General features: G+C 34.4%; 5 protein-coding genes across 21 annotated transcripts; 2 read left to right on the top strand and 3 right to left on the bottom strand.

Moving 5' to 3' along the window:
- The first annotated feature begins 10593 nt into the window (after nt 1–10593).
- On the top strand, nt 10594–15143 carry LOC112280257 (uncharacterized). Of its 7 annotated transcripts, none has more exons than XM_090249069.1 (6): nt 10594–10901; nt 11112–12423; nt 12555–12840; nt 13425–13943; nt 14253–14369; nt 14701–15143. In XM_090249069.1, the coding sequence occupies exons 2-3, from the start codon at nt 11113–11115 to the stop codon at nt 12792–12794; spliced, it is 1551 nt and encodes a 516-aa protein (XP_090105195.1). In that variant the 5' UTR covers nt 10594–10901; nt 11112; the 3' UTR covers nt 12795–12840; nt 13425–13943; nt 14253–14369; nt 14701–15143. The 7 variants fall into 7 exon arrangements, with proteins under 7 accessions (XP_090105195.1, XP_090105190.1, XP_090105191.1 ...); XM_090249066.1 differs by having other exon boundaries at nt 10750–10901; nt 11096–12423; nt 13382–13943; XM_090249068.1 differs by having other exon boundaries at nt 10755–10901; nt 11096–12423.
- Nucleotides 15144–16702: 1559 nt separating this feature from the next.
- On the top strand, nt 16703–21166 carry LOC112280256 (pyruvate kinase isozyme A, chloroplastic). The gene is made up of 7 exons (XM_024515555.3): nt 16703–17861; nt 18397–18484; nt 18674–18867; nt 19107–19228; nt 19573–19816; nt 19926–20160; nt 20384–21166. Exons 1-7 carry the CDS (start codon nt 17208–17210, stop codon nt 20698–20700), a joined length of 1854 nt encoding a protein of 617 aa, XP_024371323.1. The 5' UTR covers nt 16703–17207; the 3' UTR covers nt 20701–21166.
- On the bottom strand, nt 19381–29481 carry LOC112280254 (putative LRR receptor-like serine/threonine-protein kinase At5g48740). Of its 7 annotated transcripts, XM_024515549.3 has the most exons (16): nt 28451–29479; nt 27611–28337; nt 26481–27012; nt 25763–26220; nt 25444–25579; nt 25219–25293; nt 24708–24779; nt 24358–24423; nt 24067–24135; nt 23648–23892; nt 23315–23535; nt 23015–23141; nt 22800–22868; nt 22398–22575; nt 22078–22210; nt 19381–21834 (listed from the first exon to the last, which is right to left on the bottom strand). In XM_024515549.3, exons 2-16 carry the CDS (start codon nt 27705–27707, stop codon nt 21499–21501), a joined length of 2814 nt encoding a protein of 937 aa, XP_024371317.1. In that variant the 5' UTR covers nt 27708–28337; nt 28451–29479; the 3' UTR covers nt 19381–21498. The 7 variants fall into 7 exon arrangements, 6 of the variants coding, with proteins under 6 accessions (XP_024371317.1, XP_024371316.1, XP_073388919.1 ...); XM_024515548.3 differs by having other exon boundaries at nt 27611–29480; XM_073532818.2 differs by having other exon boundaries at nt 25444–25513; nt 27611–29480.
- Nucleotides 29482–30693: 1212 nt separating this feature from the next.
- On the bottom strand, nt 30694–32821 carry LOC112279962 (ubiquitin-activating enzyme E1 1). 5 transcript variants are annotated; one of them, XM_090249070.1, is made up of 4 exons: nt 32581–32821; nt 31954–32125; nt 31559–31722; nt 30837–31256 (listed from the first exon to the last, which is right to left on the bottom strand). In XM_090249070.1, the coding sequence occupies exons 3-4, from the start codon at nt 31674–31676 to the stop codon at nt 30961–30963; spliced, it is 414 nt and encodes a 137-aa protein (XP_090105196.1). In that variant the 5' UTR covers nt 31677–31722; nt 31954–32125; nt 32581–32821; the 3' UTR covers nt 30837–30960. The 5 variants fall into 5 exon arrangements, with proteins under 5 accessions (XP_024370558.1, XP_024370557.1, XP_090105196.1 ...); XM_073532817.2 differs by having other exon boundaries at nt 31559–31703; XM_024514790.3 differs by lacking the exons at nt 31954–32125; nt 32581–32821 and adding an exon at nt 30694–30830 and having other exon boundaries at nt 31133–31256; nt 31559–31947.
- A 142-nt stretch (nt 32822–32963) lies between these two features.
- LOC112279961 (2-hydroxyacyl-CoA lyase) lies at nt 32964–35352 on the bottom strand. The gene is made up of 2 exons (XM_024514786.3): nt 33836–35352; nt 32964–33575 (listed from the first exon to the last, which is right to left on the bottom strand). Exons 1-2 carry the CDS (start codon nt 35255–35257, stop codon nt 33261–33263), a joined length of 1737 nt encoding a protein of 578 aa, XP_024370554.1. The 5' UTR covers nt 35258–35352; the 3' UTR covers nt 32964–33260.
- Between the last annotated feature and the right edge of the window lie 35786 nt (nt 35353–71138).

Raw genomic sequence — 71138 nt, 5'->3', positions numbered from 1 at the left:
TTTGAAGACTTGAAGTTATCATTTATTTCTACACTAATCTTATATTGTGTCAATATTTTTAAGGCATTTTTTATGAAAACATGTGCATCAAACTTTGCTATGAGTGTAGTTTGGTCATAAATGGGAGGAGATAACAAACATCAACTAGTAGCTTTCTATTTTAGAAAATTTTAGCAATCGAGATTAACTATAAGATCATCAATAAAGAGCTTCTTGCAATTGTAGACTCATTTTAAAAATAACATCATTATCTAGAAAGTGCTTCTAATCTATTTATTGTATATATGAATCATAAGAACTTCAAGTATTTCATGTTGATACATATCATAAATCATTATTAAGATTTTTTGAATATGTTTTTATTAAGATTTGATTCCAAAATCATTTATTGAACCAAAAAACAACAAAATTTGTTAGATGTCCTTTCTAGACATTCTTATCTTATACCAAAAAAAGAGATGAAAATTTTGATCAATTTTTTTTTTTGAAGCCAGAGCATTTTTATCTTTGAACAATGAAATCAATATTAACTATTGATGCAATCTTTTACAAGCAAGTTCAATGAAGTATGTCCTCTCATCTTCTTGTTTATAATATTAAGAATAATTCTTCCAAGGCTTATCATTTTTCTAAGTTCAAATTTTAAAATAACATACTCTATTTCAAGAGACAATTATATATTCCAAAAGGTGAAGCATGATTATATTTTTTATAAGTTTATTTTGACTTTTCAATAGTTGAACATTTTGGGTACAATAAAATTTTAGAACTAATATCTTAAGATTTTTGGTGGCCTCAAATATGAAAGGTAGTTAAAGACTTTTCATAATCATGTGATATTTATTCAAGATAAAAAAAACTCTTTGTCATCAATCTTATGGACTTCTTCAGCCATTATCTATTTCATAACAACTATGGTCTTTTATTTCTATGGACTTTATCACAAATCTTTCAGTATCAAGTTTTGTTGATTCTATATTCATTATAGTAGATTAATTCACCAAAATGGCACATTTTTTATCATATACAAAATCTATTACGTATGAAGAAACAAATAAGCTTTTTCTTAATAACATTTATTACTATCATAGATTGTAAAAGAATATTATATCGGATAAGAGGACATAATTTGTATTAAGATTTTAGAGAATTTTTTTAAAGATTTTAAAGGTAGATACAAAACTATCTTTGATATTCTATCCTCAAATTAATGGACAAAAAAAGCAAGTAAATCAAGTTCCAAAGCAACATTTGAGGTGTACCATCAACTATCAATAAGATGATTAGACAATTTTTTTGCCATTAGCAGAGTTTACTTATAATAACATGATACATTCTTCTACTTTATATATATATATATATATATATATATATGTATATATATATATATATATATATATATATATACCAATTATAATTATCATCCATGATTTGATATTTTTGACTTTTCAAAAGTTGATATTCATGCAATAGAAGATTTGACAAATCATTTATTAGAACTATATGCAATAATGAAGGCACAACTTAAAGAAGCTCAAGAACAATAAAAGATCAATGTAGATGCTTATTATAAGAAAAAATTTCAATTCTATGTTGGCGACAAGGTATGATTATTTTATCATGGTATTAAGACTATTTGCCCTCATAATAAGTTAGATTACTATAGACTTGAACCATTTTTTATATGTGAATAGATTAATCCACTTATTTATTGATTGCACCTATCAAAGTCTATGAAGATCCATCATGTATTCCATATGCCTCTTTGAGAGTCGTACAAGACAATAAATATATCAAGAAGACAAAAAATGCCTTCTCCTCCTATAAAAATGGATAAAAATAAAAAATATGAAGTTAAAGAAGTCTTAGACTTTAGGCAACGTGGAAATAAATTAAAATATCTTGTTTATTAGTACAGATATAATATTAGTGAATGCGTATGGAAGCAATCTAAGAATCTTATAAATGTAGCAAAGAAGGTTGATGATTTTCATTGACAACATTTATCCAAATTAAGATAAAAGATAACAAATCTTTGTTATAAAAGAAACATGGTTCAAAAAAGATTGTATTTAATATTCTATCTTTGTTTGTAATTTTTATGTATGTGTGGTACTAAAGAGATGGAGAATCAATAGCTAGTAGATTCAACTTAGGAGTCATTATTTAGTAACTTATTAGATGAAATATTACAATTATCACAGCCTTTAAGATGACTTAATCAAAATGAAGACTTTCAAAAATGACATGTTCTTTCTTGAATAAATGGCAAAATACAATGCATTTGATATCACAACATTAGAGGAGATTTCCAATGTTTGATGATTTTATTGGAGGCATGAACGACTTGAGATGGTGTTATAAATATTTTGTTTGAAGGAAGTTACAATGGCCTCAACAATGATCAAATAATAAGGTGGTCGTTCTACCCTAGAATGGAACATTTTTGGTGGTTTAGAAGACCTATCTAGTACATTCAAAATTAATAAAGATATCAAGGATAAGAACTTGATAAAGAAAAATAAACAAATGAGACTTCTCTCAAAGAAAGATAAAAAAATAGAAATAACTCAATATGCATATTAAGAAAGAAACTGGAATGGCTATTGCCAAAAGTCAAGAAAACCAAAGACCCTTGAAACTAGACTAGAAGCAAGAAACGAGTTGATAAGAGTGAAGAGAGCTTCATTCTTGTCTCTATATATACTATCTTACTAGGAGCTACGTGGCGACGTTCTATAAGATCTCTAATATGTGTTGACTTTGTAGGACACATGCCTTGGCTTACAAGGCAAGTTTTTCTACGTATGGGCCACATAGTTAGCTTAGTCTTCAAGCTAACAATATGTGTGGCACAAATTTGTTGACCACGTTTCTAATCCCAAAAAGTCAGTTAAAGACACCTTTAAAATCAAAACAGCATTTATAAAGCTTCTAAGAAGCTTCTATATCAAATACTATAGAATTAACTTACTTTTACTTACTTTTACTTACTTCTACCTATTTATACATGTAATTACTGATTTACATGCGTGTGTCCATGATATTACCCCCCCTTCTAAGGACGAGTTCCACAAAGAGCGGTAATCATATGTTGAGAAAATCTATGGTACGATGAATTATATTCAAAACATACTCTGATCTTTGTTCTCTTCGAAGATAATTGATAGTGCCTTTCAACTATCAATAGTGTCCGATACTAGGGCGGGAAGACCACTTAGTTATTTAATCATTATTGAGGCCTTCATAACTTCCTTCAAATAAAACATTTGGAACACCATCAGGAGTTGTTCCTACCTCTAATAAAATCACCAAACATCGAAAGTTCCTTCCAAGGTCATGATACCAAACGTATTATATCTTGCCATCTATTCGAGGGAGAACATGTCCTTCTTGAAGATCTTCATCTCGATTGCGTCGTCTTGAAGGTTGTGACAATTATAATGTCTTGTCTAACAGGTTAGCAAATGAAGGCTCTTGAGTCGAATCCGTTGGTTGTTGGTTCTCCATCCCCTGAGCGTCACAACTACAAAGAAGCTATAAACAAGGATTGAAAGTAGAATGTTATCTTGCCTAGAGCTTATTTCTTTTATAAAGAAGGTTTTCATCTTGATTTTAATGGATGTCGTCGATGAAAAGCCTCCACCGCCTTTGCTGCATTCCTAAGATTCTTTACTGGCTCTCATAAGCATTCATTAATATCATATCCGCGCAAATGGACAAGATATTCTAATTTATTTCAGCGTCACTTTGAATCTAAAACTTCTTCCACTTCAAACTCTTGATTATTGTCCACTTCTATTGGAAGAAGTGGAGCTTATCTTGTTCTTGGTATGTTCACTATCTTGTATGGTTCAAGAAGAGACACATGAAATATTAGATGGATTTTCATTGACTCCGGTAGGTGTAAATGATATACAACTGGATTGATTTGTATAAAAATAGAAAATGGTCCAAGCCTTCGATAGTCCAACTCATTACAAGGACGAATGGTCTTGATATTGTGATGAAGTAACCATACCTTGTCACCCATGTGGAATGGTGGTTATTCCTTTCGATAGACATCCGCATTGACCTTTTGTTGTTCTTGAGCTTCTTTTAATTATGCCTTCATCGTTGCATGTAGCTCTGACAAATGAATTGCCAAATCTTTCGCCGTAGAATTATCAACTTTTGAAAAATCAATAGTATCAAGTTGTGGATGATAACCATAATTGACAAAGAAAGGTGTTTGTTTTGTAGAAGAATGTACCGTGTTATTATAAGCAAACTATGCCAATGGCAAAAGAGTTGTCCAATCATCTTGTCGGTAGTTGATGGTACATCTTAAATACTGCTCCAAAACTTGATTAACACACTCCGTTTGTCCATCAATTTGACGATGGAATGCTGAAGATAGTTTTATATCCACTTTTAGAATCTTGAAAAGAGTCCGCCAAAATCTTGATACAAACTAAGTTCTCCTATCTAATATATTATCCTTGGATAATCCATGATAGCGATAGATATTGTCAAGAAAGAGCTTGGCTCTTTCTTCACCTGTGATGGATTTTGTACATGGTACAAAATATGCCATCTTGGTAAAACGATCTACTATCACGAATATAGAGTTATAAGAATCTGAGATTGGAAGATCCGTAATGAAATCCATAGAAACAGAAGACCATGGTTGTTTTGGAATAGGTAATGGCTGAAGAAGTCCGTAAGGTCGATGATGAGGAGTTTTTGATCTTGAGCAAACATCACAAGATTATACAAAATTTTTTACTGCTTTCCACATTTGTGGCCACCAAAAGTCCTTGGATATTAGTTTCAAAGTTTTATTATATCCAAAATGTCCTTCTGTTGGAAAGTCATGATGAGCTTGAAGAACACGTAATTGAGCTTTATCTTCTGGAATATATAGGCATCCCTCGAAATATAATAGATTGTTCTTGAATTCAAACTTGGAAGTATCATGAGATTTTGAAGGATTTTTCTTAATATCAAGAATAAGAGAATCAGAAGACATACTTGACTGAACTTGCTTAATGAAAGTTGAATCAATAGTTAGTGTTGATTTCATTGCTCAAAAATGAAGATGCTCTAGCTTCAAGAAAATTATCCGTTGTTCATCAAAAGCAACATCTCTTTCCTTTGATGCAAGGTAAGATCATCTAGAGAGTACATCTGACAAACCTTGTTGTTTTTTTGGTCGATAAGTAATCTTGAATTCGAATCTTCAAAAAAATATACTCTAATGGACTTCGCGATGATTCAAAACACGTGTTGACATAAAATACTCAAGATTCTTGTGATCCATATACACTGTGACTGGGTTAGAAGCACCTTCTAGATAATGGTGCCATTGTTGAAACAAATCCACGATTGCAAGAAGTTCTTTGTTGGAGATCTTATAATTGATCTCAGCTGCTGAAAATTTTATGGAATGAAAAGCTATTGGATGAAGTTTATCATCTGTTTCTATTTGTGACAATACGGCACCCTAAGTAAAGTCTGATGCGTCTGTTTTAATAAAAAATAGTTTAGAAAAATCAACACGATACAAGATTGGTGCAGAGATAAAGGTTGTCTTCAAAGCTTCAAATGCTACTTCTGCTTCTTGATTCTATTGAAGTTTGTCTTTATAAGTCAAATGTGTAAGTAGAGCTGCAACTTGAGAGAAGTCTTTGATGAAGATCTGATAGTAGTTGGCAAATCTCAAAAAGCATTGGACATCTCTTACCGTTTTTGGAATCTTCCAATCCATAATACTTTGAATTTTCTTAGGATCCATCATAAGTCCATCATTTGAAATGATGTATCTTAAAAAGTCGACTTGAGTAGTGTGAAATACACACTTTTCTATCTTAGCATAGAGTCTCCCATCTCTTAGTTTTTGTAACACACGATGAATATTAAGTGTATGTTTTTTTGAGTTCTTAGAATAGATTAAGATGTCGTCTAGATAACAGACAACAAAATCATCTAAAAACTCCCAAAAGACATCATTCATTAGATGTTGAAATAATACTGGTGCATTTGTAAGTCCAAAAGGCATGACGTTGTATTCAAAATATCCATACCTTGTTTGAAACACAATCTTCCATTCATCTCCTTCTTTGATGCGTAGTAGATTGTATGCTCCTCGTAGATCTATTTTTACATAGATCTTAGCTTCATTGAGCTGATCAAGGAGTCTAGATATCAAAGGTAGTAGGTACCTGTTCTTGATGGTGATTTTGTTGAGTCCTCAATAATCGACACACATCCGCAATGATCCATCTTTTTTCTTCAAAAATAAAATTGGAGCTCCTATTCGAGATTTGGAATGATGCATGAAGTTCTTGGCTAGATTCTCTTCAATATACTCTTTGACTTCAGCCAACTCCTTTTGAGATAAATTATAGATTGGTCCAAATGGCGGTGGTGCTCCTTCTTGAAGATCAATTGAGCAGTCATAGGAACGATGTTCCAGAAGAGTATCCACATTTTTCTTTTCAAATACATCTTGAAAATCTTGATATTGGCTTTGCATGCGACTTGAAGTCTTTCCACTAGTAGAAACAGGTGTGGCATAAATGACACAAGGTGATCCTTCTTTTGCAGCATGCAAGAAAGCTCTTGTACTTACAAATATAGGTTTAATTGTACTAGACTTATGACTTTCTATTTGATAACTATGTTTTTAGTTATACTTTCAGAAAAGTCAAGTCTATGAGAAGTCCAATCTATTTTAGGGTTGTATTTTTTTAGCCATGATAAACCTAAAATAACTAAATTAGAGAGATATTTAATGATATTAAATATTATAAAGCTACTATGACCACTAGTTGCTACTTCTATAGGAAGGGTTTCATGAATAACATCTCTTGAAGACAATGGACAACCATCTATGACTTCTACATGAACGGGTTTAGTTTTCTTCACTAAAAGTATGCTATGTCTTTTTGCAAATTCTTCATTTAAGAAATATGCTGAGGCTCCTGAATCTAACAAGGTAAAGGCTTTGTAATGTTTAGGTCCTATAATAACATTTATCATAAAACATGGAGAGGATTCTAAAGAGAGAATAGGATCTTTACTAGGTATTGTACAAGGTTCCAACTGTACGATCCATATTGTAGCTAGACAAATTCGTTTTTCAACATGTTATCTTCTTTGATCGCCGTACTGCTCATTTTATGGTTGCGTCACTTCTTTAGGTAATGTTGAGCAGTGTGCTTAGGTTCTCCATAATATAAGGACAATCCTTCTTGATGACGTTGAGTATTTTCTGCTCAGTAAGAAGTTTCAAACGTACTGCATTGATTTGCATATCTTCTACTTCCGAATGTATGTGTTGAAGAGATGTTGGTATTGCCATTGAATTATAGTAATGTTGAGGTCCATTTGTATGGTTCTCTGATCGGAATTCAAAAAGACAATTGTCGCACTTCATAGCAAAGTCAATTACTTGACTCAATATTTGAAGATCAGGTAAGTTGAACATTAATTTTTTTACCTCATATTAAAATCCGTAAAGAAATTGGCTAATAAGTGCAGCATCATGCCACTTGATATCAGTTGCAAGTTGTGAAAATTGTGAAGCATACATTATTACCAATCGATTACCTTGTTGTAAAATATGGATCTTGTTGGTTGCAACACGAATTGCATCATGTTCTCCATACATGGATTAAAACTCCGCCAAAAAAGCCTTAAGATTATCTAATATTGGATCTTGTTGTTCAAGAAAAGATGAAAACCATGATAATGCTGAATCTAAAAGAAGCGTATTAATGAATCTAACTTGTGATCCCGGAGTTGGATAACTTTGGAGTTGAAGTTCAATCACAAGTTGTATTTGATTGATAAATCTTCTAAACTTTCATTTGGTACCATCAAACTTCTCGGGTAGGACAATTCTAGGTTCTCTAATACTGGAAGGGCATTCCACCATAGGAAAAGGGACATGATTTGGTGTAGGTGTTGAAGCAGCTCCAATCATTTCTATATCTTCACTTCTTGCCAATCTTGTTGCTTTTTGTGGTGGTAAATTGAGTTGATGCATTGCAAGCATTAATTTCCTCAATTGCTCTTATATTTGTGTCATTGCACTCTTTATTTCAGCTAGTTCTGCCATGATAATAATTAGAAAAAAAAAAGATACCTAATATCACTCAAGACAAATAGAAGAGAGGATTTGAAAACAAAGAAAATACTAAGAACAATATCAGTTTAGAAGAGGATAATCCGTAACTTCTAATACGCTTATGTCTTATCAAGAAAAAGGGATAATTCACTCTTAATCAAGATTAGATAAAGCTCTGATATTATAAGTGTACTCTTGTCAATTTGTTAAGGACAAGAACTTGATAAAGACAAATAAACAAGTGAGACTTCTCTCAAAGAAAGATGACAAAATAGAAATAACTCAATATGTATATTAAGAAAGAAACTGGAATGGCTATTGCCAAAAGACAAGAAAACCAAAGACCCTTGAAACTAGACTAGAAGCAAGAAAGGAATTGACAAGAGTGAAGATGGCTTCACTCTTGTCTCTATATATACTATCTTATTAGGAGCTACGTGGCGACGTTCTATAAGACCTCTAATATGTGTTGACTTTATAGGACACATGCCTTGACTTATAAGACAAGTTTTTCTATGTGTGGGCCAAATAGTTAGCTTAGACTTCAAGCTAACAACATGTGTGGCACATAGCCAATTTGTTGACCACGTTTCTAATCCCAAAAAGTCAATTAAAGACATCTTTAAAGTCAAAGCAATATTTATAAAGCTTCTAAAAAGCTTCTATACTAAATACTATAGAATTAACTTACTTTTACCTACTTTTACTTACTTCTACCTATTTATACATATAATTACTAGCTTATATGCATATGTCCGTGACAAAAGATCAAAGTATGTAGCAAATATAATTTATTGCATCTTTGACTTTTTCAATATGTGATCACCACTCTTTATGGAACTCATCTTTAGAAGGAAGGAGGAAGGAAGGAAGATAATATTATAAACATATATATTTATTTTAACAATTATTCAAATATTATAAATATGTAAAAGTATATTAATTTGATAATATCTTATAAGAAAGTTTTTTAGAAGCTATATAGACAAGGTTTTATCTTTATATATATCTATTGGTGATTGATAGATTAAAAATTTGGCTAACAAGTTAGCCACGTGTCACATGTATTAATAGCTTGTGGTATAAGCTAACAATGTGGCGCATATATAAGAAACTTGCCTTATAAGTTAAAATGCATATCTTGCAAATTAGACACGTGTTATAGGTCATATAGAATGTTGCCATATAGCTTCTAGTCAAATAGTATATATAGAGACAAGAATAAAGCCTTCTTGACTTTTATAAATGTCTTCTAGTCTTTAGTTTTTTTACAAGACTTTTTAGTCTTCTTCTCTTTGGCAATAGCCATTTCAATTTCAATACTATATTAATTTTGAATAAATATCTATTCTTTTTGAATTATACAAGAGTATATTAAAATTTTGGTTTTTTGAGATTCATGTCCTTGATATCTATATAAAAATAAAGAAAATAATGGAATCTATAAAAATTGGTGTGCCTTTGTTAAATTTTTGATACCTTATCATATTCAAGAGTACATTTGTTATTATCAAGAATGCAAGGATATTCTTCATCTTTCAATATACTCAAGGAATATATATGATATTTTTCCTTGAAATTTTTAAATAAAAAAGTGTTGTTTAGATAATTCTAAAAATAAAAAATAAAGAATAGAAAGTAAAAATATTTTTTGGTACAATAAATATTATAGTTGTGCATAGATTCTTTAATCATAATTAAAATGAAGATACAATAAATATATTTAGTAACAAAGTAAAAAAATGTAAAAAATTCCAATTGATATCAATTCATTTACATATAATAATAAAAATGAATATTTATGTATTTTATTGTAATGTGAAAGAAAAAGAAGAAAAAGAAATCAAACTAGATGTAAAATCAATAATACAAATGATACATAGATTATAAATTAACAAAGATTAGAACAATGGAAAAAGTATATATATATATTTTTAAAAAGCTCCAAATTTTTTAAACTCAATGTAAAATAATAATAAAAATTAACTTGATATAATATAAAATGAAGTGACATAACAATTTTTTCTTTTTCAAAGAAAAAGAAAAAGAAAGCAAAGTAAATGAAAAGAAAAATAAAGGAAAACTAATTTTGCCAACTGAGACGGTCACATGGAATCACTCAAAGTTCCCACAATTCAATTCCCATTATAAGATCGAATAATTCTACTTTTCTAATAATGATACGCACTTGTTTTTGCAAAAGCCTCACTTACACTAAATCTCGACCCTCACTAGTCTCGACCCTCACTAGGTGTGTCCCAGAGCAGCGACCACTGTTGCCAACGAGGCACCTCTTTTCGTCGGAAGCGGAGGAAGGATCCCATTGGAGGAAGCCAGTCGTGAGGGTTGAGAGGGGTGCGACCAATAGGGAAATGCCAGCGTGGAGGCCAGCGTGGAGGGAGGCCCGTGGTGCGGAGCTGGGCGTGCGTGGAGAGGGAGAAGACGACGGTGGTGGTGTCGCGCGGAGTTGTGCAGGGCTTGCATCGTGCGGCATCCTTTGCGGAGTCATGGCAACCCCAGCGATGACGTGGTGTCACGAACTGAATCAGAAAAGTGATGTGAAAGAGTTGGTTGTGGAGCCACGATTAGCCTTTTCCCCAATTTGTTCCCCGCCCGATCACGAAATTGCAAGGCCCCAATTCGCGCTTCGACTCAGTGGCTCCTCTTCGTGCAAGTGTTCCCATCGCGGACTTGAATGCCTCCCTCAAAACCTGCCCCTCATAGCGCCGCGGAGCCCAGCATCATCCGAGTCGCACAGTCAATGATCATCGTGTTTGGAAGTGTTTAGGTTACCAAGTTTCTCAGACTGGTTCCGAATAATTTGCGTCTTCGTTAGGACATGATGCGATGTTGTGTACTGTGATGGGAGATCGGTGTATTGCTCGTGAGTTTTTGTAATTAATCGTGCGAATTTGTCGATTTGTGAGTAGTGGACGGTGTGGCTGAGTTTTGGATTTGGCGAGTGTTCTAATATTTGTTTAGTTTGAGATCATGTCAGCATGTCGTGGGACTGGATGATCGATGACTTTGACTGCACGATGGTAGCGCACTGCGTGAAACCAAGGGGCTCGCAAGGTCTGCCGTGCGGGGCGAAGATTGGATCGAAGGAGAGGCAGATTTTGCCCTGCGCGACGAAGATAGGGTCGAGATCGTCTGGGGTTCGGCTTGGCAGGCGACCTAGGTTGCGGAAGAGTGGCCAGCCGGAAATGGACAATGGGTTTGGGGAGAGGAAACTTGTGTATATGGATGGGATTAATTGGCTGGGCTCGTTTTGGAACACTCGTGAGATTATGACGAATCCGTGGAGAGCGCTGCGGAATTCGGACAAGAAGGTTAGGCAGTTTGTACATGCAGCTCGTTTATCCAATTTTGAGATCGTACTCGTGGCGGATGCCGACACGAAGACGGAGCAGGCACTTGGGAAGTGGCACAAGCGTCGCCAGGAGGAGATTTTCAAGGAGAGGAAGAAAGTGTGTTTGGGGGTGGACATCTTCCTCGTGGAATCATTCCAGAAGCACGGCATTCGTGTGGTGAGGCCCCTGGGTGCGGATGCAGACGACGTTCTGGCAGCTCTGGCCATTGCAACTTCCGGAATAGTGCTGAGTAGGGATCGGGATTTCTTCCGGTACGATAGACCGATTTGTGTATGCAATGGTTTCTCTGTGCGTGACGGTAAGCTGTTCTTGGAGCCCACGACGACAATTGACACATCTGCCAAACCTAGGTCTGTTACAAGAAGAGTGCAGCTGGAACTTGCACATGCTGTCCTCAGCTATGAGCAGAATTGGTCACTTGGAGTGATCACCAAGTACCGTCCCTCTCTGATGAATGGCATGACACGTCGTGGTACAAGCAGCTCCTCTGATAAGACTATGGGGAACCTGCACGTCCTCGCGCGGCCATTGCGTGCTGCCGTGTATGCTATACTAGGCGAGGAGTGGGCGGTGGAGGAGGTACCAGAGTGGTGCAAAGAGAACAAGAAAGTTGTGTGGACAGAAACAACAGTTGCTGCGGATCCTGCCCTAGTTCCAGTGCTCAATAAGCCGCAAGCCGTGGTCGCGTGGTTAGTAGAGCGTGACACATTGCTGGAGACGTTAGAGCCCTGGCGAGCAGCGGAACGAAAATTCAACATCTGCGCTCTGGCTGCAGAGATGATCGTGGTCTCGTCCCAGGGCGCATGGACCATGCGGAAGTGCATGGAATTATTTCACAGACAGGTTAACACGATACCGCCCCGCAGGCATCATAATTTTGAGCGTTTTCGTGCACCGTCTTCAAGAGCCCTAATCAGGCCAGGAGTTGGCGCCCAGGTAATCCCATCATCCTCTTTTCTCAGCGTAGGCTGTGCGCACGTAAGATATAATTGTTTGCCTTCGATCAATCCCATGAATTTTTGTTTCTGGTCCACTTGCACAATCTCACTTAGGATTGTTGATGGCAGGTATTTGGAAATCGTGCTCGCGATCAAGATTTCGGCAAGCAAGTGGCCGATGTAAAAAGATTGGTGCAGCGTTTGAACGCACCCTCACAGCCGCAGCTACAGAAGTCAGAAGCGATAGTTCCTTCAGCCCAATGGCTTCCCTTAAACACTTCATGTCGTGGTTGCAAGCATCAGATATTGCCCTATCAACCCCATACATCGATCATGCGGCGTGGATTCATAATCCCATTACGAATTTAGAATGCAAGCAACCGGTGGATTGTATATCAGGAACTGACCACATTATGTGAGTACTTCTTCATTGCTCAATTCTTTGAATTCTCCTACCTCAGGGATTGGCCAAAGTGATCGCTGTTTAGTCGGTGCAGTATTTGATTGTAAACTTGCGAAAGCCGACGACCTGATTATAACCTGCACCGCAAATATCTGAAAGTTGCTGTAGATGCATTTGCTTGAACGTAGTCTTCGTCCTCATTTTGTATGATTTGAAGTATTAAGAATGCGAGAGCTTTACATCCCTTACTGCTGGGATTGATGATCTGCAATGCCAGAGACGATGCCTTTCTTGTGAACGTTCCAGTAGCCTTGCTTTTGCTCCTAGAGCCTAAACATCATGCTTTACTTTCTCTAACAAAGGCCTCTATTCTCCGGAACTGTAGGTTATTGTTTCATTGCATGTGGTACTACTTATATTCTGAGTCTCAAAGAAAGAGCGATATATCGAAGCCTTAAAAGGAATCGCAGGAAATCAATGTCCAAGTCTGTAAGTAGGAACTTGAGCTACTCGTCTAATCAAAGGTCGCTGGGATCGGACTCATTTGTTGCAGACCTTGTGCCTGGAACTTATCTACCTCGGATTCTGCCTTGCAGTTCGGGATTGATATGGTTTTTGAGTTGCCCTTTGGCCGCTGTCGCGGTGGGTATCATGAAACGTTCATTCCAGCGCCGGTGGGATCGGCCGGAGGCACTCCTCTTCCCGCAGCGGTGGAAAATTGCTGAGCGCAATGGGAGTTCAATAAATTGGATCATAACTGTGGACAGTTTTTTGTTTTGTTGTGAATTGGAAGTTACTCTCGAAGTAAAAGGGTTCCTTCTTTGACAAGTTCGAGGCTGCTCCAGTGACGTTTTCCATCTGTTGTTGGATTTCTGCTAAACATGGGTGCAAGCAGTAAGAGCAATTCTGGATTTGACATGTAGCTCGAATTTGGCGCTCGCCTCCACCCCAGCGCATCAAAGCGCGTAGCTGGCGTCCCAGCTTTTGAGCAGTGCATCTGTCAACTATGGGCTAGTCTACCTTAAAAACCTCTATGACGTCTTTTTCGCCAGCGACAACCTTCAGTGGTCTGAGGGTTGGGTGGTCTATGGAACGTCTTGGTTCTGTCGGATAAGGTGAGATTTTTGAGTATCAATTGGTTTTGAGTATCAATTGTATGCGGAAATCTGTCGATTGTATGCTCGTTAATTTTATGGCTCGTGTATGCGTCTCTGACGTCTATTTGAATTTTGTCTACTCTTTTAGATTAATTGCTCTTTGTTTAGAGTTCTTGGTACTGATTGGCTTATATTTGAAAGCGCGTGTCTTTTGCGTTTGTAGTGTTTTGGCGAAAATTGGCTTCAGTAGTGTAACCATACCCGTACACTAAATTTACTTTAACGGCTTACCAAAGATTTAATTTTTAGACCCGTGTGATTTTGCAGAACATGGGTGCTGTGAGTTTTATTTTTCTATCGCACTTTGGGAACGGTGGATCTGCTGGGGGAGCGTTAGCATCTAAGATTGGTGTTTGTGCCAAAATTCCTCGAACAATTACTGGGGTATGTTGCTCATTGTCTAAACTCATTTCATAATTGTTTTGTGGGAAGTTCATTTTTGGCAGTATCTGTTGAGATTCTTACGATGACAGTGTTGAGATCTTACGATGACAGTGTTGAGATCTTACGATGACAGTGTTGTCCTTACAGTCATATGCATAGAGCAATTTGTGGGCTTTAAGGGTTATTGTAATTGATAGTATATCAGCTTTAACGTAGATGTCACTCGTATTTTGAATTGGTTTCTGCAATGGCCGCTGCTGAACTCTTGTTAATCTCATGTAACATCTATGGCTAGTGTTAAACTGCGTATTGCATTGTTGTGTTTTAACAGGATAAAGTGAAATTGAAATCATAGCTGGATTAGCAAGTGTCGGTTTCTTACCGCATCTTGTTAGGCATGCATGTCCAAGAAAGTCAAATCTACCATGCATGGAATAAGAAGGATTTGTTGAAGGTCATTGGACAAAGAGCTAAAACTGTTAAAGAAATGTAAAACATTGGGTTAAGTGGACACAACGAGTGCGCTCTCAACTGTAAGCGCATGGAAGAGGGAGGTACCTGGGGGAAGTTTTAAGTTGGAATATGTCTATAACAATGAGTTGGAATAAGTTTTATAACAATTGTATTAAATCTTGAAAAGACTATATTATAAGGCTGGGAGTTAAATGAGTATCATATTGGCATTGTTAGAGGTGCCAATTACCAATTCAAGTTAATGTATTTTGTCAACTGACTTGTTTATTAAAAAATAAATGTATCTTGGTTTCAAGACAATTGTTAGAATAGATCCAATTGGTTTATTGTTGTTACATTTTAAACCTTAGAGTACATTTATACCAAATTGGTAACTAAAATTTAAAACTTTATTTACAATTAATGCAAAAATGTAACATCAATAAGTTTAGATTTAACACAATCATAAGATTTCAAGGTGATTTTCCACGTTTCTTGGTCAAAAACTATTTTTTTGAAAACTGATTTACAAAATTGATAGTGAACAAAAAAAAAGTTCCAAGATAAGATATACAAATGTTTATCCTTTCTGATACAAAACATAAACATTTTTACTAACCTACATTATTATTTTTCTTACTTGTAAAAGATTCGAATAATGATCCTTGCTTGATTATGGTGTAATAGTGCAATGCAAGACAAGAATGATTTTTTCAAGTAGCAATATTCATCGTGGGATATACTACTTGCATGTCAAAACTCTACTTTGTGGTGTATTTTAATTGTGTTTTTACCTCCATGGATGTTCCAATAAGAAGTTGATGTTTTCAACCATGTTTGTGTTGTACCCTTTGCATAACCTAGAAAGAGAATATTAAATAACACAAGCTTCAAGTCTTCATAAATGCAAACCATCTTTACTTACAGATTTGCATAAAGAAGCTCAACTTCTCTGTAACATTTTTCAACTGCCTCACAATCTTTTGGGCTCAGTAAATTCCTGTGTAATTTGGAGCAGAATGAATTAAGAATTTAAGTTAGAAATTTTAATAATAATTATAATACTTAAATATTTCAAAACATACAAAATCACTTTTGAGTGAGACAATAATAAACCTTCTAAGGATAAAAAAAATTTGCAATTACATTGTAGTTTCATAAAGAAGTTTAACACTTCAACATATCACTAACCTTAATTCCACAAAATTCATTCAATTTAGCACATCAACCAATCACAAAATGTGTTCTTTGGAAGTGTCCTAATTCCAAATACTACATCAACCCATACACAAAGAAAAATAATATCAGTAAGGAACATAGTTGACCATTATGTTTTTGGCCCATTGCAAACCACAACCTTCACAATCTACACACGCACCTTACATCCTACACCTACAATGGTAAAAAAATCATACCCACAAACCTCAACAGTCCCCATCACCATGAGAAACATTTCTATGCGAAAAACAATCTCAAACCCCAACCCAAACAATAAGACAGAAACTAGAGACTAAACATTATTGACCAACTCAGGTTTGGCACCTTCAAATCCACATAAAACTTAACACAAACATTAACAAACCAAATGTCACACTCGGGAAGACATCATACAAAGAAGACAAGGTGATGGAGAAGGCGGTGGCCAAATGAATCAAACCCCTTCACCTTTTTAAGAGATATTTTTCTTTCCCCCTTTGAATGTATGTGTGCCTGTGTGTGTGTGTGTGAGTGTTTTTCTTTTCCTTCTTCTTTCTTTCTTTCTTCTCGCCCAAAAGAAGCAAAGTAAAAAAGTTGCTCCGCCTCGGATGGGGCTCCCGCGGCGAGAGTTTGTGTAAAAGACGGGGTGGCTGGGATGGCTGCCTCGGTTGTTCCGCCTCCAGGGCCGTGGGAAGGCTACTTCAAAGGTGACGATGCCACCCCACTCCACCCAACTCAACTCAGTGACTCCACCAACGCACTCGCCGTCTTCAACACCCTCTTTTCGTTAATCCCCCACCAGCCAGATTGGTGCGCGCTGCTCTCGCAGCTCACAACAATAACAGTCCGGGAGGCATGCAGCTCTGATACCCAGGACAACGGTAGTGCGTGAGAGCGAGCGAGAGAGAGAGTGAGACACGAAGGGGTAGTGAGACCTGAGAGGGAATGTGACTTGAACTCTTGGATACGTTCCTCATTTTTTCGTCTCTATTCCGTTGCCAAATTATCCACAGGTGCGAAGATAGTTGATTTCGCCACTGGGCACCTGTGCTCTTTACAGAATTTCTTTCTTTCGGAGGTGGGTTGTGCCTTATTGGGTTGTGCTCTGTTGGGTTTGTGTGGGTGAGTGGCGGCTGGGGAGTGGGAGGAGAAGAGAGCAGGTGGGGGAGGGTTGAGCTTGTTGCTTTCATGGTTCAGGGATCGATGATGCACATGCAGTCGCTGTGCTCGTCCTCTGTTCCGTTATGCGTTTATGGGGACCTTGCGGGGGTGTCCTCTGCTGGCGGTGGTAGGATCTCCTCTGCTTCTTTGCGCTCTGCGCTGTGTGTGTCGTCGCCGTTGGTGGGGGTGAACAAGTATGGGAAACGGATGGGGATGAGGCCGCAGGTTCAAGTGCCCCAGAGAAAATCTGGTTTGGTGTATGCGAAAGCCGAGGCAGTGTTGGGTTTGGAGGAGAACAAGGACGGAGCGGTTTCGGTGAATGGGGCGTCCCCAGCGAATCCAGGCGTTGAGGGGGCACAGAGCCAGTCCATGGAGATCGATTTGGTGACGGAGGCTGAATTGAAGGAGAATGGGTTCCGCAGCACAAGGAGGACGAAGCTGATATGCACTATCGGTCCTGCCACATGCGCACCGGAGCAGCTTGAGGCGCTGGCAATAGGGGGTATGAACGTGGCCCGTCTCAATATGTGCCACGGCACGAGGGAATGGCACACGGAAGTGATTTGCAATGTGCGCAGGTTGAATTCCGAGAAGGGCTATTCCGTGGCTATCATGATGGATACCGAGGGTAGCGAAATCCACATGGGGGATTTCAATGGCGCTCCGTCTGTTAAAGCCGAGGTTAGCTCTGCTACACGTCTTCATTTACCAGGATTCAACTGCATGAGTTCAATGGTAACGGAGTTTTTCGCGTAGAAGGCTCTTGCTTTCTAAAAGTAACTTGTGCTTTAACTATGAAGATCGCTATATGCGTTTAATTTGGGTTTCATCCTCTCTTTCCATCTCCACCTAACACGGAAATTGCGTATTTTGTTTCTCGTCACGATTGCTCTGTGTTTCATATTCTGTGCAATGGATCTGACTAATTCGCCCAGTTGATTTAACAAGCTAACTTCAAAGAAAATAGCACTTCAGCAACGTTGGTCGTGGATCGGATCGTTGTAGTACGCTCATCTAAAATTCTGTCCGCTTCTCTTCACAACCTGCAGGAATGCAAATCCTTGAGGGGGATGGATGCATGGGTTTCAAACGGTTTCATCTGGTTGAAGATTTGAACTGAGAGGTTCAACAGTTGCGGTGCATTAGCAGACATCCGGTATCAGATCGATTCTGGATTGCTGATAAATGTTCACTTTTCTGTGTACCTGTTGACCAGGATGGCGAGGAATGGATTTTCACGGTCCGCAAGTTCGGTACTCTGCCGGAGTTCACCACAATTGTAAACTACGACGGTTTTGCTGAAGGTACTCTGCCATTGCGCATAATTTACACCACTCACCGCGATCCTTCCCCTCACAAACCAGTATAATCTAAAGAGAGTAAAATTTAAATCAGTACGAGTGGCAATTGGGAGGAACATGGACTATGAAAATTGGCAGAAACATCTGTTATTCTTGGCCCGTCGCTGTTCACCGAAAACGGTTTTTTGGCAGATGTGAAGGTTGGAGATGAATTGGTGGTGGACGGAGGCATGGTTCGATTTGAAGTGATTGAGAAAGTTGGCCCTGATGTGAAGTGCAAGTGCACTGATCCTGGTCTCCTGCTTCCTCGTGCGAATTTGACCTTCTGGAGGGAAGGTCGGCTGGTCCGAGAGCGAAATGCGATGCTTCCCACCATCTCATCCAAGGTGAGCTAAATGGACGAACCATTCTACTCAACAATGCTGACCTTCTCGTGTAGTGTCACCAATCTCATACTTCTGACGACTCTCAAATGTCCTTTGAGCAAGGACTAAAAATCACTTGTATTACAATGCGCGTGGATATATATATATATATATATATATATATTTTGGAAGTTTGGTGTAAAGTTTTGGTGGATTATATGCTCTAGCCACCGCTCAATACTCTTGTTGCTCTTGTGCAGGATTGGATTGATATTGACTTTGGAATTGCAGAAGGGGTGGATTTCATTGCCATTTCCTTCGTGAAGACATCTGAGGTTATCAAGCATCTGAAAAGCTACATTCAAGCAAGATCACCGAACGGGTATGAGCGACTCGCTGTGCTTTCTTTGCAGCCAACTTTGTTTGGTATAGTTTCAGCTCATTGGTCTCGCCTCTTGTCTTCACGAATCGAGACTGTTACAGTAATTTATCACATCAGGATGTTTACAACTCCATCTTTGGGTTTCTCACTATTCCAGTGCAATGACGCTTCAATTTGATTATATGTATGTTCAGCCACCCATTCTGTTTCGATTAGCGTTGCTCTCATCTTTTGAGTACGAAATTGGACGTGATGAACTGAATTTCTTTGTTTGAAGTAGCCAGTGTGTTCCTCACTACTACGTTAGCATGCTGACCGATTTCTGTTGACGAACCCTGGAATAGGTCTATTGGAGTATTTGCTAAAATTGAGAGTAGTGATTCTTTGAAGAACCTAGAAGACATCATTCGTGTTTCAGACGGAGCTATGGTAGCCCGGGGCGATTTGGGCGCTCAAATTCCACTGGAGCAAGTGCCATCTGTACAGCAGGCGGTCGTTAACCTATGCCGGGAGCTCAACAAGCCAGTCATTGTAGCGTCACAACTTTTAGAGTCCATGATTGAATTCCCCACGCCTACCCGGGCAGAGGTTAGGGCACCATACATTTTCCTCTTCTGTCCAGTTTTCTACTAAGTAGACCGTGTGAGCTATGCTGCGGCTTTAGTCTTACCAGAGATCTTTTGGAATTGGTGACCAGGTGGCAGATGTATCAGAAGCTGTGAGACAACGAGCAGACGCTTTGATGCTCTCAGGAGAGTCCGCCATGGGCCTGTTTCCAGAGAAGGCTCTGAGCGTCCTTCGTACTGTTAGCCTCCGAATGGAGTCCTGGTGCCGTGAAAATAAGCAACATGCATCTGATCGTCTTCCAGAACTCTCTCCTGCGCTCGATGACCGAATCTCAGAGAACATTTGCAACTCTGCCTCTCAGATGGGTATGCAATCCCACGGATTTGTGTTTGAAGATAACCGTGACTTTATGAATCTACTAGAGGATGCATTTGTGAGCTGAAGGGTTTCTCGTTTTCGATTTCATGTACTGAGGCTTTCGTAAGAATGCTGGATGTATGGCGCTCAAGGGAAACATTCTGCACATCCGTGGCTAACCGATGACTCTGTTTTTTTTCTTTTTCTTGTACGTATATTTTTCAAATGCAGCTAACAGATTGGGAGTGGACGCCATTTTCGTATACACCCGGCGCGGCTACATGGCGTCTTTGCTGTCAAGGTGCAGGCCCGACTGCCCGATCTTTGCCTTCACGGATACCAAGATGGTCCGACAACGACTTAACCTCCAGTGGGGGCTGATTCCCTTCCGGCTGGACTTCTCCGGAGACATGGAGAGCAACCTTCGCAGGACGTTTGCGCTGCTCAAAGCGCGTGGGATGATGAAGAAGGGCGACTTAGTAGTGGCAGTATCAGACATCTCCGAGGCCGACATGTTGCAATCCATCCAAGTTCGGAGGATTCCTTGATAGGGTTTCTCTCCTTCTTTCCAAGAAAGATTCAGTTCTTCTAACTTTTGAATATGGAAGGGCCGGGTTAAAGAGGTCACTTGCAGAGGCCCGCTTGGGTTATGTGGCTAGTTGTGGAGTGAACTTCTCGGTCAAAGACTACTAGGGTGAATATGGAAGTTGCCTATGGAAGAGTTATCTGAAGGCTTGTACGAGAGCTTACTGGAGATTATAGTTGGAATTGATTTTTGCAGCAGCACCAGCAGCACCTGCAGCAGGCACGTGAGCAGGCTCTTGGCTGGTTGCCGCAAGTGCGTCATGCCACCTTCGTGGTACAACACCAAGCATTGATTGTCGCAAGATGAGCTCCTGCTTCTAGCTGTTACACAGATCTGAAGTCATAAGACATGTCACGATTGTAATACACGATATTGGCCAGCTTGTGTTCAATCGAAACACTTCTGCTGGCAGTTATTAGACATGTAAATTGCGTTTGAGCTTTGTGATGTTTTTCGCATTCTAACCTTTACTCGGGACAAGAGTGATAACATACACTGATCGCCCTTCAGATGAATCCTCCATCTGCGCACTTCGCCTCCTATATTGTTGTGACAGGAATGATTTATGCCTAGATATGGATCATGGCATTGGGTTTGGCTGACTTCTGTCCTACTGACGAACACATTGCTGTATCTAGGATCCATCGCGTTGGAGATAGATCATCACCAAATATCGAGAGTTAAGATATGTACCGTACTGTTTAATATGTTGGTACTGTTTCTAAAACGCATCCCAAGTATGTCCTTCTGCAGCCAACCTTCATCTGATTTGAGATATGTTCTTAGAACGCGTGGGGTATAATTCTGCGGAATGATAGGTTTTATGTTTAGTTGTGGTTCCCGAGGTAGATTGTAGCGATTGATGAGAAGAAGAATCTTTGTTGCCGGTCGGCAGCAAAAGTTCAATATCTGCGGCCCGTCTTAGCTCCCTTACCACCTGCGTCATTGACGGCCTGTTTGCCCCCTCTTTCTCAGTGCATTGGAGAGCTACGTTAGCCACAATAGCCAGACTCTGCAGAACGAACTGGTTTCTTAACGCTTTGTCGACCACTGAGGTGTCTCCTTTCGGAATATCATCTTGTAGAGCTGGTCGAACCTGCAGTATCAGTGATTCCTAAGCATTATTTCCTGGTTTATGTACCTGATTGTTTTAAGAGATTCTCTAACACATATATTTAGAGAACGGGATTTGCTGTAAAGTTGTTTAAGTAGCGGTGGGTTATATCTCGTAGGGTACCTAAATCTGGCCACTCGACCCAAAAAGACGGACCAATTGTGAAGACCGACCTCAGTCGTCCTGGTTACAGTAAAGAGGTAGGTTATTTGGGGGAGTGGGTACCCATGCGACAAGATTGTACTCTTCAGGAGTGCTATCGCTGGAAAGAGGTTCTCTTCCACACAAGATCTCCATGAGAACAACCCCAAAACTGAATACATCGCTCCTATCAGTCAGCTGAGACGTGTTGAAGTACCTGAAATCACAATTCAATTCCATCCACAATCAAACGATTTCTACATAAATAGTTCATACTATCTTCGAGAGTTAAGGAAGGTTTTCAATATCTATTTGAATCCAATCTTTTTTCAGCTGTGGGGAAAGATTTGACGCTTTCTGCTACACATTTTGTTAAAAACCAGAAGATGAAGTAGGAATATTACTCAGGATCAAGGTACCCTGCCGTGCCTCCAACAAGGGACTTTTCGTTATGGCTAGCTGGCTTCGAGAGACAAAAATCAGCGACCTTGGAAAAATAATTGGGTCCTAGCAAGATGTTGGAGCTCTTTACGTTTCTGTGGATAATATTAAATTCACAACCACGGTGCAGATGCTCAAGTCCTGCGTATTAAAAAAATATTGATTAAGATTGAGTCGTGCTTGGCAGGATGCCACACTATCAGAACTTGTAAGCATGTTTCAGCTGGTCTAATTACTGGAGTACAGAAGTGCTGGAAAATAGTCTGCAGAAGAGCCTAATTCTTTACTTTTTCGCAGACTACATTTTAAAAATAAGAATGTTAAACAAAATGCACAAAATCTTATTTTACAAAGACAGATTTTACCAACGGCTGCCCCAATAACTGAAGTTAGTCTTTGTTCCCAGCTCATCGGTTGTATCTTTGAAAGAGGACCTGTGCTTACACCACGAAAGACAGATCACTTCAATCAATTTGCGCCTTCATCGTCTAAGAAGTATCCTTGTATTCCCACTACTGTGATTAATACTGGAGGTCTTCACAATATTTGTACTTGAATGCCAAAAACCAGGACCTCTCACCGTATAAATGATCTTTGAGCGAACCCCCAGACATGAACTCGAAGACCAGCAGTTGCTTTTTGCACTCTAGACAAAATCCTATCAGCAGCACCAGATTCTGGTGGCGCACTTTCGACAGCAATGAAACCTGAATTCGAAAGACCATCAACTCTTAGTTTCTGAGACGAAAATAGAAAACTGAGGGTTTAACAAGGACAGAAAAGATGAAAAGCAACTATATTTTTATTAGGGAACAGATATCGTGAAGTCATACCATCAATAATCAACCCATCTACCTAGTAGCTTTGGGGCCTCTTGTACCTCATTCAAAAAAGAATCAGCATCGAGTTGTAAACCGTCTGCCCGCATTTTGATGGCGACATCCGTCCCATCTTGTAACCTACCTCGGAAAACCAGACCTAGATTACCTTCACCTAAGATTTGTTTAAATCGATTGGTCGCATTTTCAAGTTCTAGAAAGGAAAATCTCTTAGCGTTCTTTCCGAGTGTCAGCTCTTTTTCCAGAATATTAACCGTCCCCGCTGCAGATATGTGGTGCATCTGTTAGTAAACTGCAGGCGAGTTTAATGCCAATTGGACTTAGCAGCACGAGTAAAATTACTTTTAAGGGGAATCGTGAATAGTGAGCATCACCTTCTTGAAACGCGTTTATTAATTCGCGTTTTAGTTTGTAGCGACGACAACCTGTGAACCCGGCAGCTGCAATTGCTAGCACGGCAGCACTGATTCCCATTACAACTCCTGTAATCACCGACTTCGAGTAGTGTTTGGAGCTTCTTATGGCATTTCTTTCAACAGATTGAGGTACTGTGGAACTCGCCAATGATGGAACACAGGGGTCTGTACTGCCGTATTGAATGCAAGGATTTCCTGACGTGCTGCATCAATTCCATGAAAATAATTAATTCAACTGAATCGGCATGTTTTGTTTGTTTCCAAGTTTCTGGTGTGGCGAATAAACCAGAACAGCCCATTGGTGTGGCGATTGTCGTGGCCATGAGCAGAAAAAGTTCAAAAAAAAAGTAATTTTTGGGTAGTCAGAGGACAATTACATAACCACCAAGCCGGGCTGGGTCAATCTTCCTGGTAAGGGCCCAGAGAATTGATTGTTGGCAATGTTCCTGGAAGAGAAGAAGAATACCAGATCAAAGGTGAGGCAGGACATAGACCCCAGGAAACATAGAAGTGAAATGCAACATGTCACCGTTCCAAGTTTAGATTGAGCTCTCGTTTCTGATTATAATATGGTAAACAAGGAACATGTTCTAGAGAGAGAGGGATACCTACATGTTTTGAAAAGAGCACAGCTTGGACAAAATCGAAAATGACATCGAAGTGCTTACAGATAATGGAGATTCAAGGTTGCAAATACATCCAGGGTTCCTGAAAGTTGATTATCGCTCAGGTCTCTGCAATTTGAGTATAGATCATTCCATCAAGATCACCTTGACAGAGTATGCATTTGTGTCTGAATCCGGAAGGTGAATATCGACATATGACGGAAGTCAGCTTTCGAGGACAAATGATAATTATCACTAGTTTGTACTGTGTCAACTCAGAACACTGGGAAATCGAATACTCGATTTACCTGCAATTAATGCAGGGGTTTGCTACGAAAGATTTGAAGGAAGCAACTGAAATAATTTTTCGCAAGAGAGACATGGGCCACTGAAAAATATTAAGTTCCACTTACAGATCTCTCAGGCTTTGAAAACGTTTTGTGAGATTTTGGACATGTCCCACTAGATTGTTGCCGCTTGCATTTCTGCGAAGCCATTGAATAATCAGACTCAAAATTGAAAGAAAAGTTCCAGTGTTCTTGATTTCATAGAGGATGACCTTGTACAAAACATCCTGTCCTGCTCTTTAAGCGTCAAGTGCACATCACAGTAGTTTGCAGCACTCTCAATTTGTACGTGAACCTGAGTAAAAGCAGAAACAATGCTTGCAGAATGTCTGCCTAAAGATGTGGTAAAATATTATCTGATGGATAAAAGCCTTCAAGACGATTTGGATTAGCAGGTGAATTAAAGCTAATTTGGATTCTACTTTTTTCTTGATGATTCATGTAGGCTGTAGGTCTACGTAGAACCGCACTGATTGACAACGTACAATAAAAGGATATTTATACAACATGCATGATATGATTTGTAGCAGCGTGCAACGTATTCTCCGTAAAGAAGTCGGTTAAGGTAGTTTCTTACAAAGATTCAAGACTAGTGAAATCTTGAAATAGGCCTGCAACGTCACCTGATAGTTGCGAGTTGGAAAGATCCCTGCTAATGATCACAAAATTTCTTGTCACAATGATCACATGTAGAGCTGAACTTATGTCCAAATTCATGACTGCTCTCCCACAAAAATCCCAACCCTCCTATCCATATGATACGTGGAACTTATTTTCAAATTGAATTGAGTAGGACACTTACAGAGAGGTAACCACGCCTACCGTATTGCAAATGACTCCTCTCCATGGAACTGGAAAGCATGGATCACTACCTAGTGCCCAATCCAGCAGTACATTCTGAATATTGAAGTTCAGCTCAATTAAATTCAGCGCTCTGGCTACAAACCACAAAATTGCACTAAAATAAGGCTTTTCTTGATTGTTTTACACGGAACACAAGACAATCTTCTAACATCTTTACAGTCCTGCATTGTTTTTTACTCGATATCCTCAAACGAGGATCCAACTTAATGCCTTCAGTAGAATGCTAATTCACATAATCATGGTGTGAGAAGCCTTACCGTCTCGCTGATTAGAAACATGCATCAACTGTATGATTTCGTAAACTTCGAGACCATTGATCTGAGGAGCCCCTATAACTGGGAGAAGCGAGATGTTCCACCATGAGCTTGCGGCCTGAGTCGCTGTGAACTCAGCACCAGAGAGAGGAGGCCATCCGACCACTGTTGTTAAAACTGCCCCATTTACAGTCATGATGAATGTCGGACCAGTTGTATTGTAGAGTTCTCCAAAATATGCGTTCATTAGGTACTTCCCATTCGGTTTGGACAAAGGAAGGGAATATGATAGTGTCTGATTGTGATAATTAAAGCGATTAGATTGCAGCACAATCAAGGGACAATCATCAGTCACTGCTGATGTTTTCAATTTGCGTGATATTGAATGAGTACTCGTGGTGCTTCCGTCAAGGTAGTAATGATCAGGATCCCATATTCTGTCGTATCTGTCGTCTGGATACCTGCATTTCCACATGGAAAGATTAAGCTAAGCTTTGAACAGACCCTAACACTACACGTGGCATATCCTGCCTGCTAACTCTAGAATGAGAATATCAGAAATTTCTTTAGGAAACTTTTCGTAATCTAGTTTGGATTCAAGTGACCTGTAGATTCAAAACGTTATTCCTGTCTAATTGTCTTTATTCACACATGAAGCAGATTTCCCAAAAATAAAGAAGCACCTTTTTATTTCACACATGCCCAATTTCGTTGTACTCACCTCGTAATTTTCATAGCTTCTGACCCACAGTCTATTCGGTAGACTTTCTTTAGGGCTACTCCTAGGGAGGAGCTTGCACGATTATACGATCTTGGTGGAAGTGGACGCAACTCGAGCAGAGAAATTACTGGAATTCCATCCATTGCAATAAGGCAAAATGCCTGCTCCTGGTCGGCATTCAGAATTATCTCCTCAACCCAAGGATCTTGCACGTTTAAGTTGATCGTGCTGTACATTGTCGCTCCGATTGAAACTCCAAATACTGGGGGTTTATTGAGAGAATCGTAATTTCCATAAGCGAAAGTCGCTCGCACAAGACTTAGGCTAGGTGGAACAAGATTGCTAAAGCAGCTCCTTCCTGAAGGGCTGCTCGCATCGGGAGGAAATGCCCGCAGCGTAAGGAGCGATGCTTGATTCGGTAAGCTGAAAGCTTTGCTGATTGGTGGAGCATAAGCAGCATCACTAGTCCAGGAGATGCCGTCACTTTGAGAGAAATAATCTGAAGAAGCTCCGCACATAAAACTTACAAACCCTGCAGAATCAGAGAAAATGTATCCAGTATTAGTAGGTATATGTCTTGGATAATATCAAAATTGCAATCTATCAACAGTGCAAACTATGGGGTTGATTTTAAGGAAATGTTTTGCGTTGTCTATGTAGAAACCCAAGACCAAGTGCACTCTCGATAGCGTTAGTAGGAGAAGCGCAAATGATCATTCTTACTGTTTCATAGCAGTAATTGATTTCAGGTTAGAAAACCAGTTAGTCCTATAACATGTACTAGACTCCTTACTCCAGAACAAAAAACTTGTAAGTTTTCTTCGTTTCTACGCAGAGCACATACACTTGGTGACACTCATAATTTATGTCGCTAACGGTCTTAGACACTCTATCTGTGGTTCTCTCACCACACAAGATACATAGTTGATGGTTGGATTACACTGCAGTGACTTATCCAATTATTAGTCATGAAACGTGAGTTTGTGAGGATTTCATGATCACAGAGAATACTATTGCACTTTTTGGTGTCTTTACCTGATAAGCAACATCTAACGGTTCTAAAACTTAATTACAAGAATGTACAGCAAGATTTCGACACACTTCAAGGTAGAGATATATAGAGCTATTACCTGTCTCTGCGTTTACTGCGACGGAGTTGTCCATAATTCCAAACAGCACAAGCAATTGCAGCAATACTAGCATCTGCATCGCCTTGGCAAATTTCATTCTCCTCCTAAGCCAGTTGCACTCTCTTCTTGGACTTTCGAGCCATGTAGTCTCTCATTATCCTCATGGTATAAACACATCAATATCATATGAGCAGGAGTAGGTTTGGGTCACAAAAATAAGTATGTCCTGCCTAACTTCAATGAATGCTTTGCTAACAATAACCAGCATCTACAAATTGATTTCGATACCAAGATGGGGGAGAAAAGAGTTATTGGGATTCAGAACCGAAACTTGGAAAATCATGATAGGTTCTCTACAGAAACTTATCAGAACCTCACCCCCGAAAAGGGACAGTCGGGAGCTAAAAATGGTCAGGACCCTCACTAGCTCGGAGTTCTCTCGAATTCACTAAATTTAGATCCTGCGGGGCAATCTTAAGATTCTTAGAACTAAATGAGAGAAGGACTTCATATCAAGACCAAAATCTCACCCGAAGACTAGATCACGGAACAAGATGCCGAACAAAGATTATTGAAGAGCGACAATAGCTACGCTTCGATGTTGATATTACTCAGGTCTTCACAAAATCAGCTAACCGGTGGTATAACTCACAAATGTTCATTCAAAAAATAGTTCCATCCAGATCATTCGAACATTACTCCAACATTTCACCTCGGACCTCAAAATCTGCGCACGCGAACAGGAAGAAATCACAGTACGGGCGACTTCACCAAAACACTAAGTAATCGAAAAGAGACCTTTTAAGTGCAATGAAAGGGCTATAGAAGACAACGCTCAACCTCGTAGTCACAGTGTCTGCTCGAGAACAACAGCATTTCACATACTACTGCAAGTTGTATGTGAATTGAATAAGTAGCAGTTCCAAGGACAATTTAACGAAATCGAGTTGCGACAATTTAACGAAATCTTGAAAAAAGAACTGCAGAGAACGCCGCCGAAATCCCATGAAAATGAGAAGTATTAATCCTGCACGAGCAACAAATATCTCCGATCAACAATACAGAAAGGAAAGCCACGCCGATCGGAATCGCGGGCTTCGGGAAATGGCGGGGGTGGCAACTGTGTCATGAAGCTCCCCATTCAAATCGGTGACAATCACCATCAGGTTCATTCGTCGTCTCGAGCTGGATGATGGATGAACTTCGGATGAATGAACCCAATGGTGGAATTTTTTTAATTGTGAAAAGTGTTATGAGTAAGTATCTAAAAAAATTAGATAGTTTTTTTATTTTTTATGAGAGTGCACATTGAATATACGGAGTAAAAAGCATCAAACAAGGCAGGTAAAGAGAAAAGAAAAGAAAAGGTTAATGAGGAAAGTGAAGAGTTCTAATGTGTAAGGACTAGACAAGATTTCATTAATACATAGATACATGTTTAAACAATATGATGTATTAATATCAAGATGTTTCTTTTGTGCCCTTAATCTGATAGTTTAGATTTATTTACGTCCAATAGACCCTCAGTTTACTAGCTGTCATCACAATCTAATGAGTTTTGGGTTTTGGAGTAAAAAGACAAAATGGTGTAATGCTGACTTTCTAGTAAGGCAATTTACAATGAACTCAAATTTTTGACACATGAATCTGATCGGTGCTTAAAATACACATCTCTTAAATTATTCGTTTTGCTATATGATTTGGTTACAGAGTTGAGTTTCCAACAATGATGTCAGAAACAAGAAAAATACCCACATGAACAGCCACAAATGATTCCTAGAAACTCTTTTTAACATTCACAACAAAGTATTTTATAGTTTTGTTGTCCTCTTAACACATGGAGTTTTAGTTCAATGACAAACAAGGGCTGCTGCGTGCTGTACACTGGAGTTGCTTAGAAATCTGAGCATTTGAATACATTCAACACAACAATAATGTTCCACAATATGAAGTTGCACATTCCTGTTGATACATTCAACACAATAATGTGCAACTTCCTGTTTCAGAAAGAGCAGTCTTAAGATTACAATTACAAACTGAGGAAAAAGAGACTTCAAAAAATTGCTACAGTAGTGCATCGCTTGATTCTGATGCCATAAAGTAGAGTTCATGGCTTACCACTTCAAACCCACATCTTTACCAAGGTACAGAAACATCTACATCTTGTTGAATAGCCAACCGTATTTGTCATACGATTCTGATTCCATGAAAGTTGTTCAAACAGCAAAATTACAAAAATCCTAGGAACGGATTCTGTGTTGGATTGCTTATATATATATATATATATATATATATATACATATATATATGTATGTGATACAAACTAACAACGCACCAGCTCTGAAGATTGAATGTACACTCTATCTTTTTTGTTCCTCAAAGAGGTGCACGATTCTTTACGAAGACGGAAAAGGTTCAAAGACCTAGGTCTGCCTTGCTACCGTACTTTAGCGACAACATCAGGAAGCTCCACATCCTCCTTGTTTGCATTTATGCATGAAATGGAAAAGCAAATTTTTGTTTCCTCTGGAGAAAGTGTCACTTCGCCAAAGGTTATAACAAGATCTAATAAAGTCAGCGCCATTCTGTCTTTAATCTTTGAAGCGTGTAAAAAATCAGCATGTAAGAAACTCTTCTCAAATGAAAGCATGGTAATCTGCAAGAAAATTACCATGACAATTATGATGCAAGTCATGGCATGTTATTCTGATCATTATTTCTTAAGAGGTTCATTACCGAGAGTCCGTGTTGGCACAGAAAACCTTCGCAGTACAACTCTCACGGTCACAAATCTGTGGTTGAACAAGCTGACCTTGTCCTAGCAACTAACATGCAGACATGTTGTATAGAAAATGCATGTAATTACGGTTTTTCCCATGAAAAACAACAAACACTGCCTTAATGGAGAGTTTATCAGGTGACGCTTGTATTTGGTCAGTCTGAAGATGCTACACACTATTTTTTTGATCAATTCATCAGAGAGAACAACCTGCAATCAGTCTTAGAGCACAATTTGCAAACCATAAAGTGGTAGACTATTACCGTGGGCTCGAAAACACTTTGATAGGTCGTGCAAACGTAAATAAAGGGACGGCCAAGTTGAAGTAACCATGTTTATGTAAAAGGTTTGCTCTGAATTAACTTATACAGCTCCAGACACATAAACCTCCTACCCCTGAGGTAAATGTCGAGATTGCTGGTCTAAACCCAGAAGCCTTGCCTACAATACAACCAACATGATACTCATCACGAATTAGACCACCCCGACAATACTGCAATTCTGATCGTGTGAGCTCACTATAATATCTAAGTAAATGTGGCAGTGATCTTCTGTGAAGAGGATGTCGGAATCAGCACAAGTTGCGTAAATTCAGAGGACATGCATGACAAATCCTCAAAGCAGCTACTGATTTCAATAAATGAAGAACAGCAAACACCCAATCAACAGCCCAAGTGCCTTCATCAAAATGCAAAGCAAAAGATCCAAGAAAAGATAATATTAAAAGCAACAAAAATGAGAACCTGCAATCATCAGTGCCGGGAATGCCATAATTCCGTCCCCTCAGGCTTGAAGCTGTAGCTGCATACTCAGCATGATAGTTGTGCCCGTCGTCCTTTTCAAATTCAATAGTACTAACATGAATCCCTGCAAAACAGCAAGACAGCACAACATCAACCATTAAACCAACTATGCGAAGTAAAACCAGAAAGTTAGCAAAGACTTCCGTAATGCCTCAGGTCTACAAAGATTCATTACCAAAGTCCCGGAGTAGAAGAAATTGCAACATGGTACACAACACTTGACAACAATTCCTTAAAGAAGAAAAAAGAAAAAAGAAAAAAAACAAAGAGGTTCACAGAATGCGTCACTGGAAAGTCTAACAGAAGATCCATGAACGAGCTACGAAAAAGTAATTACGACTTCATCAAATGGTACATGCACTTTACCGCAAGGGAAGCAAGAGAGGGAAGCAGGAGAGGGAAGATCTCTCAAAATTCTCACATGCCACCGCAACATCATAGTCTGCAGAACTCTTTCGAGAGTTGGATTGATTCCGCAATTCATTATCTGTAACTTCTATTTTACTCTCTTCTGCAGAGCAGCGCCAGTTCTTTAAGAGTAGAGGATACCCAGCAAATAGTGTACATGCCCATACAAACATTCGAGCTGAAACGATAGTCATGGTGATAAAACCCACTAGTGAAACAATAGTTTGAGAGACATGAGTAGTCTATTTAAGAAACCCTATACTTCTGTTCATGAAACTCCCAGACACGAGGCCTGTGGAAACCAATGTCACAGAACAGTACAAGGTGAGGTTGAGCTTGGAGAGGGTGCTTACTTTAGGTTCGAAAGGAGGAATAACAACACGCTGAAGAAGTTCTAGAAAGATAGCCCGGTCTTGGCAGCAGCCATGATAAAATCAAGGTGGAGATTGTCCGCGGAGTCGAAAGTTACTGGAGTTGGAAACCTCTTTCCAATTTAGAACGGAGCACCCGTCCTGGTCATATCCGCTGGAAAGTTGAGACAAAGCTCCAAATGTAAACATCATTTTAAAACGAAATTTATGCTTTTCAAAGCAATTAAACTTACTAGATTATAAGTCATAAAACATCGCATGGTGTTGTTTAATTTTCTGTTTAAAAAATGTATATATTTTTGAAGGTTTTTTGATAGACTTCTTTGTCAAACTTTAGCACATATTCAGTGACCTCAGCATGACATAGTATAGCTCTTAACTACAATGATTTATTACTTCTTACAACAATTATAAATCGATTCCATAGTTTCGGAGCCACTAGGTAGGCATGAAAAGAACTGTTTTACTAATATGGAGAGACAACCATAATTGGTGATTCAAAATGGCATGCACTTAGGAAAGAAAGTACAATTTGGAGACAATTCCAATTCAAATTGCATATATACATGCATCATGTCAAATATATTTGTTATTAAGAGTGCAAGTTACAAGTTGAATTTATGGTTGATTCAGGATGTGTTGGACTTTAATCTCTGCCTCCAATAACATTTTCACAAACGTCTGGATTCAGTATGTGAGTTTCTGTTGTGTAGTAACATTTTAATGCCGATTACGAAGTCTCTGGATACGCTCAAAGCCTCACCCACAAGTCTGAATATACAAGTTCAGAATCCATGTGCTCAGAGAGCCACAGATACACTATGTATGCTGTTGGTATAATTCAACCTGTGTAAGCACATTATTATAGTTCAAACAAAGCAGTCCTAGTTCAACATGTCATCGATATGTATGTCCTACGCAATACCTTCACAAGCAATGAGCAACAACTCCTCTCGTTCACAAATATGTGTAGTACAGAGGCAAAAAGAAAATGCCAAAAGAATTTTTTTAAGTCAGGATATGCTTCACTTCGACGGTGAACATTGAGGCCTAATACCTCTTCTTTGAATTTAGCAAATTGCAGGAAAAATAAGAACGATACCGATTATGGTGAAGTTTCGATTAGCCAATACTCTTTACAGAACTGCAAATGAAATGACATTCGAGCGCCACCTGGAATGGCGGCGAAAGATGATACGCGTGCCTGATGCAGGAACCTCACCAACCGTCACAAAAGTTGAGATGTTTCTGGCAGAATTGAAATGTCTTCACTAGAACAGAGAACAAACCTAGTTTCGGTGACCCATGCGGCCACTTTCGGAACCAGCATACGGGTCAATTGTCACATTGATCACTGCAGGTTTCCTTGCAGCGAATGATTCCTTCAACGCCGACTGAAGCTCTTCGGGATTTTCCACCAGATAACCTTTTCCACCAAAAGCTTCCATAACCAAGTCGTAACGAGCACCTGGCACAAAGGACGTCGGAGCGGGGTCATCTTTGTGAGGACCTACGATATCTTCTGCAGGACGCCGATCTCCACCATAGACTCCACCGTTGTTGAAGATAATCACAACCACAGGTAACTTGTACCGGACTAATGTCTGCAGGCAAACATAGCACAAAATCCAATATAAGCATTTGGCCCTGCCCGAGAGGCAAAATCCACATTGAAGACGAATCGTCACAAAACTAAAGATCTTTAAGAGTAGCGAATGTTTGCGCACATGATCTCACATGGGACTTGGATCTTCGATGCATGCTTCTCAGCTTTGCAAAAGTCAATAATGCGAGCCTTAAGGCTTAATGCATGTTGAAACCATGATTTCGGAACACAAACACGAGCTGGGATAAGATAGCATACCTCAACTTCAAGTCCACTAAAACCAAACCCAGAGTCGCCCTCCACAGCTACCACGAGCTTCTCAGGGTTCGTCACAGCAGCTGCAATGCAATACCCTAGCCCAACTCCCATAGTGCCCCAAGTTCCAGCATCTAGTCTTGTTCGTGGTTCCGTCTGTTCCAACACAGACCTACCTACGTCCATAGTATTAGCTCCTTCAGATACAAGAATTGGAGCCGGAGATCCAACAGATAGAATCGCATCGCGGATAATTTTCATAGGCGTCAAGAAATTGAAAGGCACGACGACCTTGTTGAGACTTCCAGCCATCCTTTGCACATTCGATTGCGCCTTCGACTTGATTTTCTGAACCCATTCGTGTTTCTCACCCAAAGCAAATGGTTGGTCCTTGATTTCCTTATTAAGCTGCTTAATAACAACATCCGCATCCCCAACCAGTCCAAGTGTAGGTTTTCTGAATTCTATTTCCTCTTTAGAAACATCCACCAAAATGAATTTGACATCCTTGGACCATCGTGGAGCCTCACCGAAGTGAAGCAACCAGTTCAACCTAGCTCCAACAACCAGAGCAACATCTGCTTCGCCTATGGCAAGAGACCGGGCAGCTGAAGCAGATAAAGGATGGGCATCGGGTAATATGCCCTTAGCCATAGGAGTAGCCAAAAAAGGAATGCCTGTCGACTCCACTAGATTCTTCAATGCTCCTTCAGCACGGGAAAAAGCCGCGCCTTTACCAAACACAATCAATGGGCGCTTTGCATTACGCAGTAATGAAGCGGCCTCGCTAATCTCTGAATCACCTGCAGCGAATTCCTTCCGTGGGCCCTCTTGTGCCCATGCGGGCACATATGGTTTCAAATCAGCAAGCAACTCAACAGCTTCATCCTCGGTGACCTCTTCGTGAAGAACATCTGCGGGAAGATCAACATACGTACCACCAGGCCGACCACTGACGGACACAGTCACAGCCTGGGCAACCACTTTAGGGATTTCCTTAATATTGTGAGCTTTTCCGGCATACTTTGCAAAAGGTTTCACAATCTCAAGCTGATCGAGCTCTTGGAAATCCCCCTTGCCAATGTCTGCCTGCACGCTAGAACCTGACACTAAAATCATTGGCCACGTGTTGATCTGCGCATTACTTAATCCGGCTAATCCGTGCACGCATCCTGGCCCAGAGACTGTCAACAACACGCCAGGCTTTCCCGTCAAGTAGCCAGAAGCACTCGCGGCATAACCGGCAGATTGCTCATTGTGGAAGGCAATGAAACGCACTCCTACTTTCACACAAGAGGACGCGAACGAGGTCACAGGGATGCCAACCACACCATACATAGTCTCCACGCCCATCTTTGCAAACGCCCGGGCAGCAAGAAGGTTGCCATCAACTTTTTTCGTCTTCTCCATAGTCTCTTCCGCCATGAAACCCCTCTACACAATCGATTCCCTTCTCAAGCTCCAAATTCCACAAAACCCTGAACAACAAAATCTCGATTCTCTCAAGAGCTGAACTCCACCAAACAATCCCCAACAGTTCTACCTCTCATCCACCACTTCAGTTCACGAAAATTTCCGTCTGCAAAAGCCGCCCCAGAAAGATACAGCGTCCAAATCTACATGAATAAAATTGGTAAAAGGGGCAGAATCATGTCAACACGTGGGCTGCTATTATTGTGCTGTTGCTTTCAAGAGATGGATGAGGCCAGTCGATGAACAAGAACAGGAGGTTCCATCCGCCACTCCGAGAAAACTATCCTGCCTGGTAACCCAGAAAGCTCGTTCAGCGAATCAAGACATCTTTTGAAGACAACCTTGGTTTTCTGATCAGAATTCCCTCAGAGGTGAAACAGAGCTGGATCTGCGTCTTCTTGCGAGCTTCTCGTTGGCGTGGAGGCGATGCCGAAAGCCCAAAAACAATAAGCCGAAGCACAACACCAACGCAATACAGATTCCCCAGTGGCTTGTCGTGTGCGGAGAAGAGTGGATGGTGGTCACTACGTGTATCCGTGCCCCATCTCAGTGACCAACACGAATTCCATGTATGAATGCCATGTGGAAAATATCTTACCATTGATGGTGCACGTGTTCCGATACAGACACCTGTGAAGACTAATTTAAGGACGGAGAAACAGCTGGCCACGCACCCATCTCCGAGGTATTTACGCCTGAGGGTCTCCATGGATCAGATCTCTCCCTTCATCCCTCGCAATTGGGATTTCACTGCCAATCGCAGAACACAGTTAGGGTTTCTGGACCTTGTTGAAGCAGCAACACAAGTTGACTTAATCGAGTTGCTGCTGAGTTAGCTTTGTCCACGGCCCATACTATTCTTGTCATTGAATTTTTAAAATTTTTCTCCTTTTGTTGAATGGTTGTGTTGCTGTAAAATCAAAATCCAATCAAAATCTTTATTTTGTAATAATAGTATAAATGTTCTAAATGAGAAAATGTTCGAAATGATCAAAAAGAAAGGATAATATATGAATATTTTAAGATTTTTTTGCATAAAAAATAAATAAAAATACTAATTTTCATGGTCATCTGATTTTGTAAGTAAAGTATGAATATATTAATTTTAGTTTTTTATTAATTTACAATGGAGGATTTAAAAGAAAATACTATAATACTAATATTAAACAAAACAAATAATGGATGAATTTTAAAAAAATCAAATGCAAAACTAAAATCAAATGATATAAAAACAAATGTCATGTAGAATATATTGATGGAAAATTTACGTTGAAGGGCACATCCACAAAAATAATTACAAATAAAGGCACAAATTGAAAATAATTACAAAGAGAGGCATTGGTCATCCATCTACATGACTCTTCAAACACAATTCTCCTCCTCCTCCTCATTGTATTTCTTCATATCTCCTTACTTTTTCTTGCATATTTTTATGTCTCCTTGCTTTTCTTTGTGTTTCTTTACTTTGTTCTATTTTTTCTTACTTGCAATGGTTCATAATTGCTTCCATTGTCTTTCAACCATGTTATCCTTGTTGTCTTCTTATATTAATTCATTTGAACGTATTTTTTTTTCTTCCAATAATGCAATATCCAAATAAGATCCAATATGCCAAAAGAAGTCTATTTGTATCGCCTTGTATCTTCATTTGTCTTACTTTTCCTTATTTACTATGGTTTGTCATCATTGTTCTTCTTTGTGTGGTCTAGCAAGCCAAAGATTACCAACAAGAGTCAAGAGTCATCATGCTTGGTGTCATCAATTGTAGATACGAGATTTGTGGTTCTTTTTGTCACATTTTGAGCACCAATTTTTGTTTTTTGGATTAGTTTCATTAAGACTATGGAGGCAAATTTTTCATAGTCATCTTGCCTATTTTAGTTTAGGTGGAGGTAGCATTATATCACTAACACAAACCTTGCATAGCTCACTAGTAGTCTACAAAGCATGCATTATTGTATTACATGTATTCTTACTTGAGAATGCACCAAGTGCTTAGCTGTAGAAGGTAAGTAGAAATGCAAGAACAATCCTATCTACTCTAATAAAATCTTAAATAACCTTAAATAGATCTTAATAATGCTAATTGAACTTTGATCAATTCAAAATAAATTTAAAAAAAGTTATAAAAGAAATACAAAGAAGTTCCAAATTAATTCAAATAAATAATAATAAGAAATCTTAAAGAAATATAAAAATAAATCTTTAAAGAAATAACAATCATCTTAAAGAAATATTATAAATAGAAATCTTTAAAGAAACAACAAAGAATCCTAAAGAATTTATTTTTTTTTAATATAATCCTAATTAAAACCTTAATTGAACCTTAATCAAACTATAAATCAAGCTCTAATTAAAATCCTAATTGAATCTTAATTAAATCCTATGTTAATTCTAATGAAATTCTAAATCTTAGAAAAGTTATAAACAAACCTTAATCAATTCTTAGTCGAGTTTTATATCAAATTCCAAGCAAATCTTAATCCTCATCAAATTTTAGATCAAATCCTAAGTCTTAACCAAACCATAGACAAATCCTAAATCAAATCCTATAGCAAATTAGAGCCTCAACAACTAATGATCAAATCATTGATATCAATTCAATATTTGTATACTTTTTAATGTCTTAATTAAGAACAAGCATATGAAAGATGAAAACAATTGTATTTACTACTTGAAAGAAATACAAGATAATCTAATTGGATGTTGCGCAACCTCATACTCTAACTTAAATGTTGAACTTCTAGCACCAATACATCTTTCTTGAATACTTGAATTACTCTCAAATTTCACTTAAACATTAAAAATTAAGTTTATTATTTACATAAAAAAAATCACTTCAATCTAATTGATAGATTACTAAAGATCTTAGAAATACTCACTAACCCTCAAACTCCAATTTTTGAGATCTCAATCTACAAAAACCTTCATACACTTCCATCTAACCATTTAATTGACTTCAAAATTTGCACACATTTTACAACTAGCACATCAACACATTGTTCAAAATTCACCCCTATACACACTACAAAACTTAAGAAACCTTCAAATTTGTAAACATATTTTTATTTTTAAAAAAACTAAACCAATTGAGAACATCATTAACTTTGAGAATCCCTCAATAATCTGATATTAATTCAATTGATATAAAATCAATGTCAAAAAATCTTTCTTCAATTCTGCTTTCAAATCCCACTCTCTAATCTATCAAAGAACTCCAAAATTACTATATGGGCACAATTTTATGCTTCAAGATTTGATTTCAACCTATGTTGACAATTGGTCCTCTTTGTATATTAATTTTTAATAAATTGAGGTAAGTTTTGCTTTATTACATTTTTGATTCTTTTTTTAATATACCTATATTAATTTCTTATCTTATTTACTTTGATTTGGTTTATTCATGCTTCTATAGACTAAATAAAATTTTCTTCTATAAAAAAACACTATTAAGACTAAATCTTTTATTAACTTGTTATTTCTTAACTTTATTTTTCTACTACATCTATTTGCTAGGCTCTTCTATAATAACATTCATATTTTTATTTTTTACTATATAATTGTATTACTACACAACAACATAAACAACTTCAAGCCTTGATATGACTTTAAAATGCCTACACATATATAAATACAAGACAATTGTTATTATTAAAAGTTGCATCATATACATATATTTATAATAATTATTATTTAAAAAATATGAATACATAGAAATAGATAAAAATAGATTAATTTTATAATATCTTTTAAGAAAGCTTTTTACAAGCTTTATAAATGTTACTTTGATTTTATATGTGTTTATTGTTGATTGTTAGGTTAAAAACTTCATCAACAAGTTAATCATTTACCACGCATGTTGGTAGCTTGCAAAATAAGCTAATTATGTGGTACTCTTATAAAAACTTATCTTGCAAATTAAGATACATGTTGTGCAAAGTCAACATGTTTCGGAGCTCTTCTTGAACGTTACCATATAGCTCATAGGTAGATAGTATATATAAAAGTAGGAGTGAAGTCTTCTTTACTCTTATCAATTCTTTTTTTGCTTCTAGTTTAGTTTCAAGAAGTCTTTAATTTTCTTATCTTTTAACAACAGCCATTCCAATTTCCTTTTAATATACATACTTTTTTATTTCTATTTTATTATACTTTTTTGAAAAAGACTGAGCTTTCAATTATGTTCCAAAATTTAAATTTTTATTATTTCCTTATTTTATGATAATTCAGCATGTTAGATTAGGATTTATATAAGTAGAATTTAGTTTTATAGAATTTTTAGGATTATGACCTTTGACGGTACAAATCATAGTCTAATTCCTTAAGTTAGATTAATTAGAATCAAAGTAATAAGAATTAGAAAATTAAAATAGCAACTTAGTTAATTTTAATAATTTAAAGGTTGTTAGTCACTACTATGAGAATTAACTAAGAACCTATGAATTCACCTACAATCATTTCATATGATTTAGAATGAGTTAAAATTGTAATTTTCTAAAAGATCTAGTGAAGTTTAGGAAAGACAATTTTGAAATTTCCTCCAAATTCAACAAATTCAAGCGGTATAGTAGTTTTCTTTTTTTAATTAATAGAAGCCTTTCTATTGCAATGATGGCACCGGATTCACCTTGTAGAGTGAAGAAAACAAAATCAGCACCCTTTCCTTCAAAATACAAGAGGAGTAATGAAATTTTCATTTTAAAGAATTTTACAAAAATTGCCAAGATCCTTGTAGGTAAAAACTTTCATAAAAATTAAAATTAAGCATAGATTGAGGCATGTGAGTAGTTGATCCTAGTATAAAAAGGTGTTTTGAAGACAATGGTAAAGTTAGATTTATCAAAAAGTGCTATCTTTGACCACTTACAAGAGCCATCAGCCTTAGTAACGAATTTAGCTCTTGGATAAATAAAGGCTATAGATCTACATTAGAGATCTTAGAGATCAAGGGTGAAGATGCGGCCGCCCTCCCACAAGCCACCACTCAATTTTATAAGAGTGGCTTGGTTCCCCAAGCCCCTGATTTCTCTTCTTTTAATGAAGGACAAAGCTATGCCAAATTTTGGCCTTAAATTCTAATCTTAATTTCATTTTTGATTTTAAATCTCATTGTGAACTTTGTGGTTGTATTTTTATGGATCTTGAATTGTGAATCATGGTCATTGGATTTTGAGACATATATCATTGTGGTAGATAGCTCCCTTGACCTCTCAAATACTCCAAGGTTTTTAAGAGCCTCAGATTTCCTTCAAACAATCATTAATTTTTTTGAGTTTTAATGTAAAATATTTTATAATTATAGCTTTAAGTGTTAGCTTTCTAACAATATAAGGATCGCTTGATTCGGACTAAGAGCAAAATTTTGGTAGAATTTTGAATGCATAGGAGTCGGCTATCTTTGCAGTTTAGATCATCTAGCTTTAAAAAGGCAATTCTCAGTGCTTCTTAATTGAATTATTGTAAAATTTTAGAAGTAAATTTATCTTTAAGCTAAGCTCCTAATGAAATAAATTTATTTAATTTTAAAGAGAAATTGAATTTTTAGTTAATTTTCAAGTGGAGGGAGGTTGATTGCTGAGACAATCTTAATCACTCAACTTTGAAAGAGCATTTCTTATGGCTTAGGTACTACATTGAATTTAAATTTATTAAAGCAAGAGAATCTTTAATTTAACTTTGTAAAGAACTAAAAATCATTCAATTTGGAATTAATCACGATTTTTGGCAAATTCTGGAGTAGTAAGGATTTGCTACCCTTAATTCTTAGGCGTTATCAAGATAACTTTGCTTTTATTACTCTTTAGTCTTACTTTTATTTTTACAATAATTTTTAACTTTCATATTTTAAATTTTGGATTCTAATTTTTAACTTTTAACTCTTAATCTTTTCTCTTTTATTTCTAATTTTTACTTTTAATCTTTAATTTTTTAAATTTTTATTTTTATTTTTAACTTAACTTTTAAGATTTTTATTTTTACTATGGATTAATGGTAATAATCTGATCAATTACTTTTACAATCAATTATTTAAAGAATAATAATTTATAAGTTTTATTTATTTATTTATTTATTTATTTTAATTAATTATAATTTTATAATCACATAAAAATTAGTAGTTAAGGACCATATAAATGATCTTAAACAAACCATTGAGATTTAAGTAGAAATCATGCAAATAGTCTTGAAAGATCATAATAAGTTTCTTTAAATCTTTTTATTAGTATTGATATCCATTGCTTGAAAAGCTTAAAATGAATTGAAAATACCAAGATTTAAATTAACTTAGCAATTACACAATTGAGAGTTCTTCTATTCTACCTCCTAAACTTGTTGTGTGGCATCAATTTTATTGAATGGTGGGATTTGGCCTCACAAAAAGTTTTATTTATTTGTTTTCATCAAATTCTTATCCTTGATAGATTGACAAGAATATACTTACAATATCAAAGCTTTGTCTTTTCTTAATTAAAAGTAGATTATCTCTTTTTTTTGATAAGACATGAGCATATTAAAAGTTACAAATTACCCTCTCCTAAACTAATATTATTTTTAGTATTTTCATTGTTCTCAAGTTCTTTCTTTTATTTATCTTGAGCAATATTAGACATCTTTTTTTTTCTAAGTATTATTATAGCAAAGCAAGTCAAAATGAAGAGTATATTGGCACAAATGTAAGAAAAACTGAAAGAGTTAATACTTGCAATGCATCAATTCAATTTAACACCACAATGAGGAACAAAAATGATAAAAAGTAAAGATATAGATATGATTGAAGCTGCTTCAATATTTGTAGCAAATCATGTCTCTTTTTCTATGGTGGAACATCATTCAAGCACTAGAGAATCAAGAATTACCTTACTTGAAAAGTTTGATGTTACAAGATCAAAATTTTAAAGATTCATTAATCAAGTAAAATTAGCAATTGAACTTCAACTCCAAAGCTATCTAGCTCCAAGATCACAAGTCAAGTTTTTTAGAATATTAATTTTTGATTTTGTATTATCATGGTTTTTATCTTTTTTTAAAAGATGATATCTAATATTAGATAATTTGAAAGCTCTCTTGGAAAAGTTTCAATTTATATATAAAAAATATGATGCAAATCATATTGCAATAAATAAGATTTGTATTTTGTGACAAAAAAATCAATTGATAATATTGTATATTTTTTAATTTTGACAACTTGTAATTGATATTAAGTGGAATGATATTGAATTTATTATATATATATTTTTATAGATTATAATATAAAATAAAATAATTGATGCTCAATTTATTCAATCTTTAAACATTAAGTCAATTAATTAATTTTGCTATAAACTATGATAATTAGTATTTTGAATTTTGGTTTAAGAATTGCATGATTAAGCATCAATGTTATTACAATTCAATGGCAATACCAATATCTTCTCAACACATACCTTTGAAAGTAAAAGATATGTAAATTGATATAATATGTTTTAAATTTCTTATTGAGCAAGAAAATTACTTGTTGTAATTAAGAAGGATTATGTTTATATTATGGAGATCAAAACACACTTCTCAATATTGTCTAAAGAACTAACGCAATCATAAAATGAGAAGTACGATTGTCAAAAAAGATAATATGTCAAAAAGCAAATATATCCAGCTACTATAGAGATCATGTAGTTCAAACTTTACACAACACATATTGAAGATCTTATTTTTTTCCTCAAAATCCTCTCTCATTTATACAATAGATGTTAATTTAGTATCTTAACATCATAAAGCCTTTGCCTTGCTAGATTTGAGAGCCTCAACTTATGTTTTAGATGAAAAATTTGTTAAAAGACATAACATACTTTTAAAAAAGAAAATAAAAGTTGTTCATATAGAAGTCATAGATGGTCGTATATTGTCCTTTGGAGATGTTATTCATGATTTTTTTTATTTCAAAGTAGTAATTAATGTTCATAATAGCTTTGTAATATTTAATATTATTAAATTTCTTTCTAATACAATCATTTATTTTCTTTTTTAAAATTTATTTTCTTTTCTAATATATTAAAAAAGTATAATCTTTGAATAGATTGGATTTCTTATAGTCTTGATTTTCTTGAAAGTATAATTAACAGCTTAGTTAATTAAGTTGAAATTTATAAGTCTAATACAACTAAATCTATATTTTAAAGTCATAAGTGTAATATAATCAAACCTATATTTGTAGGTGCAAGAACTTACATGTTGCAAAAGAAGGATTATCTTATATTACGTATGCTACATCTATTTTTAATGGTGGAAAGATTTCAAATAGTATTCCTAGACAATATCAAGATTTTAAAGATATATTTAAGAAAAAAAATGTAAATATTCTTTTGAAACATCGTTTCTATGACTATTCAATTGACCTTCAAGAAAGAACTCAACTGCCATTTGGACTGATCTATAATTTATCACAAAATAAGTTAGATGAATTCAAAGAATATATTGAAGAGAATCTAGCCAAAAAAATTCATATGCCATTTTAAATTTCCAACAAGAGCTTCAATTTTACTTGTAAAGAAAAAAGATAGATCATTGTGGATGTGTATTGATTATTGAAGATTCAACAAGATTACTTTCAAGAAACAATACCCACTACCTTTGATATCTAGACTTCTTGATCAATTATATTAACCTAAGACCTATACAAAAATAGATCTATGAGGGGCATATTATCTAATACGCATCAAAAAAAGATATGAATGGAAGATTACATTTTGAACTAAGTATACTTATTTTGAATATAATATCATGCTTTTTGGACTTACAAATGTACTAAAAGCTTTTTAACATCTAATGAATGATATCTTTTAAGATTTTTTGGAAAATTTTGATATTTATTATTTAGATAAAATTTTAATCTATTTTAAGAAAAAAAACATGAACTTCATATTTGTCATGTATTAAAAAAACTAAGAGATACAAGATTTTATATTAATACAAAAAGTATATATTTTACACTACTTAAGTCAACTTTTTAGAATACATCATTTCAAATGATGGACTTATAATAGATCCTAAAAAGTTTAAATTATTATAGATTAAAAGAATCTAAAAATAATAAGAGATATTCAATGTTTTTTGGAATTTATCAACTACTATTGGATTGTCATCAAAAAATTCTTTCAGGTTGAAGCTCTACTTATATATTTGACTTTTAAAGACAAACTTTAATGGAATGAAGAAGCAAAAGAAACATTTTAAACTTTGAAGACAACCTTTTTTTTTGCACTAATCTTGTATCACATTAATTTTTTTAAACCATTTTTTTATAAAAACAGATGCATCAAACTTTGCTTTGGAGGCCATATTATCACGAATAAAAATAGATGATAAATTTTATGTAGTGGTTTTTCATTCCAAAAAAATTTCAATAGCCAAGATCAATTACAAGTTCTATAGAAAGAATTTTTTGCAATCATGGATTCATTTTAAAAATAGTACCATTATTTTAAAGAAACTCTTAATCTAATCACCATATATATGGATCATAAGAATCTTAAATATTTTATATCAATACATATTTTAAATCATTTTTAAGTTTGCTAGAGCTTGTATTAGTGAAGATTTGAATTTAAGATCATTTATCAATAAAAAAAAACAACAAGATTTGTCAAATAAACTTTTTAGAAAATTTTATTTTTATATAACTAATTAAAAATACATGAAGTTTTTTATGCTTCTTCTAACTACTAACTTATATTTATAATTTTTTTATAAATAATACATATAAATATAAGGCCTATATAATTTTTAATCTTAATAATTAATAAATAGTCTTTAATATTGAATAATAAGTAAAAATACTAAACCAACTAAGATAATTACCTCTAAGACTTACTAAGATTCTATTTCTATATCTAATATTCTAATTTTTTATTTTTCTAAAGATTTTTATACTATTCATTATATGTTGTGATTTTAAGCACTCTAAATGAATCTTTTTATCCTAAAACAAATAATAAGTCAATTTGATGATTCACAAGATTGTATTTATTTTTTTCACAACATATTTATTATCTTATATGGCTCAAAAAGAGATACATAGAATACAAGATGTATCTTCATAGACTTTGATAGATATAATCAATAAGCAATTTGATTGACTTATATACAAATAAAAAAAGATTCAAGCTTGTGATAGTCTAATTTGTCACAGTGATGAATAGTCTTGATATTGCAATAAAATAACTATATCTTATTACCTACATTGAATTATGGTTGTTCTTTGTAATATGCATCTACATTGATCTTTTATCATTCTTGAGCTTCGTTTAATTGTGTCTTTATTGTGGCATGTAGCTTTCATAAATAATTTGTGAAATCTTTTGTCACAAGATTATCAATTTTTGAAAAGTTAAAAATATTAAATTTTAGATAATAACCATAATTAGAAAAAAAAAGTGTTTCTTGTGTAGAAAAATGTATCAAAATATTAAATGCTATCTTGTTGTAACATGACTATATGGTGAAAATATAATCAAAAATAAAATTTTAATTAATATTTAATTATCTTTATTTAATAATAATTCAAGATATTTAAACATGACTTTTATAAAAGCCTCTTAGTTTATTTTTTTGTCTTAATAGTTAGTAGATTAAAGGTTTGTTAGTAATTTTATCTTCTAAGTTACAGAGATTCTTTTACTACTTTAGAAAGACCATAAATTAATAAAATCAAGTTAAAAGAGGTAAATAATTAGCATGGTTGATACTAAAATTAAATTGAAGATAGGATTGAGCTTAAAAATCCCTAAAATAGATTAGGTTAATACCTAAGGGTCAAAAATTTGTGAGATAGGGTCAAAATCAAATCTCTAGCCACTAAAACGATTACCTAGGACAAAATAAGGATTCACTTAAAGATTGGAGATTAGAATTTAAGAGCTAGCTTAGAGCTTATTGCAAAGATATAAGGCTTATTTTCATAGGATTTACTTTGACTTTACAATAATTATTCAAAATCAGGATTTACATTGGTGACTTGAAATATATGTAATATAATTAGGATTAATACTCTCGATTAGTTCATGAAATTGGTGTCACATCTATAGTTCAAAATTTTATAATCCTTGGTTAAGTAAGTATGCTTAGTATATGTAAAATTTTGTAATAATCTAATAGTGCAATTGTTAGATATTTGGATTTTGATACAAGTAGGTATTGAAAGTTGGTAGTTTGAGGTTGGATAGGATTTCTTTGATATCTAAAGATCTACTGGTTGGATCAAAGTGAAATTTGGCATGGTTTTAGAAGACTTAAAGATCAAATTAAACATCAAATTTGAATTAAAGTTAATAGTTTGAAAAATCACTACTGGAATATTTGCATCATCTTTTAAATTAATAGCAAAGTAATATGAGTGTGGTTTTTGGGCATTTTGTCATAATCTATAAGTTAGATTGAAGTGAATTCTTTTGAGCACATAGAAGACGCATGGTGGAATTGGTATATAAATTTTTTTTCTAAATGGATAGTTAGATTAGGGGCTACAACTTGCTAAATCTTGTTCATTAGAATTAGGACTTGCAAAGAAAAATAAAAAAAAATCATAATTATGAAAGTAATAAGGCAATTCGAGATTATGTATGGTTGAAATTACTAAGAAGAGTAATTTTAAGCACTTTGTATTGGATTTAAGAATTTTTGAATTAAAATTTAAATTATATTTTTTTTATAAGAGTGAAACATATTAGGATACTTGGATACTTATAAAATAAAACATCACCTTCCACAGCCAGATACCTAATATATTTCCAAATAAGACAATAAATAATATGACAATACATACTCTGTTAATGGCAAAACAACAATTCCAATTATTTTTATGTTAACTGATGGTACATTTCAAATACTATTCCAAAATTCTATTCAATAATTTTATTTCTCTATCAATTTAAAGATAAAAAGTCAAAGAAAATTTTATTTTTTTCTTTAAAATTTGAAAAAAATTTCTTCAAAATTTTAATATAAATTGAGCCTTCTTATTCAATATAATATCTTTGGATAATCCATGATAACAAAAGATGTTGTCAAGAAAAAATTTAATTGTTTCTTCATGTGTAATAGATTTTATACATGATATAAAGTATTCTATTTTGTTAAAATAATCTACTATTATAAATATAGAATCATACAAACTTGAAACTAAAAGATTTATGATAAAATTCATAGAAATAGAAAACCATGGTTGTTTTGGAATAGATAATGGTAGAAGAAGTCTATAAGATCAATAATGATTTTTAAATCTTGAATAAATATGATATAATTTTATAAAGTGTTTGAGTGCCTTTCATATTTAAAGCCACAAAAAATCTCTAGATATTAGTTTTAAAATCTTATTATATCTAAATTATCTTATTGTTAGAAAATCATGACAAGCTTGAAGAAAACATTATCATGTTTTGCCTTTTGGAATGTATGTTCATCCCTTAAAATAGAATAGATTATTCTTGAATTCAAACTTAAAAATATTATGAGACTTAGAAGAATTATTTTTAATATTATAAATAAGAAGATCACAAGATATACTTGATTGAAATTTTTATAAAGAAATCGAGTCAATAATCAATATTGATTTCTTTGTTGAAAGAAGAAAATTCTTTGGCTTCAAGAAAATCATTCTTTGTTGATCAAAAGTTGCATCTACTTCATTTGGTGCAAGATAAGAATGTCTAAAAAAGACATCTAATAAATCTTATTATTTTTTGAGTCAATAAATAATATTAAAATCAAATCTTAATAAAAAAAATTATAGAATAGGCTTGGCAACAATTCAAAACATGTATCAACATGAAATATTCAAGGTTCTTGTGATCCATATAAACAATGACTACATTAAAAGCACCTTCCAGATAATAACATCATTTTTGAAATAAATCCATAATTATAAGAAGCTCTTTATTATAGATCTTGTAATCAATCTTGGTTGCTAAAACTTTCTTAGAATAAAAAACTAAAAAGTAGAGCTTTTCATCTACTTCTATTTATGATAAAACAACATCCATAGCAAAGTCTGATGCATTTATTTTCTTAAAGAATGTCTTGGTAAAATCAATGCTATCAATAGGGCAAGTCTTTTTGAGAGAACATAGGATCTTTAATTACAAGTAGGTTGTAAGAAGCTTAATGTTGTCTAAATAAATTCAAATATAAAAGAATAGTCAAAGGCTAAATATAAAATTTAGACTAATCTCTTTTTTATTCTAAGATGTAATCAACCTCTAACTTAAATCTTAAATCCAAATCTCATGTAATTAAAATACCTATAATTCACTTATTATAAATTCAATCTACGCAAAGTTTAGCTTATTGAATTCAATTTAAGATACAAACTTCAAATTATTAAATTCCTTGAAGAAAATCTTGAGAAAATGAGAGCCAAATCAAGTAGAAAAAAAATTAGTTACTTGTTGCAACTATTATCTTTAAAGTTCCTATCTACAAGTTAACTTGGATCTCCTTCATCACAACCCTTCTTTTTACGCGCTAAGGCTTGTTGAAAAGCTAATAATGAAATCTAGCTTCTTTCAAATTCTCAAAATTAAAAAAAAATCCATTAAATGGCATAAAAAATACCAAATTAGTCTTGAATTCTGCTGCCTAAAAACTCCAGTAAATACCCTCCTATAAATTCATGTAAATCTCTTTCATTTTAGCTTCTCTTCTTACATAAAATAGCTTATTAAAAAGCTAATAACAAGATTCAAATTTCTACAAAATCTAAAATAAGAAGAAAAAAATACAAGAAATGGTGTAGAAATTCCTAACTTGTCTTGACTCTTACTACTTGAAAACTCCAACAACTCCTTTTAACAAATTTGCTTAGATCTCCCTCCTTACAATAGCTCTATTTCTTGCATGCTATAGCTTGTTGAAAAGATAAAAATATGGTCTAACTTTCTTCAAAATTTTAGAATAAAAAGATTAAAATTATGTGAATGGTCTACAAAACCTCAAATCAAGCTAAAATCTTACTCTTTTCCAAAATTTCCAGCAACCCTCCTTTCCACTCCTCTCGACTCCAACTCCATCTCCCCTCCTCCCTCCAAAAAAAAATTAAAGTCCTTGATGCCAAAATTAAATACTTTATGCTCCAAAGCCCTATTGGCATTGCAATTAAATCAATCACCCATTGAAAATGAATAGCAAGTGGATAGGTAGGGCATAAACCATCTCTATACATCACCTTGGATTGTAATTAGCACTCTTTATAAAAGTTCACAAATTCCTTGACATTCTTGTATAAGCCCTTTCATCAATAGCACTCCTTGATCTTGATATAGGTAGTTCAAATTCTTCTATGCCCAACCACATTGTATTATGAAATTTACCTAATACCTTATATTTAGCCTCTAAATCATCCACCACTCTCAATGGCACACCATCTCTTTTCTTTAGCCTCTTCCACAAGAATCCATTATATAAGAGATAGTTATAGGATTGGTGCCTAATATGCTTAAAGCTTTTATTCAATCAATTGTCTTGCTTCTTGAAAGTGCTCAAATATAAGCCAATATTTTTCAACCTTCATTCATACAAATTAATTATAAAAGATAGAACTTCATCAACTTAATTTCTTTCACTTGTAACAAATACAAAGCCTTGAACCAAGGCTCTATCTTCTTCTTATGCAAACAATTTCTTCTCCTCTAAGTACTTAGTCCTAGATAACATATCCGCTAGCAAGTTCTTTTTATCCATATTATGTACCAAAATAGAATTTAGAGACTTCATAAAAATAATCTATCTAAGCATAGTAATATCAAGTATAATACAATTAAAATCCATTCTAAGTAGAGCCAAAAAATTAGTCTCCAATACTACATGAGCACCTATTAAGTAATTTCTTTTAATCTTTAATGCAATAAGTATACTCTAAAGCTCTCTTTTCACTTGTAGATAAACTCTTTGCATCTGAGTAACAATCCTTGCTCCAAATCTAATTGCAAACGAGTTACTTTCTTTACCATCTTATCTAATAGTCCATATAATGGCTATGGGACTTATTTTAACCATCACTATTATCAATCTTCTATAATTGTAGTCTACTTGCCTTAATATTGGTGGTGATTTCAAAACTATCTTTAATTCATCCATGGCCATCTCTTATTCTTCACTTTATACAATTTTTTTTTTTTTTCTTATTAACCAAAACAAAGACTTCATAATATGAACATAATGGACAATCCATATATGATAAAATATACAAGTACTAAAAAATCTTCTTATTTTGGTTGTGCTCCTATATATCTTTATCCTTGCTATAGTATCTATCTTCTACAAGTTTGATTTCTTCCATAGCTCTTGCTTAAATGCCTAATAATCATAATATCTTTAAATCCAAATGTGGATTTTTTATAAAATAAAGTAAGATTTACTTCCTAAATTTTCTTTAAAATACAATCTATATCTTCAATTTATTTTTTTTATAAATATACGACATCTATCTTCTTTTAAAATCAAATCTTTAGTCTCTTCTTTGCAATCCTTGGTTGGAACATCATCCAAAAAAAATATGGTCTTCCCTAGTACAAACTTCTTTAAAATTTGGTTCATTGTATTTGCATATAATTCATTGAATTAGTTACACCTTTTAGCAAAGTACACATATGCATTAGATTAAAAAGAGTCTTTATATTGGTTAGGTCTCTATTTTCTTGTGTTAATTGAAATTAATCATAATCCAAGTATAAATCTCTACTAGAGTAAATGACATGCCTTACAAAAGCTTTTACTACTTTATCTACCACTGATCTAGATCCCATATTTCTAATAGTCACTCTTTTGGTTGATTGTATGTCTTGTTGAATCTAAATGCTCCAGACTTCTTTGACATGGTGAACCATCAATTGGAATAATATGCAATAGATGATTCAAGAATGTCTATTTTAATCCTTTTTATTAATAAATCTATCAACTTGAGAAGCAAAGTCTTTGGTACCAGAATAGGATTCAAATTCTAAGGTTCATGTAGAATGGTAAAAATAACCATAGGTACCACTATGCTATAATCCACACAACCAATTTCTATGAGTGTAAAGTTAAAAGCCTTATCATATTTAGAGAACATCATTACAAACTTCTCTCTATCTACCTCAATCAAAAAATCACCCCCTCTAATCTTTAACTTGCTCAAAGACTCTTTGATAAACTTGTAGCCAATCTTTCTTGACTCCTTCAATTTAGGCTCCATAATAGCTTGTTTGATATGCTCTTTGGTGTCTTGAGGCAATTGACTTGTCATGGGCTTCACTTTCTTGGCCACTGTCTTATATTTAGTATACACTATAGCCTCTTACAATATCACATAATAATCAATTACTCCAAGCCTCTTAAAAAACTCTAAAATCTCCTCATACATTTATCTAGAGTGAAGTTCCACAACAACATTAATTCCATTTCTATCCATAAGTAAAGCCAATCCTTCTAAAACTTTCACATAATCATCTTCAAATCCTTCTTCTTTGATAACATCCAAAATGCACTCACTACTTAAAATTACATCCAACCTTTTTAAGTTTTTTTCATATTTCTTTATCCAACCTTTATACATATGACCTAAGTTCTTAATTCTTTCAAATCTCAAAATCCTCAAAGTCATCAAATCCAAAAATCTACATTCAAAACTATCTACTTTGAAGAATATATAGATAAAAGATTCACTTGCATTCTTATATCTCCATGTTATATGCTGTCGTATTACGAGTTGTCTTATTCGGGAATGCACCAAGCACCTAGCTATGGAAGGTGAGGATGTGTTTCATAAGTATCCAAAAAACCCTAATAGGTTTCATCCATACAAGAAGAATATAATCTGAATTTCAATTCAAAAGAGCTAAAAACACTCTTCTTAGTAGCCTTAACCATACATAAATCCCAATTACCTTGTTACTTTTATATTTAAGAAGTTTAGATTTTTCTTATAAGCCCCAATCCTAATCAATGAGCTTTAACAAGTTCTAACATCCAATCCGACCGTCCACTTGATGTAAAATTTTCCATGCAATTGTCAATGTAAGTCTTCTAAATGATCAAGAATTTTTAGCCCAATCCAACTATAAAATTGTGAGAAAACCTCCAAAAAGTGCATTGATGTCACTCGGCCGCCAACTTGAAAAATGAAGCAGAAATCCTAGTAGTGATTTCTCCCTTTCCAACCATTAACTTTGACTCAAAATTGATGTGCAGCTTGATCTTTAAGTCTTTCAACACCATGCCAAATTTCACCTTGATCCAATTGATAGATCTCTAGATATCACAAAAATCCTACCCAACCTCAAACTGCCAACTTTTGAAACCCTCTTGTGCTAAAACCTAGATATCTCTAAACCACGCCGTTAGATTATTACAAAATTTTGTATACACTTAGCACACATAATAATCCAAATAGTCTCAAATTTTCAACCACAGATGTTATACCAATTGCACGAACTAGACAAAATTGCTCGCCTTAATTATTTTATATAAAACTCAAATCACCAATACAAACCCTAACTTTGAACAACAATTGCTAAGTCTTTAAAAACTTTCTAAAAACAATCCTTATGCCATTGGAAAGAGCTTCAAGCTAGCTCTCAAATCTTAGTCTTCGATCTTTAAATGAATCCCTATTTTTTCCTAAGCCGTCATTTTTGTGGCCAAAGGTCTGATTTTGACCCTGTCTCACAAATGGCCGGATATCAATCTAATCTATCCTAAGGATTTTTTAGCCCAACCCTACTCTCAACTAAAACCTAGTTCCAACTATATTAATTATTTACCTCTTCTTATCTGATTTTATTAATTTATGGTCTTTCTAAGGTAATAGAAGAGTCTCTACAACCTAGAAGGTAAAATTACTAACTAACTTTCAACTTAATAACTATTAAGATAAGAAAATAATCTAAGAGGCTTTTATAAAAGCCATGTTTAGACAATTCAAATTATAATTGAACTAAGATAATTAGATATTAATTAGAAATTCAATTTTTATTATAATTTCATTATATAATCGTATTACAAAACGACAATGGGTGCTCTTTAAAAATCCAAAAATTCCTCATTGGTCCTCAAAGAAGCTTCTCTCAATTGATCCCTATTTTATTTATGATCTAGTCTTATCATAAAAAATTATGCAGATCTTTTTTTATAATTGTCTTTAATCCTTGCATAATGAAAGTCATCATTTAAGACTTTGGTTTCTATTTAGGATTTTGGTTTCCATCCTCATAGCTGTGATATAAGATTGCTCTAAAATTATCAAGTAAAGATTGGAATTTTGTATAAAGAAATTTTGTTCCATCTCTACATCTCTAATCCTTATCCTAATTCTTAAATATGCCTCATACAAATCACCTTATTTATTATTGAGGGCCCTCAATATCCATCCATGGTTAACATCAATAGACCACTTTTTTGATTTCATAAATTTTTTTTGATATGATATTGATTTCCAATCCATGATCAATAAAAACTAAGGTGTGCTTCTTGAGATCTCCAAGTCTCATTTAAGTACCTATGGTAGCTCTAATCTAAATAAATTGTGCAAATTGAGCATTCATCTTTTCATCCTAAAACCTCCCATAAAAAATACAATTAGACATATTTACATCATTTATATCTATTCCATGCTCTATCTCTTTGTCGCTTCTTGTTCTTTGTTGATCTTTGCTTCTACCATAATCTTAAGTAGTCATCTCTTTTTGCTTTTCAAGTGGAATCTCTTCAAACTTAGGTGCACAAAGTTGGAAGAAGACTTGCCCTAATTCTTGGTCTTCTTTTTTAGTCAAATAGGAGTCTAATGCCTTTACTATAACTACCTCTACCATCATTTGCCTCTTCTTCTTAATAACATCTATGATAAGCTCATAAAAGTCCTTTACAATGCCAAGTGTTTCTCTCAAGGTGAATTCAATTTTTGCATTAAGAATCATCTCTTTTAAAAAAATATGTCAATAGAACTTTTAATATCAAATTGAAGCTTACAAAAAAGACCCTTATCTTTAGGCTTATTTAAGCCTTCATTCTCTTTGTCTTTTGATCTACTTTATTAAGCTCGAAGTCTATTCTTTGGTTGAGACAAAGATATTATTTGTGCTTGTAGATACAAAGATCTTTTTCTTCCTTGATTAGAGTCTTTTATTGGATTGTTCCATCACATCTTCTTAAAAGAACCAAGTCTTCTTTTCTTCCACAATCACATCTTAATTCTTTTAAATTTTATTATTATTTAAGAAGATTGTGATTCTAATAGCATCAACTCGATCACTCCAATATGTTGCTCTTTTAATGGCTTGTGCTCATCTGACCATAGCCTCCCTTAGTAGCCTCAAGGTAGCTATTGTACTCCTAGTTTCTACTTCAATGAGATAAGACTCAGCTTTTTTCACATGCAATCCACTTGCTCTCTCTCTATAGTCCTCTACAAGCTTCTTTATACCTTCTCTTTCAAAATTGAATTCCAAAGGTTGCTCCATAGAAGTGAGTCTCATTCTACATTTTTTAAAAGAGATAATCTCTTTTTTTAATTCTTCATCATAATTAGAGCAATCTTTCTTTTCATGCTCATGACTATTATAATACATGCACCTCTTAATAAATTCCTTTGATCCCTTGGATGCATATAAAGATATAGTTGTTTGGCTCCTCTTCAACTCACTCATCTTTACTTTCAATTCTCTCATGTCTTTAACTAACTCCTCAATAATATCTTTGAGAAGAATCTTATATATCTCTTGGATTAGAGTAGATGTCATTGGACTCAATAGAGTAATTTTCAGCATAGGTAGTAGAGCTTCACGTCTCAAAGTTCCTCCTCTTGCCTTCACTTACCATAGCTTAGTGACCAATAGCACCACATCCTCTACTCTCCTCCAATCATTAGTTAAACCTTCTTCAATGGACTTATCAACTAAGAGCATAAAGAACATATCCTATTGTACTTCATGTGCTACTTGCAAGAAGAGCTCAATCTTTCTTACAGCTAATAAAAACCTCTCATAAGATGAAAGTTGAGAGAATATTTTTACAAAAGGCTATAAGTTTTTATCTATAAAATTCAAAGTCAAGTTAAATTTTTTTCTAATTCTTTTACCGCCAAAGTCGAATAAAACTTTTAATATTTATATATATACCTAGAATTTGACTATTAGTTGTTTTTTAAGCTAAAAAAATAATAATAAATGTAATTATTTTTTATTTTTTTAATTAAAAATTAGTGGCTTCAAAATATAATTGTATCACTATTGAGTGTGAAGTTTTAGAAATAAATTATGCATGCTAAAATAGAAAGCAAAAATTAATAAGAAGATTGATTTATATCTTTTTTATTATTTTACTACTTATAAGACAACTTAGAATATTTAATGAAAGAATTAGAATATTGTGTAATTTGGAACTTAATGATGTTTGACTTAGTAGATAACTTTGTATAGTTATTACCTAATTTTTTCAACAATGAGCTCTATAATTGAAAAATGTCTAAGCCTACATTGACAAACAATACAGAATATTTAGAATAATAAAACAACTTCTTTAGGAAAGAAAAAGATGAATCTTTCCTAATATAAAAGGCACTCTATTAGATTTTGAAGGATCATGTTTATATTTCTATAGCATCCAAGATGACAATGAAAAGCCTATAAAATCAACAAAAATTTAAAAGAACATTTTTCTACCAACTCACGTCATTAGTCATCAATTTTTTTTATAGTCCTTGATATTATATTTTATTGAAAGATCAAGACATTGATATAATGTGGTAAAATTTTCCAATCATTTAAAAAAACTTGATAGTATAGCTAATTGTATTCATGCTTATATTAAATTTTTAAAGATTCATTGATATTATTAAAACTTCTTATATTTTTAAGTGGCTATCTTTTAAAAGTATTAAATCAATTGTATTTATAATATCAAATGATTATTAATATTTAAAAAGAATAATAATATAGTTAAGAAATGATAATATTTAACAAAATTTATTATTTTTTTGAAAAAAATATTAAACTTTTAAAATTAATATGCTTGACTTAATTACTTAAAGATAATTATTTGATTTTAATTGATGATTTAAATCAAGTACCAAGAAGAAGGCAATGCCCAATTACATTAAAAACCAAGAGATGTTCATTTGGATAAGAAATCTTCAAAGAAATGCCTTATTACAAAATGACACAAATAAATTAAAATAAATCAAAAAATAAGAAGCTTAAAGACCTATAAAATCCAATTCAAAGATCAACATAGGAATCTAAATCCTACAATATAATATTTAGAAAGATATAAATAAATAAGAGTGATGCTAGTTAAACTTCTTATACCTTTGTGGATTGATATAAATATTTTAAATTTAGATAATTAATACAATTAATATGAATAATTAATATTTAATTAATTTACTAATAAGTTATTAGGAAATTAATTCTTATCAAATAGGTTGTTACTAACTATTACAGTTGATACAACTATAATTTTATAGAATTAAAAAAATAACATAAAGACATATTCTAGTCAAAATAATGTCATCAATTAGAAAAAAATAAAAGTCATCAATAATTACATCTATTTATAATAATAAGCCTCATTTGTATTTGGATTTTTGCCTGAAGTCTATAGAAAGTTTATGTTCTTGGCCAAAAATATTGAGTCAAGATTAGTTAAAGTTTGTTTTTAAGGTTGTTAAAAATTATGTAAATTTGTAGAAAGAAAATAATATAAAGTTGAAAAAAATAAATCATTCTATTGGAATTATTTTAAAGATAAATTATTCATAATTTTTATTTTTTTAGTTAATTTATTAATAAAAAAAAGATTATTTCTTGATTTGAGATAATTATTAAAACAGAACCAATTGATGTTTTATTGCAACTTGAAATTTTTTCATACAACAAAATAAAATTTATTTGACCAAATTATCATATTTATTAATTGATATATTTTCTATTGAGTTTAAATCAAGTCATTTATTATTAATAATTAAAATAATCATATGTAAAATAATAAATATTATTTAACAAATTTTATATAATCAATGTTTGATTCCATTCTTATTTAGTTTACACTAATTGGTACAATTTAAGATATATCTTTATATTAAAAATAAGTACATATATTGTTTTTATATTACAATAACTATGTAAAGTAATGTTATCACCTCCATAACATAATTTGAAATGTTAAGTATTTTTTAAATATTTCATGATCCTTTTGATGGTTGTCTAATGGATTGATGTAGCCTTTGACATGTGCTCACTCATAAGACACATTGCATATGTAAGATCTACGTTTGTGCCAACCATTGCATACACGAGTGAGTCCACTACTGCCTTTTATAAAACACCTTGCATTTAACCTTCAATTTTAGCAAACCCTTCATCTGTCAGCTTTATCAACTTAAAATTGGCCTCCAAAGGTATACCTATAGGCTTACACTCTTCCATCTTGAATTGTTTCAATATTTCTTTAATGTACTTGCTTTGGCTCATTGTAATGGTCTTTTTAGCATGATTTCTCACAAATTCTACTTCTAATTAATAGTGAAGCTCTTCCAAATCACTTGTCTCATATTTCTTTTTTAACTTTATTTTCAATCAATCTATCATGTTTTAAGTATTGATTAAAAAAATTAAATCATCAATATAGAAGATGACAATCAATATAAATACATTTGATTACATCACATACATGAAATGATGAACTTTACTTCTTTCAAATCCTTTGAATTAGACTAAAAGTAAGAAAGAAATTGATAAGAGTGAAGAAGGCATCATTCATGCTTCTGTATATATTATCTACATAAGAGCTATATAGCAATGTTCTATAGGACCTTCAAATCATGTTGACTTTATACAACATATATCTTAACTTACAAGGCAAGTTTTCTATATGGACGCCACATAATTAGCTTATTTTATAAGCTACCAATATGTATGGTACGTGATTAACTTGTTGACTAAGATCATATCTTATCAATCAACTATAAATATATGTAAATTAAAAGTAGCATCTATAAAGCTTTTAGAAAGCTTTTTTAAAGGATAATATAAAATTAATCTATTTTCACTTATTTCTATCTATTCATATTACTTAAGTAAAAATTATAATAAATATATGTATATGACATTATCCCTCCTTTTAAAGATAAGTTCCATAAGGAGCAATGATTACATGTTGAAAAAGTCCAAGATGCAACAAATTATATTTGTCATATACTATGATCTTTGTTCTCTTTGAAAGTAGTTGACAAGTCCTCATAGTCATCAATAATGTCATATTCAAATGTGGAAAGACTACCTTATTATTTGATCATTATTGAAACCTTTGTAACTTCTTTCAAACAAAATATTTGTAATACCATTAGGAATTGTTCCTACCTCTAATAAATTACAAAACATTGAAACTTTCTTTCGAGATCATGATATCAAACATGTTATATCTTACCATCTATTTAAAGGAGAGTATATCATTCTTGAAGGACTTCATCTTTATTACATCATCTTGAAGGTTGTAATAATCACAATTTCATGTCTGATAAATCAATAAATAATGGCTCTTAAATAGAATCTATTAGCTATTGATTTTTCATCTCCTTAATGCCACAATTATACAAAAACTATAAATAAGGATAGAAGGTAGAATGCAATCTTTTTTGAATTATATTTCTTTTAGGATAAAGGTTTATTATCCTTCATCTTCATTTTAATAGATGTTGTTGATGAAAAAATTTGATCTTCATTGCTACATTTATAAGATTTTTTGATAACTTCTATGTGTGTTTGCTAATATTGTATTTATATCAATAAATAAAATATTCCAATTTAAATCAGTACGACCTTGAATCTGAGACTTCTTCTATTTTGAATTCTTCATTATTATCTAATTCTATATGAGATGGTAGTATTTGTCTTCTTTCCAAGATATTTAGTGTCTAATATGGCTCAAAAAAAGATACATTGTCGTATTATAAATATTTGTAGTATGTAAAAATTAACTAATATAAATAATATAGTTATAGGTGTTAATTTACTTTAGAATGGATAATAAGATAATCTAAAAAAAATTGATGTAAGAAAATTTATTTTGAGGTTTATTTATATTAATTAAAGTGTTTAAATTACATAAGATTTAGATATTTAGTATAAAACTTAAGAAGAAGATTGGGACTCAAAGATGAAGTTCCAAATCTCTGAGAAAATTATTTGGAAGAATGAAAATAAGGTATGGATGGATAAAGGCAAAAGGTAAAGACCTTCATTCCTATTGATCAACTTTAGAAAGAGAATTTGAGAATCAAAAAGAAGAATTATAAAGTTTAGAATTTGGACTATAACTTTTAAACAAATTTTAGAGGATTTGGAATTAGGGTGATGAAATTATAGATATTTAAAGTTAAGGTGTCTTTTTAAGATATATTATTGTTCTTTTGAGGATATAAGGAGTTTCATGATATATTATAGAAATTAAAAGATACAAATGCAAGGATGATTTTAGGATCTATATCTTATATAAAAAACTTTTACATTTGGAGTTTGTATGAAGAAGTTATAAAACGTTGAAGACAGTACATATAATTCAAAGGCAATAAGTGAGTTGTTTTATTGATAGTAATGGTTGGAGTCATATCTTGAATTTTTGGATGAGTTTTTGGATGAATTTTTGGCTCAAAATTTCTAAAAGTTTTTGTTATTTGGTTAAAAAGCTATATATAAAAAATTTATGGCATTTGAATATTTATTTTGTGTGATATAAAGAAATTTATACATAGGTGTATATAAGCAAGGGTTTAAAGCTATTGTTAGGATTTTGGCAATATGTCAAGATTTGTGATGAAAATATAGTTGAAATTTGTTGTAATAGTTGTTAAAAGTACATTACTATTTTATGTAAAATTTGAATTTGTTTGGATGTTCCAATCGTGAAATATGAGCTCTTGAATTTAGAAAAAAGATCATCTTAAGAATATATAAGGTTTTATAATATTTTTATTATATTTTTGGTGATTTTTGGTACTTACAATTTATATATTGATGTAATTGTCCTTATAGGAATAATTTTATATATAGACTTGGTTTTTTTTTATCTTGAGGCTTAATTGAGCAATTAATGACAACCAAAAGTACAGTACTTTCTTAAGGCAAAATCTCTTTATTTTGATAATGTAAAATATAAAATAGATTTTTATAGACTTTAATAGATGTAATTGATAAGCAACTAAATTTACTTATTCACAATTAGAAAATAGTTCAAGTCTATAATAATCCAACTTGTCTCAATAACAAATAGTTTTAATATTATGACAAGGTAACCATACTTTATCACCAATGTAAATATGAAGTTATTCTTTGTCATACATATCTGCATTATTCTTTTGTTGTTCTTGAGCCTCTTTCAGTCATGCCTTCATTATTGTATATAGTTCAAATAAAGAATTTTTTAAAGCTTTTATAACAAGATTATCAACTTTTAAAATATCAAAAGCATCAAGTTGTGGATGATAATCATAATTAGTAAAGAAAGGTATTTGTTGCATAGAAAAATATATTGTATCATTATAAGCAAACTCTACAAATGACAAAAGAGTTGTCCAATCATCTTATTGATAGTTCATTGTACATCTCAAATAATACTCTTAAACTTGATTTATATGATGTCAAGTTGTGACATGATTATATGGTAAAAATATGACTAAAAATGATTTTTTAATTAATACTCTATTATATTAGTTCAACAAGAATTCAAAATAGCATTTTTTTTAACAAAATTGTTAAAATCAGGATAGAAGAATTAAATGGTTGGTATGGTTGATACTAGGATCAAGTTGAGGATAAGATTGGACTAAAAAATCCTTAGGATAGATAGGATTGATATCCAGGGATTGACCATTTATGAGGCAGGGTCAAAATCAGACCTTTGGTCACTGAAATGATTGCCTATGACAAATTTGAAATTCATTCAAAGATCAAAGATTAGGATTTGAGAGCTAGCTTGAAGCTCTTTTCAAAGGCATAAGGATTATTTTTGTAGGATTTTTAAAAACTTAGCAATTGTTATTCAAAGTCAAGGTTTATATTGGTGATTTGGATTTTATATAATATAACTAGGGCTAGTAATTTTGGCTACTTTGTATAATTGGTATAACATCTATAGATCTTCAAAATTTGATACTATTTGGATTGTTGGATTTGCTAAGTGTATAAAAAATTTTGTGATAATCAAATGGTGTAGTTTAAAGATATCTGATTTTGAGGACAAGAGGATTTTTGAAGTTGGCAGTTTGGGATTGGATAGGATTTCTATGATATCTAGAGATCTACCAATTGGATCAAGGTGAAATTTGGCATGGTGTTGAAGGACTTAAAGATCAAGCTGCACATCAATTTTGAGTCAAAGTTAATAAGTAGAGAAGGAGAATTCACTACTGAGATTTTTTCTTCACTTTTCAAGTTGGCAGCCAAGTGATATTAGTGCAATATTTGGAGGTTTTCTTACAATCTGTAAGTTGGATTGGGCTGAAAATTCTTGAGCATTGACGTGTTGTAATTTATTCATAGGATAAAAATAATGGTTATTATATTGATGTTATTTAATAATGACCTTAGAAAGTAATGAGTTATTTTCTATAAAAGTTCATAGTTTATTGAAATCTTAAATAACTTGTGTAAGTTTTATAAGTAAAAGTAGAAGTATTAGGGGTATTTAATATAGAAGATGTAGAAAGATATGGATATTGATATTATAGTATTGTGGCTTTAGGCCATCTACGTGGATAGTTAAGGCAAGGATAACAGGATCTTCACTCTCATTGGCTATAAGTCATGACCAACGAGCTTCAAGGGGCTGTCAGAGAGAAAACCGAAGGGGAGGCCACTTCTTCAGGGGCATTCGAAGGTTTAGAGGAGAGATTCAGAAAGCTTATATTTTGGACTATAATTCTGATGTATAAAGTTTGTTATTTGAATTTTGTATGAAGAAGTTAAGGATGTTTGAAGTTACGGTATAAATGTTTTACCAACTATCACTCTTTTAAGCATACAGAAAGTTGTAGAGGGTTTTCTAGAAAAAAAAAAAAAAAAAAAAAAAAAAGATGTCGTTGTAAAGCTGACTTAAAGGACTACAATTTTCGTGAAAGAGTTGTTAACTTTGAGTCTGTAATGAGAGAGTTATGGCTATTTAAAGTCTAGATGTGAAATTTGTACCTACTGTCACTCTTTCAAGCATACAAAGAGTTGTAAAAGGCATTTAACAATCGAAAGGTAGAGTTGGAAAGTTGACTTGAAGGACTTCAACTATTGTACAAGATTTGATGAAATCAGACTAAAGTGAGGAAGAAATGGCTAGTCGAAGTAAGAGCTTGTAAATTAAGGAAGTATTGAACCAAATTGTTGATGGTTATGTTTAGAGCCATTTTTTTTTGTGCATTTTGAATGAATTTTGGCTCAAACTTGCCAAAGGTGTAGATATAATATTGAGAAGCTACAAAAAAAAAAAAAAAAAAAAAAAAAAAAACATGTCATTTGAATGTTGGGTTTGTAAGAAATCGCAAAATTAGTATATAGGTGTTTGTAAGTCAACATGTAAAGGCCGTGCTACTAAAATTGTGTTATCTAGAGTTTTGTAAAGAATCGACGGTTGAAATTTGGACATAAAAGAGTTAAAAGTATTTCCTTATTTTTTAAATTAATTTGAGTTCAATCTAACGGTTGAATTGAGAATTATCAAATTTTAAAGTTTAGTGCATCAAAGGAATTCGGTATTGAAGGAATTTTGGTATTACAAGGATTTTACTACCACAAAAAAGGTTTTGGAAATTACAAAAGATTTGGAAATTACGAAAGATTTAGAAATTATTGATTGATTTTACTATTATTGGAGGTCTAATAATTATTATTTATTACTATAACTCTTACTATTACTAGAAGTCTGATAATTATTATTTATTGCTACAAATTTTACTATTATTGGAGGTCCGGTAATTATTATTTACTGCTACATCTTTTACTATTACTAGAAGCTTGGCATTTGATGTTTATAGATACTATGTTTAATATCATAGAAAGGAATAAAAACAAAAATTATAAATAATCTTGGAGTATTTTTCATCTTATGATTAATTGAGAATTTAATATCAACCAAAAGCCAAGTGCTTTTTCAAGGCAAACTCTCTTTTCCTCGACAGCGTATAGAAGACTTACATTGATAATTGCATGAAAAATTTTACATCAAGTGGACAAGCAAATTAGAAGTTACAACATATTAAAGCTGTTAGGGACATAGTCTTTAGACCTTTCTAGAGACAAGTTTCTAGAACCTTCTAAAAAGAAGTTTCTAGAAACTTCCAGAAGATTCTTTGAATATTTTCTTAGAATATTCTTCAAAGATTCCCTAAAGATTCTTTGAAGATTCTCTAAAGATTCCCTTAGAAGGCTCTAGAAGATTTTTAGAATATTCTAGTAGATTCTAAGAAGTTACTTGAGAAGCTTCCTAGCTCTTGGGTAGTTGCTCGAGAAGCTTCATAATTCTTGGGAAGCTTCTTGATGCGCTTCCTTAGAACCATAGGCCAGTAGTATATATAGGAGTCGAGGCTGAAGAGTTCTTCAGTCTCGACAACACATCTCTTGGAGTTCTAGCTCACCTTTCTGGTGTTGTTCTTGTACTCATCTGTTTAATCTAGTTCTGCCACTTCTTCTTGAACTTCTTATTAGATTTCAAGTCTGTATTTTGTGTCCGTGACAAAAGCTCATTGATTAGGATTGGGACTTATAAAAAAAATCTAAATTGCTTAAATATGCAAAAGCTGTCATCCACACTCTACTAAGAAATATCAGAGCTAGTTCTTTCTTAGTAGAGTGTGGATTACCCCTCTACTTGAAGGTATACTAGCATTTTTTAGAGGTTGCGGATTACCCTCCTCTAAACTGATATTTTCTCAATCACAATATCAGAGCTTAGTTCTTTGAGGCAGAGAGTGGACTACCCCTTTCCTTGGAGATACTTGAGCGTTCTAAGGGTTGCGGATTACCGTCTCTCGGACTAATATTAATTCCTTCTTTTTGTTTAGCATAGCTAGTAGAAAAGACTGTTAACATCGATTTCAGAGGTTTGTCTTCTTGATAGAGTGCGGATTACCCCTCTTCTCGAAAGCATTGAGGCATTTTTAGAGGTTGCGGATTACCCTCCTCTAAAACTGAAATCGTTTAGTGTTTTTTTTTCCTTTTCTCCGAGTAGGTTTTAGTGACAGGTAGTGCTACAATTTTCTCTAAGAGACTTAGCAATTTCTTCTTCTCTCAAAATTTTAATCCATCTATTCTTTAAATATGGAAGTAGACCAGGTCATAGACAGTGCATCTCCACAAGTAGACAATAGAGTGGCAACTCTTGCAGATCTTCAAGCTCTTATGAATAGTGTACGAAAGGAGATTGCATTTCTTCGCAATCCAAGTAAAGAACCTCAAATTGATCTAGTGACCAAAGAAGCTAGACGCAAAATTCATAGCCTACAATAAGAGATTATTCGACTGAGAGAAGCAAGACATGTGTCACATACGACCCCTATAGATACTTCAAGGATTAGTACGAAAGAACCAAAAGTGAGTATGCCAGACAAGTTTGACGGAACAAGAGCCAACTTCAGAGGTTTTGTGCAACAAGTACGGCTTTACCTACGCCTATATCCTTCTCATTATCCGAATGGATTTACCCAGGTTGCTTTCATAGGTACTCTTCTATCAGGAAATGCTCGCTCTTGGTTTGCTCCACTATTGGAGAAGGATTCTCCAATATTGTACGACCTAGAGGCTTTCATAGAGAGACTTACTACTGCGTTTGGAGATAGCGATCGAGAAAGAGTAGCTGAAAGAAAGATACAAAATCTGCGACAAGGATCACGTTCTGCTGCAATCTATGCTGCAGAATTTCAACAGCTTACATGTGATCTTGATTGGAATGATAAGGCGTTCATGACACGATTTCGATATGGACTAAGAGATGATGTCAAGAACTTATTGATCACCATGCCTAAGGCGGATACTTTAGAAGAACTTATATCTCAGGCAATTATTTGTGACAACCGCCTCTTTGAATTACGACAAGAAAGACGATCAAGCTGGAGAAATGATGGAGCATTTGCTACATTTTCAAAAGGTCCGGAGAATCACTCCACAAATCTTGAACCCATGCAAATTGATGCAGTACGTTTCAAACCCCTCACAGCTGAGGAAAGGAAGCGACGGTTTGAACAAAACTTGTGTTTATATTACGGAGAAGCGGGCCATAAAGCTGTAGATTGTCGAAAGAAACAAAAGCCTCAAACAACAAGACTCAGGAGTACAAGCATGCAGGAAAACAAGGACGCCCAGCCACAATAGGGACCGTGCGGCTGGACATCTCAACATCCAAAATTAATCAAGGTCCCTTTCTCTCAGCTCAACCTTCAGATTGTTTTATGGTACCTTTACATCTGGGTATTTAAGAACTACAAGTCGATGCTTTATTAGACTCGGGTGCATCCGCTTGCTTTATAGATGAAGAGTTTGCCAAGCTTCACAATATTTCTCTTGTAAAGAAACTTAAGCCTGTCCATGTAGAAGTCATAGACGGACGACCATTGTCTTCGGGCAATGTTAACCATGAAACTAAACCATTGAAGGTACGTCTTGAAAACCATGAGAGCAATATTGTGTTTAATGTTATCAAGACCCCTTCATGTCCTATCATTTTGGGACTATCTTGGCTTGATAGATATAATCCATTGATAGATTGAAAGTTGCGGAAAGTGACATTTCCGATAAACTCCTTGAAGGTGGAATCTGCCAAGACAATGTCTAGAAACAAATCCTTGTTTATATGTGCAAGGGCTTTCATAAAGGAAGCCAAGCAAAATACACCTCTTGTCATCTTCGCAACTCCGACTCGAGAAGATGCAACTCCGACTTTGGTTATTCCAAAGTAATATGAAGAATTCAAAGATGTCTTTGGAAAGAAGAATGTTGATATGCTACCAGAGCATCGACCCTATGACTGTGCCATTGAATTGCAAGAAGGAGCACAACCACCTTTTGGACCAATCTACAATTTGTCGCAGACGGAGTTGACTGAGTTGCGGAAGTACATTGACAAGAATCTAGCCAAGAACTTCATCCGTCATTCGAAGTCGCCAGCTGGGGCACCAATCTTATTTGTGAAGAAGAAGGATGGCTCACTACGGATGTGCGTGGACTATCGAGGTCTCAACAAGGTGACAAAAAAGAATCGCTATCCATTGCCTTTGATCTCTGGTCTTCTAGAACAACTTGGGCGTGCAAGGATCTTTACAAAGATTGACCTAAGGGGAGCTCACAACCTTGTGCGAATTAAGGAAGGAGATGAATGGAAGACAGCGTTCCGAACAAGGTATGGCCATTTTGAATACAATGTCATGCCATTTGGTCTTACTAATGCTCCAGCGGTCTTTCAACACATGATGAATGACATCTTTCGAGAGCATCTAGATGATTTTGTTGTCATCTATCTAAATGATATTTTGATATTTTCTAAGAACGAGGAAGAACATGAGAAGCACGTTCGTCTGGTACTCAAAAAACTACGGGAGCGAGGACTCTATGCCAAATTGGAGAAGTGCTTATTTCACCAAACTGAGATGGAGTTTTTGGGATTCATCGCGACTACGGAAGGCTTGAAGATGGATCCAAAGAAGGTGGAAGCAATCATGTCTTGGGAAGTTCCGAAGACGGTTAGGGACGTACAATGTTTTCTTGGATTTGCTAACTACTATCGGATCTTCATCAAGAATTATTCTCAAGTTGCTGCGCCCTCTCACTTGGTTAACGTGTAAGGACAAGCTCGAATGGGGACCTATCACAGAAAAAGCATTTCAAGATTTGAAGATGGTATTTACTACAGCTCCAATCTTGGTACATCCGGACTTTACAAAGGCCTTTTATTTGAAGACAGATGCGTCGGATTTTGCTTTGGGAGCTGTACTTTCACAGATGGGCGTAGATGAGAAGCTCCATCCAGTTGCGCTCTATTCTCGAAAATTCTCTGCTGTTGAGATCAACTATGAGATCCACGATAAGGAACTCCTTGCTATAGTAGATTCTTTCCAAGAGTGGCGCCACTTTCTCGAAGGAACTGCACATCCAGTAACCATATATACGGATCACAAGAATTTGGAGTATTTTATGTCGGCTCGGGTTTTGAATCGGCGTCAAGCTCGGTGGAGTATGTCGCTATCCAGGTTCGACTTTGTTATTACTTATCGGCCTGGGAAGCAACAAAGGTTGTCTGATGCATTATCAAGGAGATCATATCTCGTGCCAAAGGCTGGAGATGCAGCATTTGATCAACAGTGCACGACATTGTTGAAGCCAGAGAAATTTCGGCTCAACGCAGCTATTGTACCAATTGATGCTGACTTCCTCGACCAGGTACGGGCCGCAACCATTGAAGATTCTCTAGCCCTTGATATCAAGCAACATGCTAGTGATGATAAATTCAAGATGGAAGGAGATCTAGTATATTTCGAAGAGCGGTTGTATATCCCAAAAGGGCCAACACGACTCTGAGTTCTTCAATCTCGTCATGACTTTCCAGCTGCGGGACATTTTGGATTCAATAAGACCTTGGAACTTATTTCCCGCGATTTCTGGTAGCCTCAAATGTGGAAGGATGTGAAAGATTTTGTTGTATCTTGTGACATTTGTTCAAGATCCAAAAACCCTCGACATCGACCTTATGGACTTCTACAGCCATTGCCTATTCCGCGCCGACCATGGTCTTCGGTTTCCATGGACTTTATTACGGATCTACCACCATCGAATTCATTTGACAGCATTTTTGTTGTCGTAGACCGGCTTACAAAGATGGCGCATTTTGTCCCTTGCAAGAAGACATCGTCAAGCAGAGACACAGCAAGACTCTTTCTTGATAATGTGTATCGATATCATGGTCTATCAGACGATATCGTATCGGATCGAGGAACCCAGTTTGTGTCAAAGTTTTGGAAATCTCTTTTTGAAATATTGAAGGTGGATATCAAGCTTTCTTCGGCATTTCATCCTCAAACGGATGGCCAAATAGAACGGGTGAATCAAGTTTTAGAGCAATATTTACGTTGCACCATCAACTATCAACAAGATGATTGGGTCGCATATCTACCGCTAGCCGAGTTCGCATATAACAACACCCTTCATGCGTCAACTCAACAAACGCCATTCTTTTCTAATTATGGATACCATCCGAAGCTTGACTTATGGAGTTCGTCAACGATTAACAATCTGGCAGTTGAAGGATTGGTGAAGGAGCTTTCGCAGCTTCAAACTACATTGAAGCTTCAATTACAAACTACCCAAGAATCTTACAAGGCATCCGCAGACAAATTTCGGAATCAGGCACCTAAATTCACGATTGGAGACAAAGTTTGGCTGCTTCGACGAAATATTAAGACCAAGCGGCCATGTGACAAATTGGATTATCGGAGATTGGGACCATTTGTTATCCAGAAGCAGATCAATCCTGTAGTGTATCGTCTGGAGTTACCAGCTACTATGAAGGTACATCCTGTCTTTCATGTTTCTTTGTTGGAGCCTTATCGAGAATCGTCTTTTCCTGGAAGAGTACAATGTCCACTACCTAACATAGAAATAGAGAACCACGAAGAATACGAGGTGGAAAAGGTCCTGGATTCACGGCAAAGACGGAGTAAATTAGAATACTTTGTGCATTGGAGCGGTTACGATATTAATGAACGAACATGAGAGCCGGCCGAAAATCTCGCGAATGCGCCACAAAAGGTACAGGAGTTTCATCGACGATATCCTGAGAAACCCAAGCCGGTTCGACGATAGCTTCTTACTGAAGCTTGCTCATCCAGAAAACAGAAAAGAGGAGAGAGCACCACCAAAATCCATAGTTGATGTAGTCATTCTCTCCAAGATAGCGTAGAGCTTTGTTAGTAGCCCAAGTTTGTTCTTATTGTTTTAGCCTTTGAATATGGATAGCCAAGATACTACACTTGTCATGTCATCTCAAGCAACTAGCTCACGAAGACGACCGCGAGATGAAGAACCGCCTGCACCACGACGACGTCGAAGGATTCCGAGCAACAGATCGCTGGTGATTGTATTTGAGGTCGAGCTTGCCTACAATGGTCAGCCAGAAGGAGTGTTTGCAGGACAATTTCACAATGAAGACACGGAGGTTCATGCTTGGTCAGAAGTTGAAGGCGTGGGCCACTACCGTTGGCTTCAAGGACCATTGAATCACTTGCCTCGTGAACAACAATTGGAGTTCATATCAGAGGTTATGCGACAGATCTTCATTTTCTTGCGTTGGTATTGACTGATGATAACATTGCTTCTCGGAGACCTCGAAGCTAAAGGAGGAGGTGATGTTAGGGACATAGTTTTTTAGACCTTTCTAGAGACAAGTTTCTAGAACCTTCTAGAAAGAAGTCTCTAGAAACTTCCAGAAGATTCCTTGAATATTCTCTTAGAATATTCTTCAAAGATTCCCTAAAGATTCTTTGAAGATTCTCTAAAGATTCCCTTAGAAGGCTCTAGAAGATTCTTAGAATATTCTAGTAGATTCTAAGAAGTTACTTGAGAAGCTTCCTAGCTCTTGGGTAGTTGCTCGAGAAGCTTCATAATTCTTGGGAAGCTTCTTGATGCGCTTCCTTAAAACCATAGGCCAGTAGTATATATAGGAGTCGAGGCTGAAGAGTTATTCAGTCTCGACAACACATCTCTTGGAGTTCTAGCTCACCTTTCTGGTGTTGTTCTTGTACTCATCTGTTTAATCTAGTTCTGCCACTTCTTCTTGAACTTCTTATTAGATTTCAAGTCTGTATTTTGTGTCCGTGACAAAAGCTCATTGATTAGGATTGGGACTTATAAAAAAAATCTAAATTGCTTAAATATGCAAGTAACAAGATAATTGAGGTTTATGTGTAATTGAGGCTACTAAAAGGAGTGTTTTTTAGGACTTTTGAATCGGAATTTGAATTATATTTTTTTTCATATGGATGAAACCTATTAGAGTTTTTTTTATGTTTGTGAAATACAACCTCACCTTCCATAGCTAGGTACTCGGTGCATTCCTAAGCAAGACAACATGTAATATAACAACGCTCTGTTTATTTATTATTTTAAAGATGAAAAACCAAAGATAGTTTTATATCCACCTTTAAAATCTTAAAAAATGCTCTCTAAAATCTTGATAAAAATTGAATTCTCCTATTTGATATATTATCCTTAGATGATCCATGAAAGTAATAGATATTATTAAAAAAAAGCTTGGTTGTTTCTTTACCTATGATAGATTTTGTATATGATACAAAATATTCCATCTTTTTGAAGCAATCTATTATCACAAATATAGAATCATAAAAACTTCAAATTAAAAGATTTGTGATAAAATCCATAGAAATAGAAGACTATGGTTGGTTTAGAATGGATAATGGATGAAGAAGTTTGTAAAATTGATGTCAAGGAGTTTTTGATCTTAAGAAAAAATCATAAGATTGTATAAAATCTTTGACCACCTTCCACATTTGAAGCCATTAAAAATCCTTAGATATTAGCTCTAAAGTCTTATTGTACCCAAAATATCCTACTGTTAAAAAGTTATAATAAGCTTGAAAAATATATAATTGAGCTTTATCTTTTGGAATATATAAGTTCTCCTAAAAACCTAATATATTGTTCTTAAATTCAAACTTGAAAGTATCATGAGACTTTGAAAGATTTTCCTCAATATCATAAATAAGAGGATGAGAAGACATACTTGACTAAACTTACTTCAAAAAAGTTGAATCAACACTTTGTATTGGTTTTATTGCTTAAAAATGAAGATG

Source organism: Physcomitrium patens, chromosome 3, assembly GCF_059467195.1.
Source record: "Physcomitrium patens ecotype Gransden chromosome 3, ASM5946719v1, whole genome shotgun sequence".
NCBI lineage: Eukaryota > Viridiplantae > Streptophyta > Bryopsida > Funariales > Funariaceae > Physcomitrium > Physcomitrium patens.
This window is presented reverse-complemented; position numbering and strand designations above follow the sequence as displayed.

Coding starts and splice junctions, on each gene's coding strand:
- LOC112280257 (XM_090249069.1), top strand. CDS start 11,113: ATGTCGTGGGACTGGATGATCGATGACTTTGACTGCACGATGGTAGCG. Junction 12,424..12,554: donor GGCCAGGAGTTGGCGCCCAG/GTAATCCCATCA, acceptor TGTTGATGGCAG/GTATTTGGAAATCGTGCTCG.
- LOC112280256 (XM_024515555.3), top strand. CDS start 17,208: ATGGTTCAGGGATCGATGATGCACATGCAGTCGCTGTGCTCGTCCTCT. Junction 18,868..19,106: donor TTCCCACCATCTCATCCAAG/GTGAGCTAAATG, acceptor GCTCTTGTGCAG/GATTGGATTGATATTGACTT. Junction 20,161..20,383: donor CAACTCTGCCTCTCAGATGG/GTATGCAATCCC, acceptor TTTCAAATGCAG/CTAACAGATTGGGAGTGGAC.
- LOC112280254 (XM_024515548.3), bottom strand. CDS start 27,707: ATGAAATTTGCCAAGGCGATGCAGATGCTAGTATTGCTGCAATTGCTT. Junction 27,013..27,610: donor CGCAGTAAACGCAGAGACAG/GTAATAGCTCTA, acceptor CTGATTCTGCAG/GGTTTGTAAGTTTTATGTGC. Junction 21,835..22,077: donor AGTACAATCTTGTCGCATGG/GTACCCACTCCC, acceptor CTGATACTGCAG/GTTCGACCAGCTCTACAAGA.
- LOC112279962 (XM_024514787.1), bottom strand. CDS start 31,794: ATGACTATCGTTTCAGCTCGAATGTTTGTATGGGCATGTACACTATTT. Junction 31,257..31,613: donor CTATGATGTTGCGGTGGCAT/GTGAGAATTTTG, acceptor GCTGTTTTGCAG/GGATTCATGTTAGTACTATT.
- LOC112279961 (XM_024514786.3), bottom strand. CDS start 35,257: ATGGCGGAAGAGACTATGGAGAAGACGAAAAAAGTTGATGGCAACCTT. Junction 33,576..33,835: donor TTAGTGGACTTGAAGTTGAG/GTATGCTATCTT, acceptor GTTTGCCTGCAG/ACATTAGTCCGGTACAAGTT.